The 66878-nt window shown below is 39.6% G+C and overlaps 1 protein-coding gene across 1 annotated transcript; it reads left to right on the forward strand.

The window, feature by feature from the left end:
* Positions 1-16428: 16428 nt before the first annotated feature.
* syndig1l (synapse differentiation inducing 1-like) lies at positions 16429-53754 on the forward strand. The gene is made up of 4 exons (XM_069714382.1): positions 16429-16970; positions 22797-23462; positions 41438-41575; positions 50847-53754. Exons 2-4 carry the CDS (start codon positions 22938-22940, stop codon positions 51003-51005), a joined length of 822 nt encoding a protein of 273 aa, XP_069570483.1. The 5' UTR covers positions 16429-16970; positions 22797-22937; the 3' UTR covers positions 51006-53754.
* Positions 53755-66878: the final 13124 nt, after the last annotated feature.

Genomic DNA, 66878 nt, shown 5'->3' on the forward strand with positions numbered 1-66878 from the left:
TGTTATCATGCCACTGATAATGCAAACTACCTCAGAGGCAAATGAAACCAATCCATTTTGTAAACCTTTTCACAGTCTCTGTGTTTGCGTGCCCACCTGACAATAGTTCATCCAAAAATAGGCTTACAGTACCCTTCACAGTCTGCTGTGCCTTTTAATAATTTGCTTGAAATCACTGTAAGAATACCACTTGTTGTTGTTGCTTTCTGTCTGCCTCTCACATCAGATGATTTTGACGGAGGTGGGTGGTTAGTAGGGAGACTTGGAGACAGCAGCAGATGCATGTAAACAACTCATCTCGCTTGCGTTTATTGTTGAAAAGCATTATAAGAGGAGGAGAGAGGGAAAAAATGAAAAACTAGGGGGGATGTGCGTGTGCATTCATTAAAAATGATTTGTAAGCTTTGTTGCCTTCCCTACTATCTGTCCCTACAGACATGAAATGCCTTTGGGCATATTACAGACACAGGGGGAGGATGTGATATATTGAATGTCCTGTCCAGTGGATCCATAGATGGACAAACAGATAGACAGGGAAGCACCAACCACCTGTAATCACTTTTAATGTACTACTACCTGCCCGTGGTATGAAAACCTGGAGTACATGCACAAATATGAAAATGTCCAGTCTGGAGCCGCGCATGCCTACAACCATCAAACAGTGGCTGTGTCCCTTGACCATTTGTCCAGACTTGCATAAATAATCATGAATAATAATTTTTTGTTTGTCTTTGACATCTTTATGAGTCCAGTCAGACCTCGCCATTTAATCACAGAAGAAACTATATTTGGCCACCTTGTCACACCATGAATTTCATCCAGGGACATATTGCCATCGTCTTTATGCTAATATTCCATTAAACTAATCAGTGTGGTGTATTAAGTGCAAGCAGACTTGTATAAAAAAAACAAAAAAACAACTCCTGTCTCAACATGTTGCAAAAGAGATGAGCTCATTGTACACCATTTGTGGCTGATATGGATATAGTATTTCTAATATGTTAAATGTAACTCCCTGTCTCTTTATTCTCGCACAAGTGTTGATGTAGTCTAGTTGATTCATTGGCAAATGAAGATTGATCAGCTAATTAAAAGTTCTCATCATTTAAATTAAATTAATTTCCTTAGCTGACATGCTTGGCTCTGCCAGCCTACTCCTCACAGCTTCCGTTTTCTTCACTGTGACAGTAGTGGTAGAGTTTTAATGCATATAGTGGCCAATGCTGATTGGTTAAAGGCTGCTCTAATGGTTTGAAAAATAATCTGAGGCCAATAGTATGCCACAATTGGAAACTATTCCTTTTGGAGTGTGAACAGACCCATGTATTCACACAGTGCATTTAGCAGTCACTGCAATCACTGCATTTATCCTAAGAATGTCCTTAAAGCTCTACAACTCTCACATAACAATTGAAATTATACCTCACATCCCATGAGGAATCATGACAGGAAAATAGATTTTGGATAAAACATCTGAAAAATTCACATGAATGTGGTTCTTTTTTCACAACACTGCCGGAAGATTGGAGCACTACAAAGACCTTGTAAACGGTTGTTTCTTTCTTCTGCATGCTTTACCATGAGACTCTGCTCCAGCCTCACCTTCACATCTCAGATGCATTTCAAATTGACCACAAAACAGAAGTTGACATTTTCCCTCTTAATTTATCTCCCTGCACAGAGACTCCTGCCTCTTGTTCCAGACACAGAACACTAGAGGCTCATTCATTTCTGCAGAAGTATGTCAGTTCCCGCAACATGCCCCCCATGACTTAGTTAAAATGCCAAGCAAAGGAAAAAGGTACTGAAAAAACACCTCCTTTGTTGTAATCATAGACTTGGCAGATGGAGAAAATGAAAATGAAACCATCAGGTATCCTACTGTGTGTCCAGTTGGGCTGTAAGAGACTGTAGAAAATGTTTGGAGAAAATAATATGTCGGTAGGTATAGCATAAGTACCTCATGCCAATAAATCGATGATGACATCCTGCGAAAGACATAATTTTTGAATTGTTGTCAAAGTAAACTGAACATCTGTTTGATAGCAAAATCAAAGTGGTAATAAAAAATAATGATGTTTCCTGAAAGATGACAGATTATACACACCCAACAACATATTTCAGTGGTTTGACAGCTGTACAGTATCTGCAATGAAATAGAGGTTTTATTTCGGCAATTATGTTTTGATTTATTGCTAAGATTACACTTTTTGAAGCATGCCCCTGATTATTTTTGCATTCAACTGTGAACACTAGTTTCATGCTTTCAAGTCTGTAATGTTCAGCACTCTATTAGTGCTGTAACGTCAAGTCATCGATTCCATTATTCACTTACTAGCCGTTCACCATAAAAATGTGTGATATGGATAGAATAATAGAGGCTATTGTGAAGAACAAGGCAAATGCATGTGACGTCAGTGTCAGGTGAATGACTATTCGAATAGCTGGCATCAGTAGCAATTCCTCCGAGGAGTGTCTGCAATGAAAACACATCTCCTCGAGAAAAAAAAAAAAAAGGCAAAGACACAAAGACCCAGACGAGAGAGAGACAAGACAACAAAACAAATCAAACCCCAATGCCAAAAATGTTGCTGCTCATAACATCTTTTTCAAACTATTTTAACAGGCACTGTCAATCTTTATCTGTCACTCAGAAAAGCCGGCATTTATGTGTCTTTTCCTGGCTGTTGTGATTATTTTGGTGAAAGAGAAAGAGGGAGACAGAGAGGCGGGAAGAAAACACATTATTTTAGGTAAGGCTAAGATGTTCTCATATCCCCATGTGCATTTGCAGCCTGGATAAACGCTGGTGAAATACAGCGTGAGAAGACAACAAGATGATTTATACAGCCAATTTAGTCCACAATGATGTGCTGTTTTAAAAATAGCCTTACATGTAAAGCCATTTAAATGGCTTGGCTTGTTCTGGGCTTGTTCATTTAGCCTGTTCAGCGTCCCACAGCATAATGGAGCGGAAATTGCCTGCTCGGGGCCGGGCATTTTGGAAGGCACGAGCAGAGTGGCATTTTGTTGACATACATAAGCAAACATCCTGCTATTTTTGGCTGTATTTCTCTAGATCCATATTGTGCTGATTTTGGAAAACGCTATATATAACTCCAGCATCTGAAAATATGACATACACATAAAAATAGACTAAGCTCGAGTGGTTTTTGCAAGCATTGCATTCAAACTGCACAGTGTGGTCTAACAGCTGTGTGCGTGCAATATATTTTGAAAAAAACATATATATATATATATGTTTTTTATATATATTTCTTGTCACCACAGTTTTCAAAGAAGAGGATAAAATAAATGATGTCTCTGATTTGTCCATCTGTTTGTCCATCTGTCCAGTCTGGTCAAGAAAGAGATACAGTGTTACTTCACTACTGGTCATATTGGGATGACAGTTTGTGTTCTTGGCTCCTAAATGACAAATCTTGATCATTTATGGTCGCCACATGGCCTTTTCCTTAAAGTTTCAAATGACATCAATATATGATCTGTTGTAAATATTCCCCAGAGGGTGGTTCATCATGTTGTCAGTGGTGGTACTTACTAATGTCTCATTTCTTCTTTCAAAAAGAACAAAATCAACCTCTGAGCATTTGTACTGTTCAGTAGCACTGAACATGGTATTAGTTGTTTGTTTAAAAGGGATTGCCATACAATTTTTATCTGACTCTTTTCCGAGGGAAGAGGAAATAAAATGTTTCCTGTTCTCTTAATACAGTTGAAATTCATTTACATTGTTTAAGTGTTTGTAGATCCGATCATCTGCAAAGTCATGCAAGAGAGACAATAAACTCACGTCCTCTCAAAACCTCTTTTTGATCTGCTTCCATTTGCCCTGTTAAAGTTACTATATTATTCCCAAACTCAACTTTTCCTGTATGTGTTTCAAATGAAAAGCCCTTGGCGTTTCAATAGACAGAACCCTTCATTTCTTAACAATCTTGTTATTGTGAACCATTTTCAGGACTGAAATGGATTGGATGAGTGATCTAAAGTAATGTGTACTATACAATAACTAAATGTTATCCAATAAATAAACATTATTGACTTTTTAATGTAAACCTGCCACCATAGGAACAGTGCTTACACACCCTTAAAAACCAGCCTCAGCTGAACTGTCAATGCGCCCATACAAACAACATTACACCCTTCATGCTACTGTATAAAAACATAGTTCATTACACATCTGTCCTTTATATGTCTTGTTCTGGTAGGTGACCTTTCATCAAGTTGTCCCTTTCTCCCAACACATGATACAGACCTTATTAATTCAGCAATGTCCAAGCCAGTATTGCTTAAGTTATATTTCTTTTGCTTGTATTCTATGCCTGTTATGGGGTCTAAGCCTGGGGACCCATGGAGGCCTTCCCGGAGCGGGATTTGAACCGGGATGAAGTCTCTCCCACTATATTGAGAAAGTTCGAGTAACAACATAGTTAATATCTTATCTGCAACAAATAACATATTTGTCCAACAGTTTCATAAAGAACACTGCAGCCCTTCGGGGCAACAGCAGAGCTTTGGACTTTGAGTCTTGTTTGTCTGTATATCCTGTTCTCTCACACAGAAAATTAGTCAGAGTGTGAGTCACTCCCTGTATGTATTATCAGAAATAGTGTTGGTGCACTCAGGATCATTTCAGGGACTATCAACAATATACCCAGAGCAGGGTGGTGGTGCTGGAACACTGATAACCTCCGATTGTTATGAAATAACAACAAAACAACACAGATGAATAAATCTCCCTTATGACAAGACTAATGATTTGGCATCTGAATTAATCAACCTTCATCGGTTAAAAAAAAAGAAGCATATTTATAATATTCACGGAGAGCTTTGCTTTGTCTCTGTCTACTGAACCAGAGATGATATGCAAACAAAATTGCAATTGATTACTTTCCTTGCATATACTCAGGTTAGTGTGTGTTTTTTTTAATTGAATTATGATATTGAACAGTAATGTGAAAAAAACAAAACTAAGTGTGTTGTAAAAAATGTTTTACTCAAGTCTCTTTGACTTTTATATTACATTTTCTTATGTTAGTGTTTAGTGGAAAAATAAGAGATCCCATGTCAAAAGATTTTCATGTTTGTGCCACTTGCCCAATGTGTGCAAGTTAAGTGGACCCACAGTATTGATAGATTTTGAAAAAAACACAACCATATGGTTTTAGCGAGCCAAAGTAGCAGCTTCACACACACACACACACACACACACACACACACACACACACACACACACACACACACACACACACACACACACACACACACACACACACACACACACACACACACACACACACACACACACACACACACACACACACACACACATACATACATCAGGTAGCCTACCGGAGGTGGTGATTCTGTGGTTTGGACATATAGGGCACCAGCAGCCTCCTGAGTCGTCCTTGCACTGGCAGCAGAGATTGGGGTCCTTAGAATGTGTTTTCTCCAACGGTTGAGAGTTCTCACCAAAACCTTGCCCAGCTCCTCAAGAAATGCATGTCTCATATGCAGCTACATGTGTTTTTGTAGAATATTACAAATGGTCAGCATTGGGTTCTTCTTTTGCTGCTGTAGCCAATCACCTGTAATTACTATGGCAACAGGAAAGTGGGGTCAAAATGAAACCTAACCGTGGGCTGTACTGAGCTACTGGCACAAACAACATAAGGGATTTTATTTTATTTTTTTAAATATAAGGACAGTTGTTTTTACCTGTTCACATGTTTGCCTGTTTTCACCCACAGTTTCCACATTTTTATTATCCTCTCGAATCTAGTGGACCTAATCAATGTGAGTCTCAGGGTGAAAAATCATTCAATCAACCATTTTTGTGCTACTAAACACTAAAAGCAGGTCCCACAGACCTTAACACTGCACATAAATAAAACATGGAGTAACCTGCAACAAAGCTCATTGTTATTTAGTTAAATAAACAATTTTCACAAAATGTGTTAATAAAATAATGCTCTTTTTTTAAATACACTTTACCTGAAGAAATTTGCTCCCTGGACACTGTCCACCACATTGTGAAAAGTCAACCAAGCTTCCCTTCCGTCTCCTGGCTGCTATTCCATATTTCTACCTTGCTACAAAGCTTGTTGGAAGCTGTTTTTATAGCAAAAGTAATTTACTTACAGAGCTCCTCCACTCCACACTTCAACCTTCCCAACCAACTGCTCAACTCTCTCTCAGAAAATATATAATACACTCCAGTGTTATGCATGGACCAACACAAAGTCTGATATTGTAATTGAATTCACAGAGAAAAAAACCTTGACAGCTAGATTCTCCAAGCATGGTATAGCAACCCCAAGTTAAGTTTTATTTCCTAAATCCACCTCTAGCTGACTCATTCAGTCATAATCTCAGTAGCTAGAGGGTGTTACGACTCTCTGCAAAGTGAAAGGAAATGTATTGCTCCATACCTAACCCACTTGGCCGTCAGTGTCTTTTGCAAAGAGATTATGCTATAAGACATGCTAAATGAAGCTTTATTTGAATTGGGCTATTAACAAGAAGCATGTGCAATCTTTTCATCACTATTAACCCCACATTTGATGTCATTCAGTTGTGAGTGCATCGTGTTAAAACTGTGACTGCTCTGTGGACCTTACAGTGATGTAAATGTGTCACAATATTAATGAATAGGGCCTCATATTTAAATATACATCATGGTGGTAACTCTGTAATACTTAATACTATTAATTGGTTTTCACCAGGGTATTTAACAAGCTAATACAGGTATAAGCACCTCTGATATAGAACAAGTCATTTTCTGTTAAGGCAGACAGGGGAAACAAAAGGGAAAATGACTAATTGTAATATATTCTAATATACTTTTGTTTAAATAAGTAAAATATCAAAGTTGGAGGGAAAATTTCTCCTAAGTAAAGCTCATATTTTTTGCATTAATGTCAACATGAGCTCAGAGCTCTGAGGTGTTTGAGCTAAAAAACAAACAGTGAAGTATAGTCCTGATTGTGTGTGTGTGTGTGTGTGTGTGTGTGTGTGTGTGTGTGTGTGTGTGTGTGTGTGTGTGTGTGTGTGTGTGTGTGTGTGTGTGTGTGTGTGTGTGTGTGTGTGTGTGTGTGTGTGTGTGTGTGTGTGTGTGAACTCAGTTTTGGCTGGTGATTTGACTCCCTTGTCTCCTTCTGCAGTGCCTCATTGTGCATTCTGACTCATCTAGAGATTTCCTCAGATGTCTGCCCACAATGAAGGTGACTCCAATAACCACCTCTCGACACAAGCAAGGCAGGTTAGGGAACTCTTGTATTTTTCTGAAAATGTTACAAATATGCAGATCTCTTGAACCTCTACATTCTTTTTTGTTTTGTTTTTAAATGTCAATTCACTAATCAAGTATTTACAATACACTCACTATGACATACAACTTTCAATATTTACTGACATTACCTGAAATATTCTCAGACTTTTTCAAATGAATTTATACATTTAAACTAAATTCCATAGGATCTATGGATTATTATTGTCATTATTTTGTATTATCTATTTGTATTATTATGCACCTATATGTCTTTGAGTTGATCTGCAGGAGGAGGCTTTTCACCATAGTTTAAGTAATCACACAAAACCGTGCTTGGTTGGCAACAGAATGGAAAATGATCAACGGGGAAAGAAATACAAAGGACTCTGAAAGTATGCCCTACAAAAGTAAAAGATAAGGTTTGCATGAAAGATTTCCTAGTTCTACCCAGAGTCCAAGTTATGGGGAGAAGCACATAGTCTGTAACTGTCAAAGAGACATGTAGAAGCCAGTTACAAGTTTATAAATTTGCCTTGTGTGTGCAGGTATGTTGAATGAGCAGGATTGATTAACATGCAATTGAAATCTGTTGAGTTATATGGTTGAGCTCAAGATACCGTAATTCTTTATGTAATGCCGTAAAGTAACGGGCCACACCCAGCGTTGGCGTGGGCACATGATCGTTGTGGATCATTTTGCTGACACAGACGCAGAGATGAGTGAACAACCCCAAGCTAGACTAATTCTGCACCTGGTCCAAGAGGTGCACACGGTAAATTGTTTATTTGTTCATATATTTATGTATATTGTTGTTGACTTGCATTTATATTGACGTGTTGCATTTTTGAGAGATTGTAGTTTTGTGACATTGTTAACGTGCTAATGTATGAACCTGTTTGGCAAGGGACATTTGCATGAAAGACTCTAGAAAGAGCTCGCAATACATGTCAACATGTTTATGTTTGTTTATAGTTTCCACGTTGTCCGAGGTGCCGAGAGAGAGAGAGAGAGAGAGAGAGAGAGAGAGAGAGAGAGAGAGAGAGAGAGAGAGAGAGAGAGAGAGAGAGAGAAAAAACGCGTCAATAAAAGCTCATCAAAGACATCAGTACGAAGCGTTGCCATTTTGTTGGACCAGTTTAGCTACAACCTTGAGGCACAGATGTACAACCCATGTGAGTCAGACAGGTCTGAGCAACCAGTGGGATGAATAGCAGCATAGAGTTGTGTGTCATCTGCATACACACGGATATTTATGCCAAAGCTGAAAATATTTTTTATAGGATTTTTTATGAGTTAACGTTATTCATATTTTTGTATTTAAAACTACAACTCTAAAGGCATGAAGTACCTTGAACCCTAAGAAAGGCATAATATTTAATGGGTAACTGGGTTTGATCGGTGACAATCACCCCTCCTACCAGGCCAACATAACAACAGCACTATGGAGAGATAGATGTTCAGTCTCTCTGCTTTTCAGCCTACGTCAAACTATATATGTGTGTCAGTTCTACAAAAGAGAAAAAAAAGAAAAGAAACAAAAGAAACGTTAAAAAAAAAAAAAAAGAAACAAAATGAAAAAAGGAAAGAAAAGAAAAGAAAAGCATAACGTCAGCAACTTTGTTAAAGTGTGTTATAGATATTGGAAAGGGATCAGTCAGTACCATGCTAGAATAGCATGTGTTAAAATGTGTTCCAGCCTCTCGCACAGAGCAGATAACATTACCCCAGAGAGATAATATCTAAAAGTTTGAATTTATTATTCAAATTTTACACAGGAAACTGCATGAAATACCAAGTGAGCCCTTTGACTGGCATTTCGACATGCTGCTCCACTGATTATCCAGGTTAGCCAGGACTGTATTCTCTGCTAATAGGGCAAAACTGACATGCTGTTCATTAGTGGGGTCTAGTAATCAGAGGTACGCAGGCCCTCATTAAACAGTTGCCAATCATGTATCCAGGATCTTCACAAGTCAGACACTGCCAGAGCAGGGCTGGTTGAGCGTTAAGGGACAGTGAAATTAAGCCTGGCATTCTGACAGGCACACTTTTTTATGATAACATGCCAAATGATACCATTAATGAGAAATTTATACCAAATATACTGTATATGGTTTCGGTTTGATTTTTTTTTACTTCAGTGCCGAGTCTTAATCCCAGAAGCAGTTTTTTTTCTTCCTTCAGAAGAAACTGAAGTTGATACATACATTATATGATTCAGGTCCTTTGAATAAAAAAGGAAATTAAAAAAAAGGTCTATTTGTTTACACAACATATTTGCATTAAGATAATTAGAATTGCAGTTTAATTAGTTGCCAAGGAAACTGCTGCTGCTGAGACTCAGTTTCAAACATTGATGGCTCTCTTGTTCAGTATTCACTGGTGGGTGGGTCGTATGATTGTACAGCGGTCTTTGGGGGTTATGCTCACACAAGGCTGACGCGCGGACTGGCTGGTAGTTGGGGGGGGGGGGGGGGGGGGGGGGGGGGGGGGGGGGGGGGGGGGGGGGGGGGGGGGGGGGGGGGGGGGGGGGGGGGGGGGGGGGAAACAGTCATGGACAGGCATAGGACGACAAGCGCAAGCAGGTGGTGGAATCAAAGAACAAGAGAGGGACACTTAATAGGACACCCAAAGGCTTGCAGTGATGCAGCAGAGATGGAGTGGGTCCTGATCAAAGAGGTGGATGAGCTGAAAGCAGTCATCAGAGGGATATGGTCCATGTACATAGCCATGTATTTGGTATATACAGCATAAAATACTTTACAGAGGAGATAGTAGATTGTCAGTTTGTTTTTCAGTCAGGAAGAGAGTACAATTGCTTTACCTGTAGGACTTTGCATTATTATACATCTTAGATGAGAACGCATACAAAAACATACACACATATACCGTAAGACCCACATAAGAAAAAAGCCTCGAGCCATGCCAGGAGCCGCGTAGCTTCATCTACAGGCCAACCCTGCACCTTTTTTTTTTTACCCTCCTTTTCTATCATTAAAGGGTTTTCCAGCATACCAACCTTTTATTCTATGTTCAACTTCCAGGCAGCATAATGGGCACAATTTCAAGTGACTTGCTATTTTACTGTTATCAGTCATAAGACAAGGAACCTGTCTTGCAAGTTACACACTGTGAAGGCTTATTCCATTGGTGACTGAACAAATCGGTGATTTCTTAATTCACTTATCTTGAAAACTATTCATTACAGCAACTGACAGTGAAAAATTGCCATGCACAGTTTAACTGAGCAAACCATGTTCACTGTGGTCTGACAAGTGGCTTCGTGATTAAGAATTAGTGTCACTCTAAAAGTCTATGTCCCTGAATTAAGTGTTTTTCTTTGGGTGTTTTATGTCTACTACTGTTTTTATACACCCAAATCCATTTATCTTAACAGCTAAAAAAAAAAAGACATCAAAATTTGAATGGCTTTCTGCCTTTTCTATGTGTAGATAAGAGAGAAATAATTGCATATCCTCCATACAAGGCCATTTTAGAAGGGAAATTAGGGTTATATTATGACTATGATTGTAATACCAATTAACAATATCTATTAAATACTCAAGTGGCTATTTATCTTTCTATCTTTTGAGACCAAGACCCATTAAATAGCTGGAGGAAGGATGTTGAGTAGACCAGAACACTGAAGAGCTTTAATTTTGTAGCAGTCTAATAGAGAAAGAAAGAATGGATCTCTGGTGGAAAGTTAAATACTGCTGTGTGATTTTTAGAGGCAGCAAATGCTAAAAGTGTCAATCTGAACAAGGAAGCAAATAACTATTAAAATGAGAGGCTTGATGGATTCCCTGTCAAGCTTATTAGTAAAAGACTAGAGACTATAAACAGAGGTTTGCTTACAAGCGTAAAAAACAATTCATGTTTGACATGGGGGCGGGCAAGAAAGCACACTGGAGGAGCATTATTGACGATTCATCTCTAAATCAAACCGTGGTCACGAATGTACATTAAAGACCGAGCTGGGGTAGAGAGATATGTCTAGACACCGTCTGCTTTGACAGCCCTTAATGCTTTCTCTCATAATCTGCTATGACTGCTCTCTTCTTATTCAAACGAGAACAAAATTCATGAAAGACCTTCAAAGTCCTTTCAGAGCAGTGTGTGTTCAGCACCGAGGATAGGCCCACTTCTAGCTTGATTATTCTCAGACCTTTTTTTGTTCTGTTTTGTTTGCTGAAGAGAACACAAAGCGTTGTTTGTCATTCTGATTGTAAAATCCAGTGAATGTTCAAACAAAGTTCAGACCTGACATTTTAATTTCTGAAGGAAATGCCCTGGATCTGCACAGGATGGAACAGCAATTAAGAAAAGTTCTCAATGTTTTATTTTGGTTTTCTTTGTGTACAAAGTTCAGAGAGATTACAATGGTGTTGATAGCATGCACGCTTTAATTCTGTCTCTCCACAGCAGAAAATTATCTTAAAGGCTCCTTTACACTATGCAATTTTGGGGTACCTACTACAGTCACAAGAGACACTTGGTAAAATCTGTGGTGATCACTCCAAAGTGGTTGTCCTAGATTGCACTGGTACATGTCCACTTATGGCCGATTTGTGGCCTTGACAACCAAAGAAAAAGTAACTTTCAGATATTCAGGACCAAGTTTTTACAAAATGCTGCAATAACCCACCTTTCCAAACCAGCCAATCAGAATGCAACAAACAGAAAACACTGGCATTTGTGACTTTTCATAAACCCCCATTTTGAGTAAAGTTTAGGGGAAGAAAAACATTTTCATAACATGCGCGTAATCCAAAGACGCCAATGGAGATCACAGGCTAAAAATCACAGTGTGCTATAATGGAATGTATGTAACTGATATTTATACCTGATCTTACCTTCAGAGGAAGGTTTAAAGAGATAAGGGGCCCACAAAAACACAATCTTTTGTTTACTTTGAGCAGGTTGGGTTTAGTATGCTACAGGTAAACCTTCAGCCACATTAAGCAAACAAGGAAAGGTTAGACTGGCTGCTGGGAAAGAATTTTCCTTCTTCATTAGATTCCTCTTGTTCAGTGAGGAAAGAGCTCCTCGTGGTCACTATAACCTCCTTTGGCAACCCCATGACAAAGAACTTGGTAAAGTAAATATTAAAATGCTAGGACCGTTATACAAGGGTTGATCAAAAGGTTCCAAAACTGCTTCTGTTGCACGTAAATAGTAAGCAGTACCATGACGTGCAAAAAGCACAGGGGAGCTACAACTTCCATGAGTAAGTATTCCAAGTTTTGTCGCTTGATCATCATCAGCACCCAGGTTACACCCGTTTTTGTGGCTGTTGTGGGTGCATTGTCAATTCCGCCATGCACCTGAAACCTGAGCAGAGAGTGCTCATTAAAGTTGGTGTCAAATATAGGACACTATTTCCAGTGTTCCAACCTGGGTTTCAAGGATGAAGATGATGCATCTCCTTGAAATACAGAGAATTTGATCAGGATATTTAATTGTGGCCAAGCAGAAGGAGGTCTGAGGAGAATGGCAAGGCACGGGTCTACACTTGTAATTCTGACTCTGCTTGATCGATTATGTCAAAGATTTCAGCTTCAGACACCATATGGTCTTCTAAGCCTAAATTCTTCCAGTAGAATTGACAGCTTCACAATTTCTATCACAGCAGCCATTACCTTGAGACAACTCTTCAGACTCACGGTCAGTAACTTATTCAAGAGAGATATTGCAGCTGATGTAACCAACTGTATTTTACTGCTGCATATTGTTGTTTGTTTGTTTAGTGATCCAGTTCTTTGAGTGCTAAAAGAACTGTTACATGTTTTAGAAAAATGCACTTATTCCACTTTTTTAGAGAGTTAGATAACAAAAAAATCCTGCAGCTGATTAGCTTAGTTTAGCATAATGAACGGGTTTAGAAATCAAATCCCATGGCTGTTGTGTGGGCAGCTTTAACTGGTTAGGCTCAGGGTAAAACAGTGATCAGGTTACACATTAAAAGACAGGACTGCTGCTGGTGTGATGCTCCGCAACTTTTCTTCTCCGTGAGAGGGAATAAAATGTTCACAGTTCTGTTGATCCAGTTGAAATTCATTTTTATTTTTTTTAAGTGCTAAAGCAAATGTCATGCAAGAAAGCTGATAAAAAAAACATGGAATGTTAAGTTTCCATATTTACATTAAACATGTATTAAAAGATTTACAACATCAACTCGAAGCATTGTTTTGATCCACTACTGTTTGCCCTGATAAAGTTACCGCATTTAGTTGTGAAACATCAGGAACGTGTTGTGACTGAAATCGGACAATAATAACACTTCAGATGAGTAATCAACTGTTGACTGAGCGCTGGTGCACACGATATCTCTCTCTCTCTCTCTCTCTCTCTCTCTCTGTGTGTGTGTGTGTGTGTGTGTGTGTGTGTGTGTGTGTGTGTGTGTGTGTGTGTGTGTGTGTGTGTGTGTGTGTGTGTGTGTGTGTGTGTGTGTGTGTGTGTGTGTGTGTGTGGCCATACAACGGTTATTCATTTTAATTCAAGTATCTATAGTCAGTGTTAATAATGAAGAACAGATGGTCGGCCTCAACTCTATTGCCAGCAGCAAGTTTCTCCTGATAACAAGATTCTGACTGCTTATAAAACATGTATGATTTAATAACCTTTATGTAGTACATGTCAACACAAACATATGTGTTTACATTGAAGAAATGAGCATATGAACACAATGTACACACCCATTAGACATTCAATATGTATAATATAAAGAGTGTGCAGTGGATAATAATGGACACCAATGAGCTTCCAGCATCTGTAAATATAATCATCTGTTGCAGCTTTATGAAAGGCTGCGTATTCTAAAACTTTGTTGTTCAATTGTATTTCCTTTTGTTCCTCCCTGTGAGCATCTGCTAAGAGTGACAGAGGCTGTAGATGTTGTAACTCCGGGCACGACACGGTAGATGAGCCCTCCACCTTCTACAATCATTTAGGAGAAGGTCTCGAAAGGTGACAAATTAAACCATAAGAGGAAAGCGATAAAAAGGTAGGACGAGGAGGGAGCAAGGGTTTATGAAGACAAGCTACCCCAGGTCTTAAAGAATTCTCTTCATGCTTCTGCCATTATCCCTGTATGCCTGTCTCCTGTCTTGAGACAGACCTGTGCGCCGCTCAGCCCAGGGATATTAATTTTCAGCCTTAATGTTCTGTGGCAAAGGAATTGGAGTCATCTCAACACAAACAAATTGGATCTTACAGCTCATCTGCAATACGAGACATGCCTGCAGGTATGAGAAGAAAGACCACCTCCAAAAACTGGAGCAGGATAGGACTAAATCTTCTGGTTTAACAGCTTTTCAGTGTCAAGCTGGGTTCAAAACAAGAGGAGAGAAGGGAGGGAGAAAAGCTACGTATGACATCGATGGTTAATAGGTTTCTGATGAGGTCCAGAGTGCAGCTGGCCAGTGGATCTGAATCTATTTATCAGATATGATTGCTGTGATCTTGTTAGGGAAAAAAAGGCTGAGGATCACCATATATATAAAAATAACAACTGAAATACTGAGAGAGAAAGAAAGAGAAATAACAAGCCACAGAGCAGGGTAAGCACACAGAGTAGTTTAGGAAAAATGTTGAAATGGAGGTGTGATCACAGTTTCAGAACACTCAGGCTATTACACAGCCTGTCAGAGCCTACCCCCGTCGCACTTGGCCTCTTTTTTCCTCTCCTGTTGTCCATCCTTTGCTCATCCTCAGCGACTATTTTGATCCTCTAACTTTCTGGCTACTTGTTGACCTGTTTATCATCTTGTTCTGTTGTACTCTGGTTCAAATGTCAAACGTACAATATACTGAACATGACAGGAAGGAAGTGTCAATACAAAAAAAATCTCCTGCTGCAGTTGCAGGAGCTTCTACTTTAAAGATCAAGATGCCAAGATTGTGTCAGGACTCCACTTACATGTTGTTAAAGGAGCTTTAGATCCCAGGTAATGATACAGATTTCCTTTGAAGTTCATTCACCTAAATTGGCCACTTGAAGTTAACATTAAACCCATGATAGAGGCTTTGAACTTTAACTGAAGGCCTTCATTTGACAGAGGGAGCATGGAACATGTCTTTTAAAAGAGATACAGCCTATAAAACAGAATATGCAGTAAATATAATAACAACACTGGTAAAATTGCACCAGTGAAAATGATGCTACACATCTGGAGTAAGTCCTTCAGCACAACAGTAGGAAATTACTGCACTCTTCAGTTTTTGTTTCCAATTTAATCAAATTTCCAATCACACGGTCAGCACAGAGCATGAAGTCAGACAAATAGACGCTTTCCTCCTCATCCATTGTTGTGTGCACTTGAGTACATGTTTGATGTACAGTACATGGCAGGGTTAGGGTTTTCACTATTATTTTTAGGCTTAGGCTCTCCGGAGTCACTATAAGAAGGGAAATGAAACGCTATAAACGGATTGTTCTCAGTTTAATTGCAAGTCTTAGTTATTATCACTTTGGGGAAATCTGACTTGGTTTGATCAATTTGATTGACTGGAATCAAACAACTCAACAACTGCCATTACAGTTTCATTAAAATGTGTCTAAATCCGATTGGTATATATGGCCGTATGTGATATCACCTTTATACAACTGAGCCCAAACCATGTGTAATCAATCATAAAAACTTACAGAAATCTGTCATGTAGAAAAATCTGAACTGTTGTAAGTTTGTCTCAACCTTTCAGTTTGAACTATGACTTTGACTCACACAATTGCTCAAGTTTATTCAAAGAAAATCTGTTTTCAGGGCCTTTAAAATCCAACTCTCCATAGTGTCTGCCCTCTGAAGAAAGGCACAGAAATGTCAGAGACATGCCTGTATTATTGTGTTCGTTTACACTCATCAAATCAGGAGGCTCACAAAACGCATCACTTACTCTTCCATCTTCTGAAAGGTACTTTTGTAGGCACTGTGCTCTGAATGACTTTCACTGAGAGCTTACAGTCCAAACCAATCCCCATCCTGTTCACTTATCAGTTTATAACAACGAGTGGTATTTGTTGAGACTTAACAGTCACTTGTTTTTATCATTTTTCAGGTTTTGCCACACGCTCCCAAGCAGCGCCTGTGAAATAACTGCATTTAAATCAGGGAGTGTCTAAATGAGAACGTGGAGCTTTTGATTGCCTGCTGCTGCCTGGTGATGATTTACAGGACAAAACATACGCTGTAAGAGAAGATTGTCCTCGTTCACGTTTTCAGTAGTCATTGAAAGTGCATGCATGCACACCAGGTGGAAGCGGCTCGCTGTTCTTTCGCCTTGCGCACACTGCGAAGCGTTTTGGAGACCTCATCTCCATCCGCGCCTTAAAACCTCCCCGCGCCCGGACTCATCTCTCCCTCTCCCTTACAGAAGATGTTTTAACTTTACAAAGGCGACTGAATTTCAGTCGGTAGGTGGTTTACTGGGGAGAGAGACCTTCATTTTTTTTTTTTTTTTTATAGAGGAGAGAAATTACGAGACTGTGGCGGCAGTGTTTTGCCGACCGGAGACCTGTCTGTCCGAAATGGTTGGCTATTTCTTGAAATAAGAAAGTCTGATACATATCTTTTCCTGTGGACGACACCGTCAGCATCCCAGCCATAATGTACAGGCGAAAACAAGCGAGTGTTTGCGTCCTCCAAACAATATCTGGACTGACAAGAAGTCAAAGGTAAGGACATTTTTCATCCATTAAAGCTAAAACATCTTTCCTGTTTTCTCTGTTTTCTTTCACTAGCGCGCGTTTTGGTGTTTTAAAGCTGTACAACATGTGATCGTAATTGTGTATCGTAAATCTTCACGCGCAATATGTTTTTACATTACGCACATGTTCATATTTGAGTGCCAAATACAGTAGAAATAAGTGGTGAGCGTGTCGCATTGCAATGTGTCTTCTAGGATATGATGGAGGAGGATGTTGTTGATAAAGAACTCCACCTGCGACAGCTGGCGCAAAAATACCATTCTCTCATCTTTGTGTTTGTTACGATTGAGAAATGCTTCTGGCATCAAGTCATCAAGTAACTCTGAGCTCTGCTGTCACAGTGCGTCTCTTCTGTACAGAGATTAGTCGGAACATTTAGTCAAAGAGTGAAATCAAGATTCTTTTTTACATCTCAAACAAAGAAACCCGACATAATTTTACATAGAGCCATGAAGAGGGTGGTTCAATGTGAATTCAAAAGAATGTCATTATTGTCTTCTTCTTTTTTTTTATACACGCAGTAAGTAATTTTTTATCTGGCAGCTAATTGTGTCATCAATGATTTAATAGCTTGGTACAAATTAAGAGGTATGCAGCAAGGACTCTATTCACACTCTTTAACACAAACACACATATACGCACATCACTTGAGAAGACACTGACTTACATTCGTTTCCTGGAGACACCTAAACATAGGTGACATAACCTTAACCTTACTTTACTCCATACTAAAAATGTAATGCTGTATGTGATAGAAACTTTGCTTTTTGTGCATAAAAGGAAGGCGTGTCCCCATAATGTTACTGTGTAAACAGATCATTGCCCCCACAACATGGGTAGGGCAATTACACAGACACACACACAGGCATCAATCCCCTGCATCTTCTCCCTCTGATCTACCTCTGGTGTCTGGAACAATTGGGAGAGGCTCAAGTTATGCCGGTAATGATCACTGCTTGAACTGCAGTCCTAATAGAATAGAGTGGGCTTGTTTTCAGCAACTTCAACAGTATTTTGAGAAATTGTCCAACTCTGTCTGTCTGCCTATCTGCTTGCCTGTCTATCTATCTATCTATCTATCTATCTATCTATCTATCTATCTATCTATCTATCTATCTATCTATCTATCTATCTATCTATCTATCTATCTATCTATCTATCTATCTATATAATAACAAGCACTTTTCCAATTGAATGTCACAAACAAAACACAATCTAAATTCTGTTGTCTTCCCATCTGCTACTGGAGTCTGTGATCAATAGGCAATGAAGACAACTAAGCCAAAGCCTGCCTTCCACTAACAACAAACCACTCTAGCAACAGTGTACATGGCTGCTATTGACAACACCCTCCCATTGAATTATTCAAACACGTGTGATAGAGATGGTAGATTTACACATCAAGGAACACTTTCCATCATCTGACAGAGGTGTGGAAAACAGGAAGCAAAGTGATAAGAGTGTGGCTGTACACAAGAGCAGACAGGGCTCCAGAAGACTGCCGACTCCTCCGTGGAAGGGTACTTGCTGAGAGTTTAATGTTTTATCAGCTCCACAGATAGATATGTAGACGGAGGGGACAGACTATCAGCAGTGGCTGCTGACACAGGAATATGCTTCAGATTAATTTCAAGTGGATTATGACATTTTACACAGTCGCCTTTGATGATAATAGTCCATAAAAGGATCAGTCAACACGGTGTTAAGCCCATTACTCACTTCATCATTTTCTGTTGCTTAATCTGTCAGTGGACTTTCATGTGCTGAGGCCAGGAGTAAGGTTCACTGACAAATATGGTCTGGGATGTATTTGCATTATAAGTAATGAGCTCTCCTGCATTATACCGATTTGTGATCATTAATAACGACCTGGCATTGCCTTATTATGCATATTATACGCCAGCTGCTGCTTCCAAAATTAAATTACGGGAAGATAAAGTTGTTGTTGTCAAGTGCAGCAAGCAGATCTCCACATGCGGCATCCAGGAACAGCTGTGAGAGACACAGCCCGGATGAAATAGGTCGGTAAACATGGCCGACAGATAAGACACATTGGTATTCAGCTGCATGTCGCTACCGGCCTAGAGGCCTGCCTGATAATACTCGCTCTTGGCTTCAGGGTCAGAGGTCCAAAGTGGATTGGCAACGGGCTGACACAGGGAAATAGACTGTGCTGACTGGAGTCTAATGGGGTTGAAGCGCACAGATGTATCAGCGTGGCTGGCATGTTAGCAGTGCCACGGTCTCATTCTTACCCTCCCGCACCTACATGCTTACAGGTTGTTCGCGAATCTATTAACCCCTTGTCAGATACCTCTGGGCTCTCTCACACAGCAGCACTGCAGCTCCCGGGCCTGAGCTCAAGCCCATCTCGGTCAGGCCGGATTGTTTTCCTCGCAACAACGATTGCGCTGTCTCATTCGCTTTCAGCCGTACCTCCCAGCTCCTTGCACCTCCCAGCCTCTGCTGTCTGCCAACATGCCCAAATGCACTCAAGCAGAGAATCACATATAAGTGTGATCTCTCTTTCTTTACCCCCCTCTTCTCTCTCTGTCTCTTTGTTACTCTCTCTTTCTTTTCCAACCACATCCACCCACTTGTACACACGTATATTTACTCATGGCTGCACATGCACACAAAGCACATACGCCCACAAACAAATACGCGCGCACACATAAACAAACAAAACAAAAAATCGATCACATTCATCCTCACTGATTCTGAGGTGTCCTGTATTGCTGAGCTTGCACTGAAATATCTTATTTACACTTTAATTCCCATTGGATGAAAAAATAAAAGCCCCCCTTTTTGTACCAACAACATGGCAGCAACGTTTTTGGAAGCATGACAACACCAAAAATATTTCTCCGAGCATCCCTAAGTAATGACATGAAAAGTAATCCGCTGTCAGCTTGTAGCATTTGTGCAGAGTTGGAGTTTTACACTGGCAAAACCAGGGGAGTACTTAGAAGAATACTTATCTGTATCTGGTGGCTGAGAGCATGTCAGAGTTTATTAGCATTTACCGGTTTACATTACATGGTCTGGCAACAGTCTATATTATGGAAACCTTAATGAAGAGAAAACAAACTATTAATTTGTGTCTTGAGGCTCTAACCATCTGACCTCACTGTAAAACTTGTGAAATCTTCAGTTGTTTGAAAGACTAAGATCCCATTTTGTCCCTTTGAAGAGCTGTGAATTTTGACCTTAAATCAAAAATGTGGTGTAGAAGCCAGCAAAAGTTGATTGTCCTTGCAGACTTGAGGCTCCCTTACAGAAAAAAAAAAAAAAGAACGTGTCATGCGGTCACACGTGAAATTCATGTGTTTTTTCTCTAAAGGCTGTTTCACGTGGTTATGCTAATAACAGCTGCACTTGCGTATTAATGCAGTGGTGATTTATTGATGTTAAAATACTATTTGTAGCCTCTTTAACTGAAGTGTATATCCTTTGATTTCCTTTGACATTTAAAAAAAAAACACAGACACTGGGTGTGTTCTGTAACAGTTGTCTTTGACACCCTGTTGGAAGCAATTAATGGAGATCAGTACAAATACCAAAAAATACATGAAATCCACAAAATCTGTTTGGATTATTCATCACCACCACCAGGGAGGTCACAGCTCATTTTCAGCAACAAATGATCACCCTTTTGGCTGTCAGGGGTGCAGTATTTTGTTTTGACAGTTTAGCAAGGCGGATGCCACCACAGGGGCTTAAACCTCAGTCAGAGAGCATCCTGACCCCCCGAAACAAAATGTGAATAACGCACGACGGCAGCACCCCAAGTAGATGGCAACCTCAGCATCGGCTCCTCTTTCGCACAAGGTTCTCTCTCTTTTATTCAACAAACTTAAGAAGAGTGTGAGTGTGCGCTCCCCGGAGCTATGCGTGGACCAAAAAGAGAGCACTGATGTGGAACAACAATGTCAGCATATTCAGATGCAGGAGGTCCAGCAGGGAAGGAACCATGAAACCTAGTTGGCTGTCCGGCACTTTCTTAGCTTCAGGAAGTCTGGGAGCGCACGGCTTGTATTTTATTCATGGCGCAGACAACATGAAAAGTATAGCAACCAAAAATCCTACATTGGGGGGAAAATGAGGAAGCGAAAGAAAGAAAAGTGCAGCATAAAAAGTTAGTAAGGGAAGGGAGTCAGGGAATCTAAGAAGGAAGTGGTGATTATGCTTAAATGAAAGATGGGACAGAGCATGTCTCCCCTTGGGACACTGATTAAGTGGGACCTAGATGTCGTGTTCGGTGCGAACATATTCCTAGAGTTCATTGCATCACAACTTACAATTTGGAGCTCAATAAATTGGCAGAAATAAGTAAGAGACCGTCTGAATATTTTCAGTAATGTATCAATGTGTGGCACAGAATATAAGAGGCTGTGCACAATAAAGGACAAAATGTGTTTGTTCAGTATGAGGTCTCTGACCACAATTAATCAGCGGACAAAAAAAATACGGGGAATCTTCCACGAGACGATTAGTACGCAAGTTATTAACCTGTGAACGAACAATCTATTATCCTTATCCCATCACCGCAATGCCATTTTGCATTATGTGTAATCTTGTTGTCTCCAATAGAAAATACATTACCTTCAAGCATTTGGAAATGCAGCAGTAAGCCAGCCATACACGATTGAGGTCAGCAACCCAAGAAATAATCTGCTTTTGGCATTTCTATTTTAAATGCAGATTAATCAGACAGAGGTTAAAGGTGACAACTGAGAAGCCAAAAACTCCAGGTCATTTTTGCAGTGGGAAATAGCTAGGAGGGGAAAGAAGGTTAGAATTAATAGTTAAATGTAGATGCCAATCAAGGCCTGTAAATCTAGGAGAAAGTATTCGGTTTATCCTCAGAAGCACTTGTCACCTCAAGACTGACCTCTGCGGTAGCGACCCCAAAAGCAAACATCCACTGAAAATTGAGATTAATTTTAAAATTGAAGTGAAGTAAAAAATAAATTAAAATTTGTTACCATAGAAATGAGGCAGACATTGCCATCGTTTTGCTTTTTTTTATTTATTTATTTATTTCTGCGAAGTAAGTGAGTAAAGTTAATATTACCATAGTGGATTTTTGTAATTTGTTCTCATCGTAAAGAAAATGTACAGCCAATATCAGATTAATTACAGTAGAAATATCCGCCATAGATTGGTGAAAATGTGGAAGATTACAGTCCTCTGAGGTTCATGGGTGTAGGAGGCTTCAACTGATGCATATCAGACAGTGAGACTGAGGACACCTTGATGACGCCTATTAACACCCGAGCATCGTGGCGATAACAATCAAATTGGGTTCGCAGAACACACACAGACACACAGACACAACGAAGGATTGTGTGCCAAAATATTCTAAGTGGGTGGAAATGCTATACTATTTTGATGTTACTACTCTGGTGTGTGTGTGTGTGTGTGTGTGTGTGTGTGTGTGTGTGTGTGTGTGTGTGTGTGTGTGTGTGTGTGTGTGTGTGTGTGTGTGTGTGTGTGTGTGTGTGTGTGTGTGTGTGTGTGTGTGTGTGTGTGTGAATATTGCTATATGTGTCAAGAGCTGGGAAGCAAATTATACTTAATTGAGATTATCTGCAGGGTGCAGCTCTTGACATGCGGGATGCTGTAAAAGTTGTTGCTGCTGAGGGAACGACAGCTAAACTTTGATCTGATGTGAGCATATGTTTGGTAAACTGTTACCTGCTGCTACACGTAAAATAAAATCCTTCTTCCAGCTTTTCCACTCGATCTAAAAACTCTCCCTCTCTCTGTTGCTGTTTGTTTCCTCTGCAGATCTCAGAGTGCTTAATGCCATTAACACCCATATCGAGGTAGACGCCCGCCGCTGAGGAGCCTATTTCACCCGTCACTCTTCTGTCTCCCTATTCTCACTGAGAACATCCTGCCACTCACTTTTTGAGCCCCGCTGTTGCCATGGAGAATCTCAGTGAGCTCCAGAACCCGCTGCTGGACAAGAACAGTAAGCACATGGTTAACGGTTATGGGGGAGAGTTCCCCAATAACCAGTACCAAGAAAACATTATTAATTACTTCGCTGGAGGAGGTGGAGGTGAGGGTGGAGGAGGAGGAGGAGGAGGAGGAGGAGGAAAAGTGAATAATGGCAATGTAGTGAGCGGAGGAGGTTACAATACCAATGGAAAGATGAAATCTCAGCAGCTTTTGGACGCCACCTCGCTGCACCTGGCGGTGGAGGCCTTCTACAGGCCCAACTTCATCCTGTACAAGGAGGACAGTGGCAGCATCAAGGCTAAGGAATACAAAAGTGAGTGCTGTGAGACCACCTTCACGGAGAAGAAGGCGAAGGAGGTGTCCAACACAGCGGGGGCAGAAACGCCCGCCACGGAGGATCCTCAGGCGAAGCTGCTGGAGGACGGCGAACACATCAAGATCCAAACAGTTTCCTACGAGGTGGAGGAGGAGGAGTACGTGGAGTATGAGGTAAGAGAGAGAATGCATGAGTAGAATGAATGAAGAAGCCATGAAGGCTTGTATTGCCCAGAATAGATTTCTGTAAGCTGTAGAGATGAGCCACAGAGATCGTTTTTTACAATATTCAGTGTCAGATTTGATCCTTGTAATGTTGGAAAAAAAAAGTATGTAGCGTTTAACTTTGACTTTAATACACGTGCCATTATTCAAAACAGAATTTAGCCAACCAAGGACACTTAAACTCATAGTCCATACAAATGGGTTTAGTTTATTAAGTGAATTTAAGACAGCTGCTTGTGTGTCCTGGTGTTTTTCAGTGAATAGCCCGTATCAGGCTGATAATCCAGCCAATACAAGCTTGCGTACCTGTAATGTATTTGTGTGAGCATGCTTGCTTGTATTCCTGTGGTGTGTGTACACTTACATCATCACACCAAAGGATTGGGCTCAGCACCGGGATCAGACTGACATTTTACGAAGCACAAATCCCATTTGATCCACTGACCTTGGCCTCAATTCCCAACTCTAGTAAAATTCATCGTTAGATAATAATAAATCAGCCATTCCTGCCTCACAGAGGGATATTAGGTGCAACAGTACGACAGCATTAGCCACAGTATTTCCCCCCTCAACTGGCACGACCAATAGCACAAAGCACTCCAGAGGATTTAGGGGATTGGACAGGCGGAATAGGATGTTGAGAGTCGACCAGTCTCCTGTAGCACCTAATAGACTGACTGCCACACACCCGAGTCCACCAGAATTAACCTGGATTGCTGTGATAAACATGTAGCTGCTCCAATGCAACGTGACATGGGTATATATAGCTTTGAGGGCTCACTCAGTGTATTTGACAGAATCACTGAAGAAAAAGTCATTGGTGAAAAATGCAGTTCTTTATTTACACTTCCGCTGCTTAACTAATCCTTGGAGAATGAGATAAGAAAAGAGCAAACGACCTGCACATTTTCTGACATAAGAGTTTATTCCTTTCTACTCGTTCACTCGTAAACTCGCACACAAAAAGGGAAGAGATGAGGTGGACTCAGTGTCTCTGCACAGACTACTCGCTGCTTCTTTTAGCAGTTCAGAGGTTAAGCAAAAATATTACCATATTGTCCATATTTGTCCGCACACTTCCTGTTCATGAATGAACAAGTGCATAAAAAAACAAAAACATTATCAGGCCCTGCAGCTACTTTTAACATGTAAAGAGGACGATGCACAGAGGGACTCATTATGTAGCCTCCCTACAGGAGATCATGGACACCACAAAGTGCGTGATGTCTCCACCACCCTGCCCACAGTCTGACACATTGCAAAGACATCAGACTAGAAAGCCCCTCGCAGACATGCACAGACTGGTTGGCGTTCTGCAGTACAATATGTATTCATGATGCAACGAGTCTGAAATGCATGTCGGCAAACACAGAACAGTCGTCTTCCAGCCATTTTTATTGTTTTATGTTTATTTGCTCATCTTTACATATGGCATCGTACCGAAAACAACGAGGGCAATATGTCGTTTTGTTGATATCTTTGGGAAGGTACTTTATGCAATTTTCTTGTAAACAAGCAAAAGTTAAGTGTACATTTAGTGACTCTCATTAAAACACACCATGTGTAACCGTTAAGTCTAAAGCCATGTCCACAATGCTTAGTGTGAGCAGCACGTTTACAGAGCACCAGCAGCACCAGGACTCTACTTGTATGGCCACTAGGCCACCTCATGGCACACTATGTGGTGGACTCGTGGCCAATCTGAATGTATCTCATCTGTGTTTACAGAGCGGGTGTTCAGGTGAAGTATTGATCTGTAGGTCAGCAATATTTTCGAAGCTTTCAGAGCCAGTATACAATTTAGCTCATAAAAAGCAGTAAAATAGACTTGAAAAATAAAGATATGCTTCAGGTGTATATTGCACATTTATAATGACAAGTGTCCTTGATTAGGTCTGAGCCTAGCTATCTTCGAGACACTCATGAGAGCGATGACTAAGCTATCTGAAACGAGTCTGCTGAAACATCCTGTAATTATTGGATATTTTTTCTTTCTATTCTTTACAGAGTATTTTTATTTGTGTTTTCATCCATGTTTCCTTAGCTTGTCATTGTCCTCATCAATGCCTGCTAGCGCAATGCCACAAGTATTTGTCCATTACTGCCACCAACTGCAGCTCAGCAGAAGCAGAAGCGTTAAACTTTTGAAAAGGATCGTGATGCCCATATGCTTGTGCATGAATGAGACACACAAAATAGGGACTCACTAGTAAAAACATTGCTGGTAGCCTATAGGGTACCTTTAAAGGCCGACTCGGACTGTGCAGAGGTGTTTGTTATGTTCTTTATTTTGTTGTCTGAGCTTTTGGTATAATGATGCTATTTACATAATTGTAAACTGCTCATTAAGGTTTTTAATCATGCCTGCAAATGCTGAAGAATATTTGACCTATAGTTATGATTGTTTATGCATCAACTTGTGGGATTATAGCTGTATAAAATGAAGCAGGATGATTAAAATAGGAAGTTTGTTTATTTTTGCAAAGTGTCAAAAGTTACATGGACTTTCACATTTTATGAATAATTATTGTTTATTGTTGTCAAATTTGATTTGATTTGTTCCAAGTAAACGTCAAGCATAATGCGGGTGCTCATTTCTCTGAGAATATCGGTGTACAGTGACTGTCGTTGAGATTATTCAGGGGGATTCACCATATTAGTTTATGCGATTTTTGGAAGGTAAATAAGTGTAGAATACTGTTATTGTTTATTGAAAACTTTCACTTGAAAACACGGAAGCACAACTGCACTGAATCTAATATCTTCTTCTCTCTATAAGGACAAAGAAGAAGAAAGGGATAGGGAGTGCAAAATTCCTGAGAGGAGGTTGAGACTGGGTGTGTGATGAATGAGTGGAACATTTATACCTATAAATACAGGCGATTTTCTGGTATAATTTAAGCTGTCCAGTTCTTCATAGTTGAACCATGGTCATGTATGTGTACTGCTTGTTGGAAGAAAGAAAGAAAGAAAGAAAGAAAGAAAGAAAGAAAGAAAGAAAGAAAGAAAGAAAGAAAGAAAGAAAGAAAGAAAGAAAGAAAGAAAGAAAGAAAGAAAGAAAGAAAGAAAGAAAGAAAGAAATTTCCCCTCGGGGATTAATAAAGTGAATAAAATTAAATTAAAAAAATTAAAAAAAAAAAAATTAAAAGAACTCTTTTTTTTTTTTTTTTTTTGAGAAGATGACAGTCGTACAGTGATATGTCATGTTTTTGCTTTGATTATGGGTTGAGTATGACAATGGTGTGGGCTGGTGAAACATTATGCAACAGGCCCTGTCAGCTTGAGACCAGTGGTACCTGGGAGGGGTGTGTATGGTGATGTGTCACAAAGTGTACCGTTAAAGAACATCTTCCTGCATGTGTGCAAGTTCTGATCACAATGACTAAATACTGTATTCAAAATATGAGGGTTTGCATCAGTATTTAAAAAATAGCAAACTCCTGCTATGCAGTCAATTCATAGAATGACAGTCATTGGCAGATTTACTTGTGTGGACAGTAAATCCACATGATTTTTTTTTTCACCGCAAACTTTGTCCTACAGTTTAGTTTTGTTGACCATAAGCTGTCTAGACAGTTCTTACATTTGAGGGAAGGAGCAAGTTTTTAAGGGTCTAATATAGAAAGCTATCGCGGTTACATGCTGTGCTCAAGTATAAACTGCTCTTGAAAGATACATTTCAGAGAGTCATGAGAAAGGAGTCAATGGTGTAAATCTACCTTTTGAATAAAGGCATCCCATTAGCGACCGAGCTAATTAGCTTGCTAGCTGACAGTTCACCAAACCACTGTTTGGTGTGACCCAGTCAACAGGGACATCTTTCAGAGATTGAATTGCTGTTCCTTTATCTCACTCCACATCAGGTTTTTGGACTCTTTCATCCCTCTGTCCTCATTAGTGAGCTGTATTGATTTAATGAAGGAGTCAGTCAGGTGTAATGGCTTTTACCTGATTCAGCTCAACATTTTGTGTTGCTGTTTCATTTTTCACACTCATACTGCTTAACTAAATCTGCTTCTTGTCTGATGTCTAATCCATAATTATTACAATCCTGTGACGTAGAATGATACATGACTCGCCTTGGCAAATGAATACTGCACGATACATGTTATCTGAAAGGCTTTCATCAACACCAGATGAGAGAAAAATAGTCATCAGAAAGCTGATTCCCTGCTGTACTGTGGCTTTCTATGACTTCAGCAAACAACCGAAGCATATACCTCACAGGCTCTTAGAGCAGTGCATGCAGTACTCCACTACACTGATGTGATCTGTACCTGCTATCTGCAGGGTTCCTGCGATCAGGGTTACAGTATTATTGCCAACTTGGCTAAGAATTGGAGAAAGACTAATTTTAACTTCAGAGTGTTTCAGCAAAACACCACTGCGATGTATATATCGTGTATGCACAAATACAAAAACATGCATTCGCATTCTTTGGATCAGATTTATGAATTCCACCTGGTTCTCTTTTATAAATCTCAGTCACTGTGGAACTGTGCACATACACACACACACACACACACACACACACACACACACACACACACACACACACACACACACACACACACACATACACACACACGCAAGCCTCATTTCCACTCCCACATTAGCCATTATTGAAATGACCTTAACAATTCAATCAAGACTTTGCCCACTTCACCTCTCATTAGAGCTGTCAGCGAGAAGAACTGCAAAGAAGTGTAGTTTAACTGATTGTGGGTCATCGGCGAGGCTCTCTAACAGCAGAACAGCTGTCTTTATGCACAACTGTTACGTGCAGCTGTGTCTGTTTACTGCGTCTGTTCCTCTAATTTATCACACGTACCTGTAATTGTTGCAGCGGTATCTCACTCATCATTGTTAAACATCAGAAAGACAATCAGTGATTAATTTATAGCGCTCTTATTAAAGGAAACTTAGGAAATTAGCCTACTTCACAGTTGAGGATAAAAATACACAAAATAATGATACATTTATGAATAATAACTGGCATGTAAATGAAAATCAACTTAAACAGTAGAATTAAGGTTATAAATTACCCATTGATTGATATTTTATTGCTTTGTAGATTAAAAAAAAAAAAAAAGAACAAAATCTTGGAAGTAGGCAAATAAACAAAACAATGTTTGACTGTAAACTCACATTTCTTTGATTGTATTTTTTTATTCAACCAGCTCCAGGTGCTGTGTAGACACTGAGAATTGATGTACAACAGCGTTAACTAATTTAAATCCTCACCACTTCACAAAAAGGAACGTCTGGCTGATATTGCGTATCATTTTCAGAACTCATTTCAATAAAATAAAACGTGGAAACTACTATGGTGCAATGATGTATTCTGCATTTTTCAAAAGGGTTTGTTTGAAAGGAGTTATTAAATAAAGCACATATTCTGCAATTATCAAAGTGCATGAGTAAATTACAGATAGCCTCCAGGGAGAATCAGTAAAGTACAGTGGAATTTTTTTTCAAGGAGATTTCCCCCCCTACCTAGGAAATTAAGACAAAAGAAATGCATTATACAAAGCAGCTCTTAATGGTTTTAATTGAAAAAAATTGATTCTCAGCTTGATTTAACCTCACATTTGTATTTTTCAAACACATTTAAGAGCTTGGTAAAAGCTGCAGGGGATAAACCTTTTATTCAAAACACCAAAACATCCAATTATCAGCTCTTGTTAAGATTCACTCTCATTGCGTCTACAAACTACATCCTCTGTGTCAAGAGCCTTTCCGTGGCTTGCATTTCCCCAACAAATTTCCTTTATTAGTTGCTCCCTTTATTACTTTTATTTTTTAGAAGAATTTTGCTTTTAATAAGAAACATATCTGTTTGTATATCCTTATGTAACGCTGCTTTCAGTCTGTCACACCTTTTTTCATTAACTTGTTTTTGTTCTTTTTGAGAGGAATATTGGAAAGGAACAACATTTGTCAATAGAAGGTCTATAATGGCATGCACCAGCATTATTAAAGTGCCCCTATGCAAGGTACTGAATCATGCAAGGTACTGAATCATTCCCACCTGCACTGACCTCCATGTAGAACATCAACAGTGAGAGTTTTTGCCTTAACAAGTGACTTTACATGACAAAAACACTTCACATGTCTGTTGTGTCTGTACCAGACTACCCAGGCAATCTCTGCTATATTAGAAAAAGCGTCTCTGTTTCAGCAGCTGCTTCTCTAAAGCTACGACCAACGGTATGTCTGCACAGTTCCCTGCTGTAATCACTAAATTTAAATACCAGTGCAGCGGCTCACACAAGAGAAGTGACGTGCATTTTATATTCATGCTGTCAGAAGATTTCACAAGCATGCAGCAGTGCTTTTATAGATGCTGTCAGATGGTTAACAGGTAGCATTTATGAACTGCAGACACATAAAAAAATACTGCTTTTCTTTTTTCACATTGAGTTGTCTGACAAATAATAAGAAAGATATGAGTACAACTAAACCGCATGGACACACAATTACAGTGATTATGGAGAGAAGAAGATATACGAAGGAAAAAAAAGAAATTTTGAGCCATGTTTCTGCTGCATGTCAGCATTGACAGAGAACCTGCTGCAAACGACCACCTGCTGTGGACATTTATCACATCGTATGAGATATCTGCCTTAAATGGACACTGTAAAATGTAGTGACACCAAGTTAACCCTCGTGTCGTCCTTGGGTCAAAATGACCCGCAGCTGTGTTCAACCAAGTTCTATTTTATTTTCATATTTTTTGGGATCATTGGTGACAAGGAGGCTGTGAGGGTTTCTTTAAAGAATGATGACCAATGGTCCCAAAAAATATAAAAATATAGAACTAAAATAGAACTTGGTTGAACACAGCTGCGGGTCATTTTGACCCGAGGACAACACGAGGGTTAAAGCTGGGAGGCTCTATGTGTGGGTCTGATTGACAGGAGTGGTGTCAGGTAGATCGTCTATATTCCACATGGTGCAAAGCAAAGACCTGGCAAAGTTAGTACACCTTAAAACAGAGTATTTCCAGTGGGAGTAAGGTGCTCTAGTATAAGACAGACTAAGGTCTGTGCCTTTCTTCACATCGCTCATCCCGGCGAATTATAGGGTTAGTCTCAGATTGAAGGGCCAAGTGGGGTTAATGAAGCAGCAGGAATTGATTTTCCTCGATCTTCCCATGACTAACTGCCTTCCACACCAGTATCTAGGTTGTAGACAGCAAATTCTTCAAAATCATGAAGGCATTTTCAAGGCAGTGTACCGCTGCATGACAAGGCTCTGATGAGAAAATAATCATAATAAACATTTGTTCTTCTTTCTTTATTGGATTATTTTCAACACCCGATCTGACTCTTAGCCTGAACCTAGTGCTAGGCTACTAGGCTACCTACTGGTAATTAGTAAAAGAGGAAGTCATGTGACACCATCACGGTACTCATAGTGTACTGCATGTTTCCATATTTGAGAGTGTAAATGCACTTATGCACTCAAAATAGCAAGTGTAAATATTCAAGTATGCGAGTTGAGACAGCCACAGAATAAAGAGCGACAAAGTCTGCGTAAGAAGGAAGGTTGGGGGTTGTGGGCTAAATCAAAACATGGACTTTCACTCAGGAAACGGCTGTTGGTGTCCCATGTGAAAATATAAGTCAACATTTACTTTGTTAAAGTTAGGTAACATTTGTAAGTCACGTAATGTTTTTCCCATAAGCCTGCCTCAAGTAATTTTGTTGCCTTAACCATAATGTGACCGTGTCACAGCATTAGCAATGTGTTTATTATTGTTACCATGATGACAAAGATACGGCATTGTCCAACGGTCATATATGCCGTTTATAAGGGCCACCCGAACCTACCAGTAGGTTAAGTATGCCCCTCCTGGCTGATATATTTGGGGTATTGGTGTTTTCACTTTGTAACCAGATATTTCTTTACGTTACCATGACATATTTTATGTTATTAAAGGAAAATAAATGTCAGTCTTTGCCTGAAGAGACACTGTAGCATAAAACAATCTATCTATATATAATTACAATATAATATATATAATATAACATGACTGATTTATGTATCATGTGTCTGACTTGCTTCCATTTTGCTGGTGCACCTACTGTGCGTGTTTAACAATCATATGTGTATTGTGTCACTGATAAACAGGTCATGTCTCTTGTTTGGCCAAACCGCAGATCTAAAAACAAGAACAGTCCCTCTTTTCTTTCTATAAGAAGCTTACACATTATAACTAAAACATTTCAGGAAAATGTATGTTTGTCCTGGTGGCAGCAACATGCATACATGCTGTTGTTGTTGGCATCCCTGTAAAGGTTTGAATCCCTAATATCTCCACTCTGGTTGTTTTAGCAACAATTCTGGCTCCAGGTGGAAATGCTAACATTTCCTTGGTAATACATACCACAGTTTTATTCAAAATGACATATTTATTGATCACTTAAGGTAGGAAATGTGCTCCGAGCGGCTACTCAGAAATACAACAGAAAGAAAAGAAAGAAAAATGACTAATGCAGCTTGTGTTTGTTGTGCTCTATATTGCTGCAGCTATATTTGTACTGGCCCAAATATACTTATCTTCCCAAAATGCTTAGTTGTCTTTCTGGAACGGTGGACTCTACCATTGACAATGTAGAAATACATGTAATGGCTATAGCAGAATAAACAATGAAGTAATGAACAGCATCAAAAACCAGGTTTGATATGATGAAAATTTTAAGGATTGTTACTTTTAAGACAATGCCTCCCCCGCCCATGACCCTAGATGTCTTTGATCTTGCAGTCATGTATTCGGTCCATTAAAATGTTAATGTATTTTTACCTGACAAAAAAAATAGCAAAACCCCACGTCATTTCTATTTGTCTGGCATCTGTTGCACCATCTCCAGTGCATGAAATTTGCATTTATTTGTACATGTATTGTTCACAGAATAATTTGAACATGTAGTAGTGCTGCTTCTGTGCAACATTCCAATAGAAAATGGCCTCTCAGCAGCTTTACTGATTTTCCTTTTAGACCACACCAGGTTTGATTGGAAGGGTTGTCCACTCGTACTAAATCGGAGGGAACGAGGGAGCTTATGCCTTTATTTGAGCTAATTCGTGGTCATTTTGCAGTTCACTGAACACATATTGTTCCTTTTCTGAAAGGTCCGGCAACCAGTATGAGCATGTTTCATATATTTTAGCAAACTCTTTCAGAGATTCAAACATTTCTCATTTTGCAGTAAATGACAAACTGATCTCTTGGATCATTTCAATTTAGCTATCCTATGGATTGCAGAGCTTGCTCTCCTAACCGAGGAAATTTATTCCACAGCTTGCCCTGTCTTTTCCGAGCTATAGAATATTGTGGCTTCATAAAAGTGTTTGAATTTAACACATGTTAATCAATATAACTTAACAGATTCCATAAGTCACCGGTTTTTATACGTTGTTCCTGAGAAAAACTCTCCAATTTAATCAAGATAAAGGAAAAATGTACACTTTATTAAAGATTGGGGCATTTTTTTCTCATTAATACTCTTTAAAATGTATAAAACATTTAATCAAATAATACAAAAATTTAAAAAAAAAACATTCTGTCATGTTTGAAATATAATCACTTTTCCACAAGCAGCCTTGGTATGAATTCCAGACAAAATTACATACTAATCTTCTTCAGTCGGTTTGTTGTAGGGTGAGGGACCGTTTTAGTTTTTGAAAGAGCAGCTTAAGAATTCAAATTAACAAAACAAAATGAAGCATGATCTCTCTGCCTGTGGTTGCCTTCTAACATCGTTTGCAGAATGGACTGATCAAATCTCATGACTCAGCTAGAACCACTGAAATAACAGCTCGAAATGTCCTCCTTAAAATTACTACACGGTTTTTGAAAATTGTCACTTTGTGAGTGAGAACATGAGATATGAGCATATTTAAAGTTGTGAAGAGTTCCAATAGCCTACGGAAAAAAAGCACAACTGAAACATCACAGCCGCAGAAGTTTGTTTAGACCACACTTTCATCTGTAATGATCACAGTAACACCAAAGGTCCTGCAGTGGCTGTTAAGTATAGCACACCATTAGAGCAGCATGCCTGTGATGGGCTGTCCAATGCAAAATGAAGGTTCGCCCAGTGAGGACATGCCAATCAGAGTAAGGTGGCAGTCTGATAGTCTTTGCTGCCTGGAATGGATTGGTAATAAAAGGGCCATTTAGTCTGAGTCAGTGCATTAGAATAATTGTTTGACGTGGCCTCCTTCACTTCCCCTTGGCAAGTGGCAACACATAGCACAATACATCATGCAAATGGCCATTTGGACAGCCAGGGGGTTGGGTCAAAGGGAAGCAGAAAACTGAGCGAACTTGCCTTTGAGCACAGCTGATAATTGAGAATAATGACTGTTGATGAAGCTACAAAGAAATATGAGGGATTCAATTTTAAAGATTAGTTACTCCCATAAATAATGTATTTAACCTCACTGTTGTTTACGTTAATGTTGTTATGTGTTAAGCAGAGCAGATCAGTGGTAACAATGGGTTTGTATGCCTTTTATTGACAGCCATTATAACGCTCTTCATTTGCCCTGGAATTGTCAATCGGTCTTTCAAGGTATCATTTGCCGTGTCTGAAAATTTTAGGATCATATATCTGTGATTTCTAACCACATGAAGCCAAAATTCAGACACAATGTGTCACAATGGGTAGCAGAATGGAGCAGGGGGAGAAACACTCACCTACCACTACAGAGAATAAGAGGAGACTCTGGCACAATTGGCCATCCCCAATTATGTGATAACATGTGTTTTTTAATTAAACAATTTGAAATAAAAGAGTCTCTAATTCTTTCTTTTGAATAAAAGCACAGTATTGTCTATTTGCCAAACCTCACTGGTGCTGCTTTAATCCTTGCCTGAATGGCAGCTCAGAGTATTAAAAAGTGAATAATGAGAAAGATGCCTCTGTAATGCAATGAGTTTTGAGTAATATCAGCCCTTTGGGAATGATTACATGTTGCAAATCTGAGCAGGTTTTTTTTTTTTTTTTTATAGTCAGACATGTAATGATCAGTCAGTTGGATTTAGATGGGTTTCGATTTTTTTTTTTTTCTCAAAAATGCAAAAAAAGAAAAGAAAAAAGGATCCAGGCTTTTTTTCAGGTGCAGAATTGGCAGGCAGTTACAATACCTAAGGGATCTTCTGCTTTCTATCCACTCTGTCCCTCTCCATTAGTCTGGCAGGTCTGATTTGACACCTTCTCATTGGATGTGAACGTGTAATAGAACCTTGCTCTATTCCAGATTAAACAGCTAAAAGCACCAGCTAATCAATTACCTGCTAAATTATAGATGCAAGCTGTTTCAATGTAATGCAGCTGCAGTTGTAGCGACAGCGGACTTATCTCAGCATGCAGAAATGTCTTCTGGGTAAACTATAGATGAAGGCTTTGGATCTGCAAACCTCAAACCTAACATTGTTTAAGACAGTTACTGCAGCTTTTGGGTCAAGTGTTATGTGAGTTTCTTTCATGTGCTTAAGCAGATGAAAGCACAGTGGGTTTGTCTTTGTTAAAGTAGCCCACTGTTGCTCTATATGCTTTTGATTTGCTGCACCAGGGATGTTTAAAAGTTTGTGACATTTTTTAGAATTTTCCATATTTCTGCATAAATATGATGTAAACCATCATTTGGATTTTTGCCCAAGCCCTAAAAGTTGATAGAGAACCCTCAGGCTGAGGCAAAACTATCATACTTGGTCGTTTATCTATGCTGCTCACAGGCATTGCATCTTTTTTCTCAAGACTATAAATGACCAAGTTTAATATTTTGTCTCATTTTCTTATAGTTGAGTTATATTTATCTACTTTCTTGACTTGTGTAAAAATCTGTTTGTTTGAGATCGTATTCAAAAATATAAAAAATTTAAAGGGTTTTCCAAAATGTCATCATTGTACTGTTGAATCAAAGTTGAAACTTTCTTAGATTTTTTTTTTCATCAATAAATAACATGCATTTTTAAGTAACTCTTTCTCTTTAATGATTTTATTTGTTAGTTGAGAATTGATAGAAAACACGGGAAAAGAGGGAGGGGGAATGACATGCAACAAATGTCCCCGGATGAACTGGGCACATTGTGATTCATGAAACCCAAAGGTTACAAGTGCTTTTCTAAAAACATGAAATATACAAGAAGCATTCAGGTTTCAAAGGACAATAATTTCTTGTTAGTTTTGTCAGATTTAATCACTGATTTCTTTGCTCCAGAACACAGTTTTGATTGTGTATTTCAACCTGTGTACGCAGCCTGATGTGAATACTAAACGTGATGTGTAGCATTTCCCTGCTGTAACCTCATTACACGAGCCTAAATTGCACACCTGTCAACAAGGGGCCACGAGGCAATGGAAAGAAAAATAACAAATATTTTGTTCATTAATTCACAGCAGGTAGTACATTCCCCAACGACTGCAATGCATGTTTGAAAGGACTGCAACATGACAAAGCTCTTATTATTGTGATCATACACTCTGTGACTGAGTGTTCCTCTGAGGTACCTGAGTGTGGTGGACCCCGTTGGCCTGCTGAGCCTGGGCACTGTGTAAATCACAAGGCCTTATTAACCATGTGGTAGAGCTAGTATTTCTTTTCACCGGCTTTCGCCTTTGTTAGCACTCTATCACAGCGCCTGATAAATTAAAAACCCTTACGATAACGCACAGTCACATCAGGGGCAATGGGCTCCTGACCTGGCATAACTTAACATGAGTATCTGGACTGTGGATACAGACTGATTGTATGTTGCATCAGGATGCAGAGGGTGTGAATAAATGTTGTCTTGTCTGGAGCTGCCTTACAACAGACAGGGAGGCCAGACGATCTGCAGATACCTTTTATGTAAAGCGAACATGCACCGTCTTTTGTAGAGATGTGATTAAATAAGTGTGATATTAAGAGGGCTCCAATGAGTGCTGCCTGTTCTCTTAGCATGTTTTTTTTTTGTATGGACATATGACGCTGCTAAAGATTGTCTTGAAAACATCATGCATGTTTTTTTGTCATTTCACATAAATTCATACTCATAACAGGATTGTAAATATGCTGAAAATGTAATTTTTGTGTCGCATTGCATATTTAATGGCAGTTGCTCATTAACTTTGCTAGTGCATTCAGCGAAGTAATTGAATTCCCTTTGGTTGCAAAGTAGTTTCTTTCTGCATCCGGGCCTCTCCACATACTTTACCTTTGTGTAGCTGCACAGTAAAGCAATTAATTTGTGTAATCTGAACCGCAGGCTTTTGCATTATAAAATGGCTGAAAAGACAACATTAATTTCTTTGGGTGCTTTAATTTGATTCTGTGTGGTTTTCATTCGAGAAGTGTTAGCGGTGTGTAGTTTCCTTTTTTCCCCTCACTTACACATTCAAGCAAGCAGCTGCATTCCTCACATGTACAGGCTTTTTTTTTTTTTTTACCATATGACCTTTAATTGTACCGGGGTTTTTTTTATGGACTCGTGGATGATGCTGCATGCACTGTATAGCATGGCAATGGGAAATTATGTATTCACCTTTTCTCTAAAGACAAGTGGCATCTAATTTAAGAAGTCAGCTCTCATATTATGAAGCTTCTTTCAAAAGCTTCAAAGAAACAAATGTAACCTAAAGAAAGCTGTGACGTTTTGATTTTGAAATATCTTCAAGGACAATAAGACTTAGGCACTTTTTTTTTTTTTTTTTTTTTTGAAAGGGTAATTAATAACATTGACAGTAGTCCAGAATTAAGTGGTAACACCAATATCTGTAGTTGAAACAACTCATATGACATGAGAGCTTATTCAAGAGTTTATCTATTTTAGTAAATCATGGACAGGAATCATCACCCTTACATCCCCCTTGGTTTAAATATGTAAACATGCTTTGCAGCATATTTGCGCGTCACAAAAGAAAAAAACAAACAAATCATGTTGTAATCTGATAGAAACTGTGTACAAGCTCAAGAAGTTGAATTCAAAGATACATTAAAATTCATGTTCACACACGTATCATCATCGTACGATTACCTGCCTTCCAAGTACACACAGGAGTCATGACATTTACTTGACAGAAAATCAGGACAAAAAAATAAAAGGATTAGAGACACATCTCCATGTTTGGATTGAACAGGGCAGCAAAAAGTGAACAGTGGCGCATTCCCCGATGTGCAAAACACACAAGCGTTCTTCTTGGTTATGCCGTCATGGCAGTGGCAAAACCATCAATTAGCTATTCATTACCTGTCAGCTAGTTGTCTCATGTTGACGGGATTTACACCCCACAGGACGTAACTGAGCACAGCGGCTGCATGCATAATCATTATGACTTTCTCGTACAGTGGAGGTGAACTATTGACAATGCACCCCCACACACATATGCTCATTAAAAGTAAGGTAGAAAATTGGTAAACTAAATACAAACTCAGCTTTTCAGTAAATCTAAAGCCAACAGAGGAGTTTGTGACCTGTAACCTCCTTTGGCACTGGTTCCCAAAATCTAATTTGAATCTGACATCGATTTAGGGAAAAATATAACATGCCATTGCAGTCTGATAATTGGTGCATGAGACAGCTTTGTGGAAAGGCTGGTGGCCTTTCTTCTGAAGGGTTTATGATTAATGACCTTCCTGTACATGCAGACCTGTCTGCAGGTCTCCAGCCAACCTCATTCTTCACATATACCTGACTGACTTCCCCTGCTTCTTGAACTACACTCTCCTTGGTAACCTAAGCCAATAGGATCCGTGGATGATGTGTGTTTTCATTCTCCAAACAGCCAGGAGGCTGTGCAGATATTGTCAGTGAGCTCTAAGGCACAGCACGGAGCAGGGCTGGCTCTGCAGAGATTGCACTAGAGCGCTTGCTTAAGGCCATGAAGGCAGAATGACATTATGCGCAGTGTAAGCTGCATTATGCTTATGTGTTCTGACCTTTTTTTTTTTTTTTTTTGCTTCAGCATTTCATTATAAGGAGGATGAAAATGTATTGACCACCTCAGCAGGGGCCTGTTTTCACAGCTTTTAACGGGTTCATAACCACAGCTTGACAACACGGAGTGGTATTGTCTGAGTGCACAAACAAATTAGAAAGGTTTTGCTGGCTTAATCCCTTTTGGTGTTTAACACACTTGTTCTGTCTTCAAGAGGTCTATTTTTGGAGAAAATCAATCTTGTATTTCCCCTGCCATCAGTGGGCAGGGCCCCCGCACATCTCAACCACCCACCCCCTAATCCCCATCATCAATCAGGCAACATGGCTGTAAGGGGTGTGGGTTATTGAAATTAATTGAAAAATGTTTCAACCCTGAAAGCAAATTCATTCCCAACGCTCTCACCCATTTACAGCAATTTAATGTTTATTACAATGCAAACATCTCTGTACTGCACTCTTGCTGATTGAATGTACTCTGGAGTGCCTGTTTATTCAAATTATTCAACCACAAATATGTACCTTTGTATTAAACTGAACCTATACTGTGTATTTTTCTAGTAGTGGTTTTCATAGAATATAGCTTTTAAAAAAAAAAATTAAAAAAAAATCACTCAAGATTCTGCAATTGCAGCAGGACATCTTGTTTAAGTGTCGTGGTACTGACTGTCTGCACTGTATCCCTGTTTCATGTCTGGTTGGGGACCTTTAAGTATTGTTCCCACTGTCTATTCTTCATTTCCTACCACATGTCTGTTGTTTGCTTTGTAATAGTTTAAAATGTCCACCAAATTTGAAAAAGAAAAATAATTCTCTGCCCTATGCTGCTGGGATTTTGCAATGCATCGTTACCCTGTAGAGGTCTGAAACAAAGGAGTAAAGGAAGTCGTGAGGCAGATACAAAGCAGGCAAAATGGTCTCTCTCTCGCTCTCTCTATCTTTGTTTTAAACACCAACACCAGCCCTCGAAAAAAAACAAAAAAACAACTCTATCTAACACTGACTCGGCCAACTCCAGTCCAGACCTTATGCCAACACACACCAGGGTGTGATGCAGCTTGGCAGGAAGACTCAGAAACAGTATCCAGAGTATAAAGAGTGCCGTTATATCTACCTCGATAAAATAACAAATTGGGGTCTGGGTTAAACCATGTAATCTGTTTGTATTGGAAATATATGTCCAAGTAAAACAACAGTCACTAAAATAAAATCAGGGATTAAGAGTTCTAAACCCTCTGAAAATACATAAAAATACACATTGTATTGTAACAAGCTCTCATAGTGGCAGCCAGTACATTGATATTTTCCGTCGTTCCTGCCTCCACCTTTTAATTTCCCGATTCTCTCTGATTGAAATATCCAACATACAATTGAACTCAATTTCTTTGACACAATATATTGTTAGCTTTGATTTTTTTTTTTTTTCATTTATTTTCCATGTTCCACCCTCATGATCATCCTTCAAACAGGATCATGTGGGAAGGATGCAGCTTGATGGCTCATTGAAAACGTGGCCTCAATCTGTGACTCCTTTTCATTACTGGAGCTGTGGAAAATAAATCTCTGTTCTTGGTCTCGCCTTTGTTGTTGGGTAAAATCATCTGTGTTTGTGTAAATGTACATGTTAGACGATGTAGTGGTCAGAATGTACCAATTGTAGCACGCACTGATGTTTCGTGCTCTAAATCAGGACTGAAAATCTGTAACCCCCTAAAAATATGCAGATGTATGAACGTCTATTGTCTTTTGCTGAAGGCATTGCTGTTCCATGGTGAGGAATGTTGCATGGAGCGTGAAATAGTTTCATAAAGCTTTAGGGAGGAGGTGTGTTTGATTCATAACTGTATCATATCTGAAATGAGGGTGCTATTTCAACCGTGTTTTTTTTTTTTTTTTTTTGATGCCATCTGCTGTTTAGATGCCGAAATGTAGGAATCTACATATCTCAAAACTAATGAGAAACTAATGGGCCGTCACAAAAAGTCCATGAATATGAGCTGTGACATTACGTGGAAGCAAACGATCCTGCATGCGGTGACATGTTTTGTTTCCCATTACACAAATGCCTTTTTCTTTTTCGATGAGCGCAGTTTCTTTCCCCACCCAACCAACTTGAAAATCACTTCAACCTGTACACAGATTGTTGTACTGAAAACTTTTTCTTTCATCATTTACAGTGGAATCTGCCTCAGTTCATATGTCTGTTTACTACTACTTTTTAACTAATGATCAAACATTTGCAAAAAATGCATGGCCTACAACCTTGCGAATGTCAAAGAAAACCCACCTGTTTGCACTTCTGGCGTGATGCGACTTTTCTGGACTTGAACAGTGATGTTCTGGCCCTATTGAAACTTGAATGTTATTCAAAACATCTCGCCTGGTTTATTGCTTTTCTGAAGCATTTCAAGGGTCTTTGTTACAGATTACAGACACAAAATTGAATATGTCCTCTCTGGCCATTTCAATGGCAAAATCGTAGATGCACCAACCAGTGCTCATAAAAACATGTGCTCCTCAGCTGCAAGCAATAAAACTTGGAATGCTTACCCGCGAGGCTTATAGTTTTCCTCCACTCCATACACGTCATGGTGCTGTTTCTTGTTCATGCTCAAAAGAGGCAGTCTCAAAACTTTTTGATTGACTCTCATATGTACAGAGGCCGGGCTAAAAAAAAAAAAGTCCCCTCGGGGATTAATAAAGTAAATACCATACCATACCATAGCTGTTTCCCCCTGTCTTTGTGCTCAAGCTAAGTCAGACTAGCTGTAGTCTTAAATTTAACAAACAGGCATAAGTGTTAATCTGTAACTCAACTACATGGATTTCCCAAAACTATTTCTGCAAACCACTTAAATAAAAAAAAAAAAATGTCATTGTTAACTCAGCCGTGTTTGTTTACTGCTGCATCACCACTCTTGAACCGTTAAATTTGCTTGTGTGTGGGCCACAAATTGGGTGCATGTTTTGACCTGAGTTGATATTCTCTGTGCAGACGGACTGCTCCAGCGACAGCGAGAGCGAAGACAACTTCATCGTCGTCCCTCCACGAGACCACCTCGGCCTGGCCATATTCTCCATGCTCTGCTGTTTCTGGCCTTTGGGGATTGCAGCCTTTTACTTCTCACAGGGGGTGAGGCCACACTCCCACACACAGACACACACACACACACGCACACACACACACACACACACACACACACACACACACACACACACACACACACACACACACACACACACACACACACACACACACACACACACACACACACACAAAGGCCACACAGACACACATATAAACACAGACAAGTAATGCACACACCCTCAAAGTTGTGGTCTGTCACACATGAAAGACGCAACATCTGTTTGTCAAGGACTAACATTGACTTCATCCCCCTTAACCACACACACACACACACACACACGCGCGCGCGCACGCACGCACACACACACATACACACACATTCACAGTCCGGATTTATGTATTACTCATTACCAAAAGATTAAGAGCTATTGCACATAACAATTTTTTTTTTTTTTTTAAAAGGACTGACAGCTGCCTCTCTTAATGCAAGGCCAATTTTTACTGAGCTACACGTCAATAACTCAAGGCCAATCTGTAATGGCTGCTTGATGCTCTGTAAAGAGGCTAAGAGCCTCGTTTAGGAAGAATATATGAATCACTTTCAAGATTTTATCTGTAAACTCCAAAAAAGGAGGTATCCATAATACAAAGGTGAGAGAGCCTTTGAACTGGTGGCATTTGAATATGAACCCAATTAAAGGTGTGCAGACATATTAAAGATGGTGAGAGAAAGATTAAACCACTGGCTGAGCTGTAGCTTAAGTACATCAAATTTGAGAGAGAAAATGCATGAAAACACAGTAAAACATGTTTAAAAAAAAAAAAAAAATTGCATTGAAAAATAACTGTATAATCTGTGTTTATTTATCTTTCTGACTTTCATGCACAAAAATATACCGTTTTTTTTTTTAATGTTATCAATGTCAAAGAATTAAATTTTTGGGGGTAAAATATTGCATCTTAAATCCTGAGCATGGGAGTTAGATCAATTACTGGGTTTTAGGTTGACGGCATTATACGTTAGGCTCTTGAAAATTATATTTCTTGCCAGAGATAGCGTTTGACATTGATGTAAAGATGATATTTTACATGTTCGTGACCTGAAAACTAACATCATGTGTCGATGAGTGCATGTTTACTGCCTCTGCTCTCCTTTAATGTCAGAAAATACTCACCGAGGTGCGCTGCAACCGCTGAGAAATCCATTTCTAATATGTGCCGATCTGTCATTAGCTGCTATTTCCAACAAGAACATGTGTTGTTTTTAAAGTGCAGCATGTCAAAGAATGACAAGGCAGTCAGTTCTGAAGCTGTGTTCTCGTCAGTAACATCATCAAATGGCACATAATAGGTGTTCAGTGGATTCCAGACGGATTTCCTCCCTCTTTTCAGTTCTGTAAGTGACGACGCTGATGGTGGCGTGTCAAACAAAGAGCACGGCGATCGCCTCTTTTCTTGTTACTGATCAATTCTATTCTGTGCATCATTACCATTGTATAAGGCAAAAACAAAAACAAATGAAAGGGTCATCAGTAGCACACACACATGCAGTGTATGTTTAGGAGCAAACACACACACACTGTTCACACCACACATATGCTTCAGACGGACGAGCTTATCAGTAAATTGCTCTGCCTTTGACTATGAATTCTTATCAAAAGCTCGAGCGTTTAGCTGTCTTATCTGTGGGCGCAAGTAGTCCAAGCCAGTCAGTGAATTATCTTGTCAGGAGCTAATTTGATTCTTCCTGCGTAATTATGGGGAAGTGATGGCTGTGTTTAGGGATGAATGGTTTTTCTGCCAATCTCCCTCCTTTCGAAGGTACCGTCCAGAAGAGCTGTCAGGAGAAGATATGGAAGGAGTCTGGGATCGCTTAATTTTATAGCTCAATAACCCACTTCACTGCCCTTCATTCCATTCAGTTGTTCAGGAAGACCCCACCCCACCCACCCCGCCCCCCATGCTAACTAAATGATGTAATTCTATAGAAGTTAGTGGGATGATATTGAACATTTTTAGCAGCACACAGGCTTCTATTTTTTTTTTTTTTATATAGAATCATATGGTCATGGCTATGCAAGCAGTCCAGACCAAGCAACAGGGAGAGCAGAGAGCATTTTCCTCATAGACTGTATATAAAAATGGACGTCGTCTCCAGATCAGAAAATTTAAGCCAATGTGGAAGTGCCATAAAACACAATACCACTGAGGGCCACTAGGGGCTGACTCCAAAAAGCGTCAACTTGTCTCTCTTGTTTCCACAAGTTAATTTGGTGTTGTTCACTAAGTTCTTAGCCTCATCCACCCTTCACTAAGATGTCACAATGGGTTGCCACCTGGGTTTCTGTTCGAAAAATTACTCAGAGGCTTGGTTCAAAATCAAACATATTGGACATTTATTCTTGCAAGAAGGAGCAAATACATGTACACTCAAAGAAGGATGCCGAGCATTGCTCAACGTCACTCCTCTGTAGGGCAGCTTTATACAGTGTGACAAACAATAGACCGTCACCCCCATTTCCTTTGTATCTGCTTTCGTATGGTAATGTTGATTAGATTTGCAGGTCACAAGGACCTGAACACAGGACACAGGGGGAGTTGTCATTTAGATGTGGAAAGTAAAACAAAAAGGAATCACTTGCAAATAAGAGAGAAACAAAAGAAACTTTTCGGAGCCTGCTTGACAAGAAACTTTCCGGAGCCACAATGCAAACAAGAAGAGACAATCTTTTTCTTTACATCAGTTCCCCCGAGCTTAACATCATATGTAAAGTCTGTCACAATGATATGGTTGGTAAATCTGCCTAATATACATAATTAACATAAAACACCATAACTCCACCCCAAAACTTTAAACTGTTTTTTCTTCAGCTTTAGTGGGTTTGTTGTCACTGTTCTCTGCCTTTGTAGGAAGTGAGAGTAGATGGAATGTAAGATTTGACAAGGGCAGCTGGAATAAAATGAAATGATATCGCATTAGCTTCCCCATTTACTCTGAGGACATTTACAAACAAACAGGTTAGTGACTGTAATGGAGTCTGTGGACGGCTGATCAATAGTGTTTTTGTTCCCACTGGAAGGTCAGACCTGGAGAGCTGCTGGCTTCCCAAGGAGAGGAATTGAGTGAGCGCGTCACCAAACACACAAGCACAGAAATAAACATGCATTCCTATCCTGCTTTAAATTGTTTGTTTACCAAAGACAGCATCTTTAATTCTGTATAATGTCTTTATTGTAAATAGTGATGCTGAGCTTCAGGATTTTGTGTTAACCGACCACGACCACGAATACCTGAGGAAAATTAGCTTTGAGCATTTGATTGGAAAGGGAAATTCAGTTTCAATTATTGCCACTAATAGGTTGAGTGTTTTGTTTCGAGATGGTGATCATTTTTTGTTTCTCTCAGCTCTGAGACATCTGTGATGGAAAGTGTAGAGTTGAGCAGCAATTCCTTTCATGATTATGCAAATAGGACTCCCCTGAAGTTATCTTATGACATACAAGTCATCATAATGAATGAGCTGATTATTGTGAAACAGTTTATGTATTTGTGTGTGAAGGAGGTTGAGGGACATACATAAAGAAAGGGAGAGAGATTCTAGGCTTTATTTGTTGTTTATTTGGAAGAAAAACCTGTTAAGTGTACTGAATTGACTTCCGAGAGCGCATCTCAGTGTGAGTCTCCGTGCAGCTCAGGCAGAGATGTTATCTTTTTCTCTATGACACCACATTTCAATCATTTTGTCAAGGTTGTGCAGATAAAGCCTTAAATGCTTCTCAGTATTTTCCCTTCAAGGGTATTCAAGGAAAAAAAATCCTCACATTGACATATACGGTGCATTATAAAGAGCTCAACCTGCTATTGTCATCTGCTGTGTCCACATTACAGTTTATTTCTATTTGCCTTTCAGAGTCCTTTGCCTCAGGGAGGACCACAACATGCCTTCATTTGAGTTTTTAATGATCAATCATTACGAGTGTATTTACCAAATGCATCCACTGAGGAAATGAAACAACAAGCATCTGTCCTTCAACCCTGTGGAGACAACTGTCCACTGTTATATTTCTTCATATAAATTTCACTCTTCCCTTGCTTGGGTGGGGTAAAGGAGAATGTGCTTTGTCTCGTTTTGAAAGGAAATCCAAACCTAATTTCCCATAAAACCTTCATAATGCTGCTTTTGTTTCAATAATTACTGCATTGACATGGAAGCTAAAGGCCCTGCCTTGAATACATATTCCTTTGTCTAGATTTGCTAGCTGACCTTTCAACACATTCTTCTAAAGTCTCTCTCTCTCTCTCTCTCTCTCTCTCTCTCTCTCTCTCTCTCTCTCTCTCTCTCTCTCTCTCTCTCTCTCTCCCTCTAATCTGCCTCTCTTTGTCCTGGCCTATTAAGCATTGTCTTCAAAAACCTTCCTGGAGCTATTAAAACACTTGGTCCACTGTGTACCTTCCCTATGCTCAGTTTTTTTTTCTTTTTCAGCAGTAATGAACAAACTTGATGAATGGTGAATTTAGTTTTTCATGTGCACTTTATATATATATATTATTCAATGGATAAAAGTGAGTTCTGCTAGAAAATCATGATTTTGCGATCGCAATAGTTCATGCAAATTCAACCAATATTTGTAGGAGCTTTCCATTTTTCAAAATGCCTGTGATTTTTCTGCAATAAATGTACTCAATAGAAGCTCAACGGAAGGCATTACAGGACAAAGTAAGCAAAGTATCAACAAACATAACTCCTCCACTCTCATCATCAAAACAAACCACATACCAGTTGACTAGAAAAAAAATAGCAAAACTAGAAATGATAGGGTTTATGGGAAATGTGGTCTTACCATTAAAATTAGGCTACCAATCATCACACTTCCCTTTGTCTGTCAATAATACAATCATGTTAAATTTTAGTTTTACCGCCATATTTTGCACTTCATTTTTGTACGCAGTTTTACAAATCTGATCTTGTTTAAATAAATGTCTAAAAAATGACTCCATGAGACAACCATACTGAAGAACTATTCATCCCATTACCATAACAAACCTCTTGCAATGACTATGTGGCAGATATCCAGTGGTGCTTTTGAAGCAAATGGAGGAAATACAGAAACTAAATTAGCAGATTTTGCAGAAGTACATGTCATCTCTATCTTTTTTTTATTCTAATATTAGTGGCCAGTCAATGCCATTTTATTTTCATTTACCTGAATTGAATGATTTTATAACATTGAGAAACTGCAAACAAAAAGATCCAGAACTCCAAGCCAAGCAGGGAGGGGTATCGTTCATTGTCTGTCGCAGCTGCTCTGCCGGTTTGCATGACTGTCGTGCAAATGAACAGAGAGTATGAATAATACAGTGTTTCAGTCAGGAGAGGCTGATAAAGAAAGAGGCTTAAACAGTAATTAAATTAATTTATCCGACTTAGTTTGCACAAAAGGGAAAGTTGAACGAATATGTGAGAAGTCTTAAGCAATTAGACCCCACAGTGATGTCATCATTTTGAATGGTTCCATAAGATATACAGGAAGCGCCCTCTATGGAGTTTAGACACTGGTGGTGGTGAAGAGCAATGACTAGAGAACTGGATGGATGTGAAGATCCCACCATCAGGTTTGAGGAGGATTGCATCGACCTCACACAGAAATGACGGCTGACAGCAGCAGCAGAGAAACATTGTTTTAAATGACGAAGACTGGCTCACAGAGGTCGTGATTGGTTTAGCTGAAAGAGTAAATAGCCTCAGTCATGATTGAGTTTGAAGTGGGAAGAGAGGAGAGGGGATGTAAACCGAGAAAACAAGAAGGTAGTCCTCAGCTAACTTTCACTAATTCTTATGACTCTATGAAACTTGACTTTCACTCCATTTTTTTTTTCCCCTCTTTTTTTTTTACCATCACTACTTTTGGGAAGTACAAATATACAATATAGTTGATTCATAATAGTTTTAAATCAGTCCGTTAGTTTTTCATTTAGTTTGTTTTGGACAGGATCACAGATAAAGAAAAAAAGTAAGCTGGAAATTTTGGTCTCTTCCAAGTAGCAACCCACTGTGATGTCACACCCTGGTTTGTGAACTGCCGTTTTGAGGCCTTCAGTCTGCATGTTGGCCATCGCCATATTGGCTTTTTGCTGGCAATAGGGTTGTATTAATTAAGTTGATGCTGTTTGAATGGGAGTCAATGCAGAGGTTTTCTTTTTAGCCATCCCTAGTGGCTCTCGGTGGGATTACACTTTTGCAGTCCTGGAGTCTATGTCCATTTGTATATACAGTCCATTGTCTTTCCCGTCTGTTTTGTCTCTGGCTTTCCCTTCGGTTATTGATGCCGACCGCACCTAAGAAAGGAAGAAGCCACAGGGCTAGGTAGCTGGACCAGCTGGCTTTTCTCAATGAGAAGAAGGGATGGCTCGATTGCAGAATCCTCCAAGATTTCTGTTGTGACGAGCAAAGCTTGCCGCAAAGGAATCTCATTTGAGCCACTTTGATCCACAGTCTCTGAGCTCCTGAGCAAAAGTTGAAGGTGAAAACAAGTATAGCGCTTGTATGGAGACTTGCTTCGGTGTTTAGTTTTCTACTCACCGCCACTGTCAGATCCAAACTCCACATCAATGCAGATGCTGCATCTAACTGAGCAGGCTCAGTTGTCCATAAGAAATGGAACCTCATCTACTTGGAGCTGTGGCTCACCTCCAAAATGAAAGGGACAGGCTTTTATAAGAGAGGGAGGCACTGACCCCGAGGCCAACCTCATCATATTCACACACATTGCACATCAGGGCCGTCATTATTAAAATGAATCCAAGAATAATGAAGGTCATTTCACACATCCACATACTACATTTCAAAATTGTGCTGGCATAAATTCAGCACAATTTCCTGACCGATGTGTACAGGCACAATAAATTATAGTTGTGCTCTAGCAACATGTGGAGTCGTTGACTCCGCTGAATCTCATCAACCAGGAATAAACTAATAGATAAATATGGAGCCGCATTGTAATATAACAGAACACAATTAAGTTTGGGGGAAGACAATAGAGATGGAAAATAGAAAAGCCAACACAAAGTATAAATGTAACGTGCTTGTAGAGATCAAATCTACATCTAGTTTTGCAGCCCAAAACTTTAGTGTTTTGGTTAATTCGTAATTCTCTCGTGTGTTGTTTCCATCCACAGCAGGCTATTGTTTTCAGTAAACACTATACACCGATGGTAGACTACTTGCCAAGTGCCAAAAATCAAACACACAGTGAGCAATTAGCTGATGGACATCTCAAGAGTTGTTGAAGAGCAAAAAAGGAGCAGAGAGGAGAGTGAAAACTGGTCAGACACCAAGTCTCCAAATGAGTTATAATATGATATAATGTGTCTGCTATGTGTCAATGTGTCTGCTTGCTCTGTTGGCAGGAAATATTTTGCTGTCAAGTTAGACATCAGGCCATATGGTGCATGACAAACGTGATTTTGAGGTTGTCATGGTGTTCTGCCTTCTTCCCAAAACAACGAAGAACTCAACAACACAAAAAATGACAGCAGCCTTTAAATCATATATTTATTATTCATGGATACTTTGGGTTTTGCCTAAAGTTACACATTAATATCAAATCTTGCATTCAAAATTTCATAATCACACCGTATGTAAACATTAAAGGCCCCATATTATGTAAATTCAGATTTTCATTTCTTTTGTATTTTAAAGCAGATTGAAGTGCTCTATACATAGTGTCAAAACGCTCAGTCCATGGAGAAATGTGCTTGTATATAGCAACAGTGCTGTTTGGGCTTATGTAAATTTGTGATGTCACAAACTCACACTCATTTCATATGCCCTTAGCACAGCCCACTGTTTAACCCTTTATGTAGAAGCAACCATCAAGCGATCTTTCCCTCACAAAGCTAGCAAACTACAAGACCAAAGAAAACTGATGGTTGGCCTGAGTGTGTGTCACTTGTGAAAGAGTCAGCCAATCAGAAGGAAGATTTATTTATATCATTGCGCCATAAACACACAGACACAAAAACAGCCTGTTATTGGTAGAGCTACATTTTTTGTAATGGTTTTTAGTACTTAGAACCACAAAAATATAAAATAAAACACCAGAAAAGTTTAAAATATGGAACCTTTAATGAACCTTTTCAGTATTTTACATGGGAATTATATACTGTGTCAGACTAGAATATAAACAATTCCTTCATTAGTTAGAAATGACCAATTACTTATACGTGTTAAATGAGTATCTTTTATTATTATTCAGTGTTCTGATTGATTCTTCTTTTGTTGTGTGAGCCTGAGCAGCTGTGGCTCGGTGCCTTTTTCAAGCAACAACAAGAAAGTTCTCAGACACTGAAACAGCAGGGCAAAGGGCCACTGAAATAACAAGTCTGCAAGAAAAACATTGCGACTGTGCTCTTGTTGATGAGCCTGAAACAACTGTTGAGAAAGATTTTGAGTTCAGATAATTAAAAACAACAGGCAGGGTTTTGGTTTTTAGTGTTACCGTTGTTGTTGTTGTTGTTGTTGTTGTTTTGGTTTTTCACTTCTAACATCAGAACATTGGATGCACATAGAGTCATGTCAGAGAGGAAAATACATTTTGTACCATTTCAGGACTCCTATTTAATTGATGCTAATGTAATTTACGGTGTTTCACTGGCTGCTGTTTAGCAAGAAAGATGTCAGTTGTTGTTACTGTGTTCAGTGACTCACACTACAGGAAGCCACTGTTGTTTAAACCGAATAGGTAACACAACACCACAGAGAGGAGCTATATGTGTCTATAAAGGGATGTAAAGATGCACTGTACCCTTTATTACATGGTAACTGGGTCATGGCAGTAGGGGTTGCTACCTGTAAACAAATATATAAAAAGCCTTCATGCAACAAAGCAATGTGAGCAAACAAAGAACTGTCTTTTTTAGCCTGTTTATTTCTTTAAAGCGTACAATGGTTGTATACAAATATTTATATCCAGAGCTTTTTTTAATTATTAATTTAATGACAAATTATGACAAATCTGCTTTCCTCATATGTCGTTTGTCATTCAGTGCTTGCAGTTGAGATGACCATAACCTTCAATCCTTGACATTTTCACACTAATGGCTATTTTTTTTAGTCCTGCCATGCATGATGTGCTCTCCTTAGTTTTGCCAAGCTGCTCGGTCAATCCTCCAATTCCTTTTTTTCATTACACTGCCACAGAAATATGTAATTCATTTTTATTTTTCTTTAGACGTCTCTCCCTCTCTGTTGAGGTTCCTCCAAACAGTATCTGGCTCTTCACTTTCTTCTTTTCCTGCATTTTCTCTCTTTTACAGACCACCAAGGCGGTGAACAAAGGTGACTTCCCACTGGCTAACATCGCCTCCCGAAGGGCTTTGTTCCTAGCCGCGCTCTCCATCACTATAGGCACCGGTGTGTATGTAGGGGTGGTGGTAGCACTCATTGCCTACCTCTCGAAACCAGGACACATATAACAGTCGCACCTTCCTTCCACACACCTCCGGGGAGCACAGGAGGGAGCAACCGCCTCTGGGGAACGCCATTGGTCCTGCAGACTTCGAGAAAAGTTTTTAGAGGATGTACAGTCTTGTTTTTTTTCCCTCCACCTTCTTTTCTTTTCCAGCCTTCTCTCCCTACAGGCCCTCTGTCAGACAAGATTATCCACAGTGACTGCAGAGAGGTCAAGCTGGAGGGCGAGAAGAGGGGGATTGGGAATAGATAAACTCTTTTTTGGGGGGTTGTTGAGACAGAGGGTTTGAGGAATGGAAGTATTCCATGTTGGAGCCCAGTTTTCATCCTATTGACTAAATGTTGGCTTCCTACTTTTTTGACTGTTATTTGGTTTTCAACATCGATACAGAAACTTTAAAGACACAAAACTGAGACAATAACTCAATCGATTATCAATGAGCCGAGGATGAGGAAGGTTAAAAATCAACACAAAGTCACTCACAAACTTAAACCAACACTATGCTGTTGTTACATGAGCTGCCGTTAAATTTGGATCTTCTCTGTGGAGTCTTGCCATCTGTAATCTCAGTTTGACACCCAGGACTGTCTTAAATAGACTGTGATCTGCCCTCATCAACTCAAAATACCAGGACTATATTCTGTCTCTGAGCTGACTGCCTCACAGTATAAAACAAAAAATGCAAGGCCACATCCACAGTTTCTTAAATAATAACGAAGCATGGCTTTTGTTTGCGGAGAAACATAAAAAAAAAAAAAAACAGGACTATTGAAAAGTTTAATCAAAGAATACTGCTCTGAAAGGTGGAAGATATGATTAAACATTATCAAGAAGAGAGATTGTTTCTTTCTCATTAAAATATCTGCACTGGCATGAATTACAAGAATCTCAACGGAGTCTCAGACCTGTAGTTTTCGTCGGAGAAGGTGTCCATCCATCAGAAATGTGCCCCACGAACAACCAAGAACTCACAAAATCTGCACATGTAGATATGGTTTGCCTCCATAAATGCAAATGTGCTTCATTTTTTATGTTTGTCTTTAAGTGTTCCCTGCTGTCTAAAGGCATCTTCATTAATCCTGCTTTAAGGAATGTTTATTTATCGCTTTTGGGGTAAAGTACACGTGAGGTGAGGAGATGGTCACAAATTTGGGGCAAAAGGTGTTCGGTTTCTCCAGAAGAATTTGCATATCTGGCAACACGGTGTGAAATGAAGCATCAGCAGTTCACACTGTGAGGAAGTTATAAATCAGGTAGATAATGTCATTAAAAGGCACGCCTTACATATCCTCCAGGGCTGCACATATAAACAAACTGTCGCGGCCTGACAGCTTTGAATTTAGCTCCGATCAATTATTCTTTGCATGGCTCGAGCTATAGCAGCAGTACACTGCTACAGCTACGCATGATGGATTGGATTTAGAACTTCTTTTTGTCAGATCATAAAACAGCTTAAACTAAAATTGATTAGGCAGTGAAGGGGCTCATATTTTGCACAATACTTCCCCCCACATGTATCCCTCCAGCTAATAAAACAGAGGGCGTTTAATAATAATAAAGACACATTTTTTAAGAATTCTTACAAACAAATCCCTGAGTTTTTGTTTGAAGCGCTTATTGATGACCGATAATTTAGTTTGGGTTTTTATATTGTAGATTATCAGCCAGACGGTTGAAGCAGTGAAGCCTCAAGAGGTAACATTACGTGCTTCCCTGCGCAGGTCCTGCATTCGTCATACCTGACAGTTATGGTGCACAATTAGCGCCCCGTAATGGCTTTTTCTGAAGGAATGTGTATTCTCTGGAGCATAGCCCCAAAATAGCACAACCACATTAATTTCACTAATAAGATGCTTTTGGTGTCGCTGGTTGCTGTCAGACCCTGCAAGTAAACATCCATTTGCACATTGTGAACATTTTAAACTAAAACAATGTGAGTCGGTTCTGATGTGCTAATGAAGAGTGAATGTTCTTCCCATCGGCTTCATAAGGAGAAGTTTCCAGTTTGCTTTGCTTAAATAAAACTGCAGCTAAAACCAAGAGGTTTACTTTGAATCTCATTATCGATTTCCTGTATATGAGTGAAAATCCAGTCACCCTCTGAAACAGGCCATAATGAGTGCAGACTGATGTCGAGGTATTTATTTGAAGCCTTAGAATTCACCTCACTGAGTTTCTGGTCATCTGAAGAGCTGGTTGATGTTCTGTAAATGTTTGGTCTTATAGCCTCCGACCCCCTTCTGACCACTCGTCCCATCAGTAACTCATGAGCTACTGATTGTAGTGTATGCACACATCATGAGCATCACTGTCACCACAGTGAAAGACTCTTTCATCGCTCGGAGAAGGTTTTTATTGCTGATAATGATAAACAAGCTTTGTGTTATGTAGCGTGTCATTCAAATGATGTGTTTTTATCTGGCTTCTTTGGCAACCTGGTATTGTGCAATGTGTTACAACAGTACGTGAGTTTTAACGCTGTTCTTATTTCCTTCTCATTGTGATGAGCTACACATCCATGCAACAAAGACGTTTGCTGAATGCGTTCCTTAATGCCAGGGTGATGGTGATCTCTTTGTGTCGTGCTCTTAAGCTGAGTTAAAGAAGATGACTTTTTCTTTTGTTACATTTATGTTTTGTTTTTTTGTTTTTCCAATCTTGTGTGAAGGCAACATGTACATAGTGCAAATAAAGACATGTTCAAATGTAATGACAAATAAATCAGAAAGGAAAGATGACCTTTCTTAAAAGCGCTTTCCCCCCCTGTGATTTATATAACATTCAGCTCTATATGTGGACCCCCCCACAACCTGAGAGAATTGGCTGAGTAATTGAGATGCTTGAGTTGTTCTTAAAGCAAAAGCAAACACAGACTGAGTCATGGAGTGTGGGTGGGTTTGCCAGGAAGAGACAGAGGAGCAGCTGTGAAATTTGCACCGTTCTCGTTGCTGCATGGAGGAGAGAACATCTTCCTTTGTGCTGTCTCCATCATGGTTATTGAACATAAGTGCAGAGCCGCACCCTGCTCCACATTTCACACAGTGAGCAACACAGGAGCACGATCGACTGACACTCCCTACACTGTGCCTTATTATAATGATAGCAACTTTCACAAACTCATTATGTGCGTTATTATTTTGTTGTGATTACCGGTTGTGGTGCACATTACCTCCAACATTGGTTCTTAACTTTATTGTCTGACACAACCTCTACAGCTAAATCGGATGAACTCATCAATCTCTTGATTGGCATTATGCAAATATGTCCTTATGAATGGATCACAAACTGAAGTAAACTATTTCCATTATTTGATTCAGCTAACAATTTACTTGGCATATTCTTTTCTGGCTAACAATGTCCGCTGCTTATCCATTTTGAGTTTATTTTACTGCATCTGTTTTAACTGTTGGTTCATTATCTTTAGCCAAGTGTTTGAATCCATTACTTTTAACTGTTTCAACCCATTAGTTGGGCTACATTAGATAACTATTTAGAATGTTCATTCATTACTTCCAGCTATAGAACCATTTCAAAAGTTTATTGCCTTTAGCTAATTATTTAAATCAACTTTTAAATTCCTTTAATCCCTTACTTTTAACGTTCTATCCGTGTTGCATTTATTATAACAGTGTGTCTTCCTCTCTGTGTGTAATCTTTGCTACCTGGCGGGTGGCTCTTAAGAGCTGTGGTCAACTGTCCCGCCGGTTTTTAAAAGTTGTGAACATTTACAAGATGTAGTGGGAGGGGAAAAAAAACCTCCTTTCTACAGTCACTTTCGTATTCCACAGTGCATCATAGTGTTGTGTCTTTTGTTTTCACATGTCCTCTCCAAGCGACAACCAACAGTGACGTCACCAATTGCTTTGTGAAGGGCCGTTCTGAAGCCTCGAGGTCGGCATTTCAGGCGTCGCCACGTGACCATATTTGGATGTTCTTGGAAGGAGTAACACAATTCCTTGTCTTTGTATTTCTTTGTTGAATGGGAGTCTATGGAGCCAGAACCTTTTTGGAGCCAACCACCAGCAGCGGTGGTATTGCCCTCATGGCAATTCTGTATTGGCCTCACTTGTTAGACCCGGAAGCTACATCCACTGCAGTCTGTGGTTCTCTAACTGAACCTGGAAGTCTCCCTCTGCTCCCTCTTCCCCTATTTTCAGGAGAAGTTGGTGGCTTAAATAAGTTAGCTACAACCCCCTCCTCCCCCCCTTAACCATTTTTCTCCGTTAACATGAGAATATGGATTATGTAAATCATATCACAGTTCCTAATGTTTAGTTGCATTAGTCAGAAGTGCTCCCTCACAGCATCGTCTTTGGGAAGCACTGATCTACAACAATGAATAACTATTAACAAAATCCTCCCGTGAAGCAGCTAAACTCCTGTGGCTCAATCCGTCTGTGAAGGTGAAACATGGCTTTGCTGTGCCAGAGTACATACAGCAGCAGTGGGTGCGACTGGAGCACCAGCTGTGGAGAAGCTTTCATTACAGGAGGGTGAGAGTAAAGAGTGAGTCACAAGCGGACGTCTTTGTCAGTGAACACGCTGCGGCACAATAGCATGGAGATGCTCGTTGCGTCATCTGGGGTGAAAAATGCTCATCTAAAACAAAACAAGAGTATGCTCCACTTTTTTTTTTCAGTAGGATATGCTAAACAGCCGATACTCAACAGCCAACACGCAAGCAGATTGAATTAATAAGCACTATAGATCAAAAGAAGGCTGTTGTGTTTACCAGTGTTCAGTGAGTTTGTCTGGGAAAACAAGACAGTGAGCAGAAAGATATTTTTCTCGTCCTCTGGTGTTCTGTCGGATTTGTGCATAAGGATGTTCTGTTTGATTTGAGCATGAAGGATTTTATGTGCCCCTTTTAAAAATAATTTGTGATGTTACAGATACCTAAGGAAAGCTGCTACAAATAGAATCATCACAAACTTTCAGCCATTGAGGCCTTTTTTTTTTTTCTCAAAAAAGCAGCACTGGGAATCTGACTCCCCCAATTCCTCTCATCTGTTGATGCGTCATGTTTCATCATTTCAACCACCCTTTCTTGCCTGCTTTGTGGATCATGCCAAAGATTATTGTGGGAGAGAAATACGTCTGGTTTTATTTGCTCTCCTCATGTTTCTAACTGGAAGCTACAACAACATCAGACTGAAATATTTTTCTGGAAGTGCCTTTTGATTGGCTATTGTATTTTGCTAAAGGATGGTGCATTACCTTGGAAACTCCACTTTATGAGCTGTCATGCTTGCCCACACATGACAAAACCTGCAAGTCAGAGAAGTTGTGCATCTTCCAGTTATATTCGGCAGGGGGATTCAGCAAAAAGACGTGTGCAGCAGCAGCCAAACTGCGGTAAAATTTGTTTTAATTACAGTGTGCGTGCCACATGTCCCTCAAGGGCTGTTTTCTGAGTCTGACTCCTTATTTAGCTGCCATGCACTGCAGTAAACTTAAACTCTGGCAGAACTGACAGCCCTTTGAAAACAAGACAGAGACAAGAATGGAAAAAAGAGACCGAGTTTTGTGCAGGAATTCATTGTTGTCCCAGCCTACCAAAAGGAAGATTGTGGGTGTTGTACATACCCAGAGATTTTCAATTCCCTTTAAAGGTTTTTCAGGTTTTGTTTGGGGAGATAAAGTGGCTGCAAGGCACCCAAGAGGATTTAATACCAGTGAGGAAAGCTGAGGAAAATAGAAATTGAAAAACAAGCAAGAAGCTTCCTCCCACTGAGGTCATTTTATGTTATATTCCCCAACAGCTTTAAAATAGGAACCATTTTCAAATATCCACACTTAACATATTTGATTTGGAGTGGTGATGTTGCCTTAGCTTTTCACTGAATTTCATTTTTTTTTCATGAAATTGCTTAGGGTATTGAAAAGGTTTTGGACAGATTGAAATCTTAGACAAAGAGGCTGATTTAGCTTACGTGACACAGGCACTTCATAAAAATAGCACAATGAACAGGTGCTGGATTTTTAACGTACCTTATGAATTTGTAATACAAGCTTATTCAGGGGGAAAAGAGCTTAGCGGAGTGGGCACTGCCTTTCCAACTGAGAGGACTCTAGATTTCTCTAGAGCTCCGTACCATAAAAAAATTTAAAAAAATAAAAAGGCCTGCAGATGTTATGTTCTTTAAATGTTTTCTTCTTAGATGACAGTACTAGCCAGGCCCTGGGCTGTTTTGGCTTAATTTCCATAGCAGTCCCTCAGGCTACAGCTGCAGATCACAAAAGCATTTTGGTCAAGAGAAAACCCTTTTGTAGAAATGTGTTCCAACATCCAAACCGAATGATGCTGTAGCGCTTCACCTATTTCCAGTCTCTATTCTTAGACTCGACATTCTTTGTGGGTATATTTGCTTTTACTTATCTCTTTCAATAAGGAAACCTCAGTGGAAAGAAGAAAATTATGTCTCTGCTGAATAACTCGGATGAGAAGACTGCTGTATTTGTCAGTTATTCATGAGGAAATATCTATAGACTGAGAGATGTGCATCAAAATTAGCTCTATTTTAATTGGCATCAGTTAAGTAAACATCGTAGTAAATATCGAATTTGTTCAGCTTTTTAGAGCTGTAAGCGTGATTTAAGGCATCGGGAGCAATTGTTGGCAAGTCAGCTTGTTGTGAGACAAAACTTGTCTATTAGATGCCGGCATTTTGATTCAACAGAAACAGGAAAAATCCCTTTGTATTACATGTATGTTTACAGTCTGTTTCTCAGTAAAGCATTGGGACCATTGTTTACCTTGCAGCTGGAGTTTCTTTATGCAGGCTGTTGCTGAAGAGCTGGTGAATATCGCAGGGCTAGCTGAGAAGCTCTCGTACAGAGAAAAATCTCTTTTGTTCAAAAAGTGCATGCTAAACCTACTGCTGCTGCACTGCTGGGCTCCATCCGTGACTCCGCACACCTCTCAATGAGTATAGGCGGTGCATTTCCAGGAACATTCCTTTCAAATGCAATGAAATGGATGGATTGCATTTTTTTCACATAACTTCCAAATAAGGCTTTTATCTCGCTTCTGCCCTTGCCGGTTTGTCTGTAAGCAAAGGGAAAGAGAGGGGGTGAGATAGCACAAATTTTATGGATTTTCAAGTCCTCTGGAGAAAGCCAGATAGATACCTCTGTAAAGATTGATTCATCAACTCAAAAGGAAGCGAAAGGAAAAGTGGAGTCAGAGAAGGGGAAATATGAGATTGTACAGAGAAACCTGTGTACGTACAGCTATTCAAAGTTGGTCAGAGGCAGCATCCGAAGGGGAGCATATCTTTTTTGGAAGTTAAGATTAAGTCAAAGCCGGCAAAGCTTGTATCAGTGTAAATAACAGATTCATCAAATACCATTGGCCTACGAACTGCTTGAATGGATGATTTGTGAAGTCTTTGCTTTATGTCAGTATTTTGAGAAATATTCTTATTCTGAACGCATTGAGAAAGAGGTTAGCTTAGTTCAGGATAAAGACTGGGAACAGTTGGAAACTGCTAGCCTGACTCTACACATCATTTCATCTCAGTTGCTACTAACGGTTAACAAAAGTGTGATCCACATCCATTTTCAGGATTTGTTTTGATATCAGGGGTTAGAATTTGAGGTCTAATGTTGTGCAGGTGTTTTGGTGACCAGGGCAAGCCATGTTTCACAGAAGCTGGGCGAACCAACCCTGTCTTAAAGGAGAATCGTGACACAGATTGACCAAATGGATGCACTAAAGGGAACCGGATACCAGACTTAAAGATGGTGTCCATTCATTTGAATAAGTACATGAGCCAAATACGTTTTCTAGCTTCTGGTTTTGCATTAGCATTTTCTCCACTCGGGTGTAACAATGAATACCCTTGCATCTATCCATTAAAACCGATTCTGAAGTACAATTGCAAGAGTTCATGTACACAAGGTGTCTTGTGGAATCATATTAGGGAAAGCAAGTAGTTTATTTATTTTTTTCAGCTTTAATCTTGAAATATGATTTTAATTTAATAATCAACATTTCAACTTTATTCCAACAGTTTAAAACTACTACAACAAAGCTAATGAAAATCAAATCATCATCATCAGATAATAGCCAGTGGGTTAAAAGATTGCATTTTGGCAAATGCGTTCTGCCTCTTTTGCTCACCACAGGGACTGTTTACCTGCCTGCAACCAAAACACTGGTCAATATCACTTGAACTCCAAATGGGAAACATCACGCTTCCGGTACCATAATTGGTTCCCATTATTCAAGATTTTGCATTCATATGCTGCTATTATCAGTTTGTAACAGTAAAAATAATTTTAAGGATGCCACAAGGAATGATTACAGACTTAAACACTGTTAGATAATCCATGTCTCAAATACACCTGATTAGCATTCTGACACACAGAACCAAGAAAAACACACAGTCATTTTAAATCTTGCCTGGGGCCAAAGCACATCTCCTCATGTTTTAGCAGAAGAGAAAACTAATCTCTGTTTCCTCTATATTGGCTTTTGTGCATGTTCAGGGTTGTCTGCCTAATAAACATTTATGCTCCAAGCAGAGTCATGACTTTCAATGAAATTCAAAAGCTATCTTCCTCAGGACAAAGAGGGGCAGGGTGCGGATCAAACGTAATAAAATTGACGACTCAAAACACTTTGCCAAAAGTAATGCTGTGGGTGTATGGTGACAGATGCCAGTCCCCAGGAACTGCATTCAAAAGCCTGTTTTCCTTCCATATTAGTGATAAAGAAGAACCAAATTTAGACTCATCCTCGTGTCGACAAAATCAAAGCTTTTCATGCCACTGCAACAGACACACAAGACTTGATGTGTCATGTTGGGTTAAAAGGCTATTTCATTCACTGAAACATTAAAAAGGAATCAGCTTTGCAGTCAAATAGGCTTAGACCTGTCATAATGGTAGAGGTATGGCAGAGCAGCAGTTCATCAAAACCTGCAGTTTGCCCTAAGCAGTGATACACTGCAGGGGAAATATGGGCATCCGTTGCTTTTATGGCTATGCAGTGCCAATTTGCACATGTTAATTGAGAGCAATTGAATATCTACCAGGCAAAACTGACTTTTGAATGTCAAGGCTGCAAAAATATAACTCCGGATCAAGTCAAGTCAAGTCAATTATTTAGTTATTTTTCCTTTTCCAAAAATACTTTTGCAGATCTACACCTACAAGTACAGTAAGTAGTCATTAGAGTAGTGTGGGAGCCAATTAAATAGTAGACAGGTTTCTCATCCTTATGATAAATTAGTCATACAATCTCATTAAATGTGAAGAATTATAACATGCAAATCTCTCAAGAGATAAATATGTCCACTTCTGATAACTCCAGCCAGACATTTGTCACATTAATGATTCTTAAAAGGTTACAGCATTTCAGACAATTGGCATCTGAACCTCCTCGTCTTCAGTGTGCTCATGCTTGCATGTTAACAGCATCTTCGCGGCAGTTTTATTACAGTTTCTCTCTGCAGATTAGATGAGACATACAGTGGCATGCAGTGATAGGCATCACTTAATGGGAACAGTAACACTTTGAATAATGCACCAGCCACCCACACACTTGCTACTGTCATTACCTTTAACAATACAACTAGCTCTGTAGGAACATCCCTGCAGCTGCCGCCCGCAACTTCTCCTGTTCCTGCGCATTCAAGTCATAGATTTTTCTTTCAAACATCAGTCCACCTGCAGTGTTGGCAGGTTTCAGATGGCAAACTCCATTATCTCAGCTTCAAATGGTGAACCAGGACACAGAGTTTGGTAACATTGATTTTGTACCTCATATTTGTCCCTTATGAAGGTGTATTTGTCACCCTCCTAGATAATAACCCAAGAAACAAGAGGCTGCACATACACTATAAATTTGTCCAGCTGGGATAAACAATCTGGTTAAAAAAAACTGGCTAACTGCTTTGGCACAAGTCTCTTTGATTAGCAGCAGCAGTGCTCCTTTTCTAAACAAATCAAAACTCAAATTACACAAAATTCAACAATTTTGCTCGATTGTTTGAAAAAGCAAATTTCATTTCCAGTCAGACTTCCATTTTTGGAAGACATACTGTACTGTCAGTATTTGAATATCAGCAACTCAGTAAAACATCTGCGCCACAATGCCGCTTGGATCCCACAATCATGAGATTAAAGGGACGACCTAGCCTAGCTACATGAGTCAATGTGTGTAACTTGGAAAAGGGTACTGAGACTGTTTGACTTTTAAGCAAAGCAATATGTGATTGCCAACAATCAGCTTCAAACCAGAACCATTTACTCTGTTGTCTTGACCCGGCTCGAGTGATCATTCCTCAGAAAAGTCGGGAGGAGGGACAGGACCAATGTGCTGTGATTACCTTCCAACCTGACATCACGTAATTCATCCGTCAGTCTACTAGACGATATCGTGTCAGTGCCATATTTTGCCTCGCTTGGTGTGGAAAGTAAGGTGCCTTAGGTTTAGCCATCTAAAACCAATTGAATAGGATCTGGAAAAGATCATAGTTTGGGTTAAAATAAGTAATTTTAACGAAGTAACGCCATGTACTTCATGTACATAAATTACTTAATGTACATTACGTGAGTTAAAAACATTGTGTTAGTAACGTACTTGTGTTACTTGCTCATCCAAAACTCTGCAGCTCGAGTATTAACCAGAACCAAGAGCAGAGAGAACATCAGTCCAGTTCTGGCTGCTCTGAACTGGCTGCCTGTAACACACAGGGTTGACTTTAAGGTCCTCCTCCTCACATAAAAAGCTCTTAATGGGCTCAGACCGAGTTACATCGCTAACTCTCTGAATCAGAATCAGAATCAGCTTCATTGGCCAGGTATGTTTACACATACAAGGAATTTGACTCCAGTTGGAGCTTCTCTCTCTCTCTCAGCGTGCAAAAAACTAAAACAGACAGACATAAATAGACATATTATACATAAATAGACATATTATACATAAATAGACATATATACAGATAAGAAACAAATATATACATATATACACACCTAAACAATGGTACAATTGCATCTCGTGCAAATGGTGCTAATGCGGTTGGGTGTAGTGCAAAACGTCCAGTGATGTTGAAGATGTTATGTGTTGTGATGGCCTGCGGATAAAAGCAACGTGATAAAAGTGATGGAGCTGGATACTTCAGTGCATCCATAGCAGAGAAATAAAGACAGAGACTGAAAGCAATGAAGACAAGACCGAGGCCACCAAGGCCGCCTGACAGCAGGTAGTGATTTGCCGCCTTCCCACCGACTTTCACATTGTTGCCTTTGTTACTAATTGACAGTCAATTATCTCCCAATGACAGCCCTGTCCAATGGCAAGCCAGTGTGCGTGAAGGCTTTGTTGACATCCCCAGGGCACAGCCAAGTTTACAAGGCTCAACTCCAGTGACAAAACAATCATGCTTGTTGACATCCTTCCTTTCTCCCTTGAACATCAGGAAAAAAAGGCCCATTGTGTGAGTGATATCAGGGGGAAGATGGGCCCAAACTGCAGGAGGAAGAAAAATGTGCTTTTAAATGAGTAAAAGAGGCTGATTGCAGGGTGAGTGATTGTGCTTGATTATGTTTGACAAGAATGGGTAGTGATGAGGACAAAGAGAAAGAGAATGGATGTACTCCTTCTAAAATTTTAGGTCTTGCCATGTTTGAAAGTGGACTATTCAGCTGTGTTGAGTGAGAGACTAGGTTGGACAATTGTGCTGTGGGCAAAGGAATCCAGCTGTTAGGGTTATTGAAGAAAAAACTCTTATTCCAGGTCAAAGGGTGCCTGTGAAGTGTGGTGACAGCAGAATCAATGTATTGACGGTGTTGCAGCAGCAGGATCGCAGCAGTATAAAGCACACTAACACAACAAGATATCAGAGAGATTCCCAGATGTTGAGCCACAGTGAAAGTGTGTGCACGTGAGAGAGTGTGTTTCTTATGCGCAATGTATCGGTTGTGGTCCTTGAGGCAACGCTCAGGTTTCAGCAGATCTCAGCCGTTGTTGTAGATGGCTTTTTTATGCACGGCCTCATCTTCCATCATCGATGGGAACAGCTTGATAAGGGTGTGTGGTGGCTCGGTAATGAAAAGACACGCTGTGTGCTCCCAGGTAAAGAGAGCTGTCGCAAACACCCTCCAACACCTGTCCAATCAGCCCACAAGACCGAGTCTTAAATGTTTTCCATCAGTGCCACTGGTGTTCAGGAGCTCTGCGCTCACAGGGAAAGACTAGTAATTGGCTTCTGTTTGTCCTGGTCTTATCAGTGTATTACTTTCATGGATAACTTGGAACTAATTAATCGGGGTATGGAGGAAGGGATGGGATTTGCCTTTCTCTGTCGCTCTCTTTCATTTTCTTTTCATTTTCTTTCAAACACCAAATCTTCTAACAGAGTTTAGTAAGCCCTTTTGGAACAGTTGGAATACAGATATGGACTCAGAAAAGTGGTCGAGATAAACACTTTCAGTATTTCCTAATTTAAGACGCTTTGTTTTTACACACATAATCCCATGTTTTCATCTCACGCCCCTTCTGCTTTTTTTTTACGTTTACAATATGTGTCTCCCAGCTGCCCCGCAGCATTTCGCTCGCATTTCAATGCAAAATAGCAGAATTGTATACTAAAGAAATCAAGCTATTTTAAAATAATTGCTTTGATACAATCTAAGAATTTCATCTATGAATGCCCTGGGAAGTTCTTTAATGGAAAGTGACTGAGTGTTGTTAAACAATGATGCAGAATGTGCTCTCACAATCCCATTGTTTGAAAAATGTAATAAAGAGCAGCGATAGGACACAAAAAGACTCACAGCATATCCTCGAAAGAAGGCTGAAATTACTATCCCTGGTGCTTTATTATAATTTCACAAATCCCACAATTTCTTGTGATTATTAACTGAATCAAATGCATTTTTTAGGGCAATGTGTGATATATTTGATGGCTATTCTCCGTCATGTGGCTTGTCAGACTCAATCCATGTTTTGTACATTGGTGTGTTGCAATCAATATTAATGAATAACCAAAAGGAATTTTAACCTTAGCCTCGCGATCACAGTCATAACAGGTCTAAACACTGTAGAATTATTTTTCTTGTTCAGTAAATCAGACTTGCCTGTTCTTTTCCCACTGAGCTAACCCTAATAAGACACCATGACCCCGACTCCACGCTGAACCTCGGGATAGACATGTCTACTATCGCTGGATTGAACAGAAGCCCTAAAGTTGCCTTGGTAGGATGCCTCCTCTCCTGGCTATCTAAAGGCTTCACAGCCAACATACAAGCTGTTGTTTGTATAACTGTCCATAAGCTCCTGCACCATAAAATATGAACAGCTGATGGAAGCCTCTCGAAGCGGCTATAATTTCCACATAAAATGCTGAAGTACACACGAGTGATGCATTTCCCAGCATCGCGCCTTGTTGAAACTACGGGGGTAAACTGTTTGGTACAGGACATTCGGTTCAGTATGAGGTTATCTCAGTGAAATTCCACCTGGAACATTTCGGCATTGCACTCGTTCTATATCAGCTACAGTATTGCATTAGAATTAGCCTGAGCGGACAGGGTGGGTGCTGAACTCACCCTACACATTTTAATCAACCCTCCTGCACAGCCACAACCTCCTCACGTCCAACAGATCAATTGACCAGCCACCACGAAGAGCTCACGTTAAATCTATGTATGAAGCCCAAGCACGTTTTGTTTTTTTCCGGGAACAATTTCAGTAAAGTTAGTACAAGGTAAGACGGTGGTGTCCAGGGTTCTGGCCATGTCAGCGAGCTTTATACTCCAAATGATAGTAACAAAAGGATGGAGCAAAGATTACTGCTGAGGTGGTGAACCTTGTTACTGTCCAGCAGGGAAGCCTGAAGAAAACTTTCAATATCTCCACAACTGAAGATTTAGCCGTGGTGTATTATTTGCCTTTGGCTAAATGTGGGTGGTGTACTGTGTGTTGCACCATGCCATTTTTAAATGGTCGAGTTAAGTCTATATTTTACTCAGTCAACAAATCCCCCAGCCACACATTTGCACTGGGTTGACATGTTGTTCTATAACAGCAAACATGAGCACTGTAGTTTATTTTGAGTCAATCCTCCAAATACTGTACTGCAGGTTTACTGGCCAGCACACCACATAAATAACTGAAAACACTCCCCAACAAATGTACAAGCTGAAAGTCGACAGTGAAAATGACACTACTTTAAATTTATATATTTACATATAAGGGGTAAATACAGCGTCACTAATTTCTCTTGGTTTTACGTTTCTAGTCAGCGTAAATCAAATGCTATTTCCAAATAATTGCACTTGAGGGAATGCAAGCCTTACAGAGATCTTCTATTATTTAACAATCAGGGAACATATACGGGATATAAAGCTCTTTGACACATTTCTTTGGTGGTGAAATGGATCCTTGTGCTTCTGCCTAGAACGAAACGCTTCCACTACAAATCTATCACTTGACTAGCAGCCCGTGGGAGATCCGTCTTGTCATGTTTGTATTTTACCCCCTTTCTCTCTCCGCAGCCTCAGAGTGTGTGGGAGGAGTGCGTTAGAACCTTGCATTAATGCCTCGTGCTTTCAAATGGAAGCCCGTCGACTGGGGATGCACGTGTGTTTCATTTGCTTGATATCTAACTCGGAAGGAGGGATGGGAAGTGTGAGGATTAGCAGACAGACAGACAGACACACAGCGAGGAGGTCTGTCTGGCTGTGTTGACTCTGTAGGATCCCAATAGGCTCTCTGCACACGTACTTTGGGGCCAGAGGGTAGAGAGGAGGCGGCTGTTGATGTTTGAAAACATACACGTGCCGATATGTGGACTCACAGTGCCCGCTCATACTTGCACATTCGTACTTGTATTTATTAACGCCTGTATGCGCTCTATTTCGGACAACATGCTATTGAATGACTTTTTGATCATATTTCAGACGACATGCTACAGTATGAGTTTTTGGTCATATTATAGACGACATGCTATAGTATGACTTTTTAATCATATTTCAGACGACATGCTATAGTATGACTTTTTGATCATATTATAGACGACATGCTATAGTATGACTTTTTGATCATATTTCAGACGACATGCTATAGTATGACTTTTTGATCATATTTCAGACGACATGCTATAGTATGAGTTTTTGGTCATATTTTAGACGACATGCTATAGTATGACTTTTTGATCATATTTTAGACGACATGCTATAGTATGACTTTTTGGTCATATTTTAGACGACATGTTATTGTATGACTTTTTGATCATATTTCAGACGACATGCTATAGTATGACTTTTTGATCATATTTCAGACGACATGCTATAGTATGACTTTTTGATCATATTTTAGACGACATGCTATAGTATGACTTTTTGATCATATTTCAGACGACATGCTATAGTATGACTTTTTGATTTTTGATCATATTTCAGACGACATGCTATAGTATGACTTTTTGGTCATATTTTAGACGACATGCTATAGTATGACTTTTTGATCATATTTTAGACGACATGCTATAGTATGACTTTTTGATCATATTTCAGACGACATGCTATAGTATGACTTTTTGATCATATTTCAGACGACATGCTATAGTATGAGTTTTTGATCATATTTCAGACGACATGCTATAGTATGAGTTTTTGGTCATATTTTAGACGACATGCTATAGTATGACTTTTTGATCATATTTCAGACGACATGCTATAGTATGACTTTTTGATCATATTTCAGACGACATGCTATAGTATGACTTTTTGATCATATTTTAGACGACATGCTATAGTATGACTTTTTGATCATATTTTAGACGACATGCTATAGTATGACTTTTTTGTCATATTTCGGACGACATGCTATAGTATGACTTTTTGATCATATTTCAGACGACAT

Source organism: Brachyistius frenatus, unplaced genomic scaffold (genome assembly GCF_029030835.1).
Source record: "Brachyistius frenatus isolate BFR_SWC_R1_liver_20210118 unplaced genomic scaffold, ASM2903083v1 Contig_130, whole genome shotgun sequence".
NCBI lineage: Eukaryota > Metazoa > Chordata > Actinopteri > Embiotocidae > Brachyistius > Brachyistius frenatus.

Bases quoted from the DNA above. Each gene is read 5' to 3' on its own strand.
- syndig1l (XM_069714382.1), top strand. From the start codon at position 22,938: ATGGAGAATCTCAGTGAGCTCCAGAACCCGCTGCTGGACAAGAACAGT. The intron at 23,463-41,437 runs GTAAGAGAGAGA...TTCTCTGTGCAG, and splicing joins AGGAGTACGTGGAGTATGAG to ACGGACTGCTCCAGCGACAG. The intron at 41,576-50,846 runs GTGAGGCCACAC...TCTCTTTTACAG, and splicing joins CCTTTTACTTCTCACAGGGG to ACCACCAAGGCGGTGAACAA.